Genomic DNA, 72089 nt, shown 5'->3' on the forward strand with positions numbered 1-72089 from the left:
GCTCATATTTTTACTAGGATAGGTTTTGCTATTGCTAGAGGTGTGGGGGCCCAGATTGTCTCTAGGCTTCCCACTAATTTTTTGTAAGTTTTAAAACTTTTAAGTTTATAATAATAATAATAATAATAATAATAATAATAATAATAATAATAATTTCTTATTATTAAAACCGTAAATGGAGGAGGTGAAACTAGCGTCATCTAACAAATCTAAATAAGTAAACTTTCAACAATTTGGTTTTCCTGCAACACTAGTTCCCAAAAATTCTAGTTTTTTCAATAAAGAACTGAATTAGAGGTTTTGCGTTGCTTAACGTACCTACTAAATGTCGATATTATTTGAATTATTACACACAGAAGTGAAATTAGTAAGACTTAGTGCTTCAAATTTAAAAAAATAATACACGTATTTGCATTCATATGAAAACTTCTTACTTACTACTAATCGTCGATTTATATAACGAGTCATAATGAGTATATTCAACTCACTCGATTCGTCGTTCTGATAAAAACCTTACTCGATCATCAATCCTCTTGCACCCAATTTTATCTTCAATCTAAATGGTTGCTACTGCTACCGCTTGCATCAATTTGATTACGTAGTTGGGAGTAATTTTTTTAACTCTTAATTTGTGGGGAAGCCACTATTTTTTCTTTTTATTTATTATAATTAAGTAAATTATTTCTATTTAAATTACAACCCCTCATTTAATAAAGATTGTGCAAAAAAATTACTCCCAACTGCGTAATCAAGTTGATGCAAGCGCTAGCAGTAGCAGCCATTTAAATTAAAGATAAGATTGGGTGTATGAGGATTGATGATCGAGTGAGTTTTTTTTTAGAACAACGAATAGATTGAGTTGAATATACTTCATTTTAGCTCGCTATATAAATCGACGATTAGTACTAGGTAAAAAAATTTCATTTAAATGCAGATTCGTGTATTTATCTTTTTGAAATTGAAGCATTAAGTCTTACTAATTTCACTTATGTGTGTAATAATTTAAGTAATAATGACGTTAGTAGGTACATTAAGCAGAGACGGAGCTAGAATTTTAAGTTAGAGGAAGTTCGACTCATTTTTGAAGAATAACCATGAATATTTATATTGTATGTTATAATAAAATAACATAGCATTTCTTTTCAGTCGATTTATTTTTAGATGTAAAGGGTATGTTTGGCAAAACTAGCTAGTAGCTGGAGCTAGAAGTTGGAAGCTGATAGCTGTTTGCTGGAAGTTGGAAGCTGGTAGCTGATAGTTTGTAGCTGGTAGCTTGTTGATATATTTAAGTGTTTGACAACGTAGCTGGAGCTGTTAAAAAAATGATAAAATTACATAAATAGACACAAAAAATAACTTAATACTAAATTAAATCATGAAGTATTAAACTATTAATACATGCACTTGAGAGTGTTGGAGTTGTTACGAACCAATGGGTTTTTCTTATGATTATTTATTTTTTCTAAACTCGTTTTTCTTTTTGTGTTGGAGTTGTTAGAATCTCTATATATTTTGAATGAAACTAAGAAAGTTTAAAACATCCAAGTAAAATGAGATGGTAGTAATGCTAAGTTTTGTTTATGTGGCTTCATCTGTATATTATTTATTTATACGTAGTGCTGAATTTAGGACATGTGTTGCCACAAAATCTTTTTATAAGACTGATAGTTTAAAAGAGTTATATGCAAATTTTCTTTGTAACTTCAAGGATTGCAGGTCTTTTTTTTTTTTTTTTTTTTTTTTTGTCGAACGTGAACAAAAATGATATAGTATGTCTATGTTTTATCAAACTTACAATATAAAAATGTGTTCAATAAAATTTGTAAAATAAACTTATTATAAAAATATATGTGCTTAAAATTTGGTCTAGGTAGGTGCAGGGGCGAAGCCATGATTCACGGATAGGGAAAACAATTTATAAAAATTAAATATCAACTTAAAATTTTCAAAGAATTAAAAATATTAGTTATATTTAAGGGATGTTTGTGTTTATTATTTGAGGATATTGGCAACGAATATACAAATTTTAAACACAATATAATCGCTTATTTGAAGAGTTGGGGGATGCAAAACATCCACATGCATCCAGTGGCGGATCTAGGAATGACAGTCACTGGTGTTGGTGTCACTAGTTAAAAACACAAAAAAATTTCTACTATATGACAATTTCAATTAGTGCCGATTTTAAAAATATTTTGTAACGGGGGCAAAAAAATTTACTAATAATTAAGATTTGATAAATTATATCACATAATGTTAACACATTAGTAAAATTCTCAATATACATTCATAAATCATCAATATATACATTCATAAGAAACATAATACTTCCTCAGTCCCAGTTCAATTGTCATGTTTTGACTTTAGAGGTTTTTTCTTTCAAACTTTGACTTTAAATTACTTTTTGTGTGTTCTATAATACATAATGATCATTGTACTGGTAAAAATGTATTCAAAAACCAACCTATTAATATAAATTTCATATAATAATATATAATACAAATAAAAATATTTAAAGTCAAAGTTGCAGAGAAAAGATAAAGTCACAATAAGTGGACAATTGAATTTGAAGGGAGATAGTAGCTAAATAAGACAAATTTTAACAAATTTTCCCCTATGAAAATTTAAAAATTAATTATATAAAGTTGAGGCTCATTTTATTAGTAATTTATAATATAAATATATAAATAGTACTCCGTATACACTTAAATCATCATTTTTTTCCATTATAAAATGAATTAAAATATTAATTATTTTAATTAAATAAAAAGTACTAGTCAATTGGTCAATTGGTCAATTGGGTGTGAGAGTAGACATGAGGTCTCAGTTCTAATTAGACATTTAAAATAAATTAACTCTATATATTAATCCTCAAAGTTACTACTATCCCTGGGTTACTATTCCATTTGTCATGAATTTTAAATACTAAAATACTTCATTTTAGATCATCTCTCGACCACTCATTTTACTCATTTCTCTTTCATCAACTCTATTTTCTACATCACTTTCTGTCATCTTCTTTAAATCTTCAAACTACTCATATTCCACCATTTTTATCATACAAAGATCTAAAATTCCACAAATATAAAAATCTGGCCACATGATGCACCAACCCCGGTTGCCTCATGCTAGGTCCGTTCATTATTTCAGTGGTGTCACTCAAAAAAATTTACACTATCTACTTATGTCACAAGTTAAAAACACGATTTTTTTTCTACTAGATCGCGTATTTCACTGGTGTTCTGTGCTACCACTGAGCACCATACAGATCTGCCCCTGCATGCATCCCTCTATCTCCGCCTCTGGATATGTGTGTGGGTGGGATACGTATTACGTGAGATATTTTCAAGTGGTGGGAGTTTGGTAAACTATTGGGAAGGGCATGTCTGTAATTCATAAGCAAAAGCTCCTCACAATTCTCAAACGCTTATGAATACAACGTTTAAAAAAAGAGCTTTTGACCATTTCTAAATCAAACGGAGCTTTTAATTAGTTAGGAGCTTTTCCATAAAAGGTAAAAACTTCAAAAAGTTCTAAAAAGCTCTTTGCCAAACATGCTCAAAATATATCAAACAAAATATTGTAATTTCTATTTATTTCATTTTATTTTTGTTTCATCTCCCTATTATTTACTTTTATTTCAGTTTGTTTTCCTTTAATTTCCTTCTTAAAAAAGACTTCTAATAATGCATTATTTATTTACTTTTTTCTTTTATATTATACATCTACTAATTTACTCTTTTGTTAGAAACTAACTCTCTTAAAATGGTTAAAATAAAATTATTAGTACATAACACTTGATGAAGTAGATTATTTTTTGATAAATAATTAAAGAAGTGCAATCATGTTCATCTTTCAATAAATTAGATCAATTAGTAGCTACAGATAAACTAGTAAAAATTCCTTATCAATTTTGGCATGAAAGATGAAATGTTCAATTGCTACTAATTAAACACAACAGATCTTAGTAATGGTGTCACATAAACTTGAGTTCCCTATCTTTGTCTTTAGTCTAAATGTTTCTATAAGACTTTTATTCTTGTTCTTCTAATTAGTTAGATCACCTAAGGAGTAATGGTGTCAACATATTCCTTTTCGCTTTGGTCTTCTTATTGTTATTCATGCTGTTGCATTTCAAGGTGTTGTTCTTGAATCGGTTCTTCTTGTGGTTCAGGTTGTGGTTGTGGTTCATTGCTCTTTCCCAAGAGATAACAAAAGAGTCTCATCACAATTATTACAGATCCTAGTACCCGCAACAATTAATTAAACAAAGAAATAAGTTTAATAGCATATACATAACTTTTTTTTTTGTTTCTTATCTTTTAAACATTTTTAATATTCATATCCATTTAGTCGTAATAATGATTAGAGCGTCACTTACTTGCCAATATCAAAATTCTGATGTAGGGATGTCATCGGGTCGGGTTTGGGTCGGGTTTAGGTAATCCCAGACCCGAACCCGATTAAGAAACCTCGCCCCAAACCCGACCCGAAACCCGTCGGGTCCCCATTTACTTACGTACTATCGGGTTTCGGGTTTCCCCACGGGTAAACGGGTATACCTGATTAGTCATTTTGTATATATTTTTCAATAAGTTACCAAATCAAAATATTGAAAAATAACTTAACTACTTAATGTTTAAAGTAGTATAAAATATCACATACAGAAATTTGATTGAAAAGTTTATAAAATACTCAAATAGACAAAGTATATAAAATATCACATCTCGAAAACTTGTTGTATATGATTATATTGATTAAAATTATACTCGTTTTTAAAACAAATAAGAGAAATCGTTCATACATTAACAATATAATACTAATACTAAAATTTTACATAAAAATTATTATTAAAATTCCTCGGGTCGGGTATACGGGTATGCGGTTCTGGTATACGGGTATGCGGTTCTGGTATACGGGTCGGGTTAACGGTTTTGTATCCAAAACCATACCCGAACCCGAACCCGAACCCGAACCCGGAATTTTTTTTTGTAACCATCCCCATACCCGGCCCATGACCCGACGGACTCGGGTTAGACCCGGCCCAATTATAACGGTTTTCGGGTTTCCCCATCGGGTTCGGGTTATTTTGCCATCCCTATTCTGATGCATACGAGATCAATCAAAAACTGAAACAAGAACTAGCAACAACAGACTAAAAGCCGATACAAAGACTTGTCCTCTTCTCTCCTTACACCAAGTTGTCAGATAGGCACCTAACCCTAAACTAAAAGGGCTAAAGCCACAAATTGGCTATATATTTTCTCAAATGTCCCGATGTCGCCCATATACCCATTTGCATCCCACTATCGTCTACAAACTTTCAAAAAATGTACTTATGTTGCCCACCATACTTTTTTACCTGTAACGAAAATAATTGATGACGTGCTTCTAGGTAGTCATGACACGTCAATGATATCGGAACAGAAACTGAACACCGGAACACAACTAAAAGTATATGGGCGACATCGGGATATATAAAATGAAAAGAAAAAAAGTTAAATAAATAACTTTACCGGTTCAGCAGGTAACCCGTAACGAAATGTTAACATTGGTACATTTTTTGAAAGTTTGTAGACGACAATAGGACGCAAATGAGTATATGGGCGATATCAGGACATTTGAAAAAGTATATAGCCAATTTGTGGCTTTAACCCAAACTAAAAACCCCCTGTAATGCAGTGCATAACATTAGCTCTTTTTATATAATGTTATATTAAATTAAAATTAAGTCATACTGACTTGCATAAGTTACCCATAAAGACGTGCTAAAGTACGTATAGGTCGAATAGATACCACATAGTCTAGTGCGGCTGCATTGGTATACAAATAAGAAAGCACTAAACGATTCCCATCATTGTCATCAAAGGTAATGTCGTGTATGGAGCATGATAAATGTTGCTGATCATCTTTTCCTAAATTATGGTAAGGGGAAATATTTAATTTTTTTGCTAAAGAAGAGGAGATCAAATGTTTATATGGGTAGAAGATGTCCGTACAGCTTACCGTGACGATCACCAAAATACGGCTGGTGATTATACGAATTTACTGTAATCAATGAATGCCCCGTATATATCATAGGTCCACGGTAAAAGGATAGCAGCAAAGCACCCCTAGTCCCACCAAAGTTCCCATAAGCTTAGCTTTTCCAGCCCATGTCCCCAAGTGTGCATTTTCTTTCCTACACAAAAATAACAAACTCCTATTGATCCGTTACAAGATAACATAAGACTCAACGAATTGCAAGGAAAAGTAATTGTGTTTGATTACGTTCAGAAGCAGAGCTAGAGTTTTAAGTTAAGGGATGCTCGAATCATTTTTGAAGAATAAATATGAATATTTATATTGTATGTTATAATAAAATAACATTGTCTTTCTTTTCAATCCATTTACTTTTAGATGTAAAGTATATAAAACAAAATATTGTAGTTTCTATTCATTTCATTTTGTTTTTGTTTCATCTCTCTACTATTTACTTTCATTTTGGTTTGTTTTCCTTTATTTACCTTCTTAAAAAAGACTTCCACTTGTAATGCATTTTTTATTTAGTGTTTTCCTTTATATTTTACATCTACTAATTTACTCTCTATTAGAAATCAACTCTCTTGAAATAGTTAGAATTATTATTATGACATAACATTTGATCACGTAGATTTTTTTTATCAACGATTATTGAATTATTGTCACTGCGTACCTGCCTCTTTTAGCTAATACCGACACGACGGATTTATATTCTTTTGCAATTAATTTCTTCAGCAGCAAAAGGTAAAGAATATCTGGGTTAATTGAAATTAAATTCGTTAAAACTAAAGGATAAGATTGTTAATAATGAATGTATCTCATTTACGAGTTTTTTTCAGAAGGCAATTAAAGGAAAGTGAATGGAAAACAAAAAGAAATAAACGGAAATATTACGGAGAAGGAGACATTTGTGCTAAACAAAGAAGGAAAAACAGCCCAAACATATAACGTAAGTTACCAAATTTTTCAATAAAGGTAAAATTTATCTTTTCATGCCTAAAAAGGATTATAAATTCAAGATCCATACAACTAAGGGAGTGATTTACTTTTTAAAAAGGTGACCGGTTATAAATTTTTAGGTGGACGCTTACGTGTCTTTTATAATAATAATATTTATTTTTTAATTTGTGAGGTGGACTTCTGAAGAGCACATGAACAAAATACGTTATTCCACTTCAATTCATTTCCAAATCTATGATTAGTTGGCATTTCTTCATAAAGGTGACACATGAAGAACACATTTCCAGATTTATGAGTCTGCTAGCCTGCTTCAATTCAACAAAAAGTTCATTTCGATTTTTCCTTAAACTCTCAGAGAAGATGAACTCGTAACCTTTGAACCGACTAACCTGTAAATGAAATTGTAACCCTTAAATTCGCCGGAGAAGATGAGTGGTTTGGTGTCGAACACAGTTTGCCCTTAAACTTAGATGAACGATTTTGATTTATTTAGTAATGATACCGCAACCCGCAGGCGCACCACATATGTATGCGGGCAATCATTATTGTGCGTATGCGTGTTCTTGTGTGCGGTATGCGGCGTGCGATTGCCTTTGTTCCCGGTACGGCGGTTGCTTAGCTGTCAAGTAAATATCTTTTCCATAATTATATCCGTGATTCGGGGGAGTCAGTTATGGATGAGATTATCATGATCTGGGACGGTTCTAGAATTAGGGTTTGCCTATAAATACAAACCTTAATCATCATTTACCAGACACGGCACATTACGTAACCATCACATACGATACACATTACGTAAAGCAGCATCATTCAGCATCTTTTCAAGGTTAACAGGTTAGTCTTTTGTAAGCTAGTACCTACGACCTTATTTGGGGCCTCTTGATCGACGACCGTTATCGGAGGTGGACTTAATCACTTGGCCACCCCGCCGACATCATCATGTCGGCCAGGGTTATTCACGGTAGCCGGACCGGAGAGCCACGTTCTAAGATCCTTAAACCCCTCTTTATGTATTGAGCAGGCATATTAAACCCTACGGTTAAAATATGCGTGATCAAGTGGTGCTTTCATTGAGAGGCGAATTAATTCAAGACTGTTTAATTGCTTTTTCTTTTAAGGTCTTGAATTGTATGACTCGTTATTTACAAAATTTTTGAATTTTTTCTTTAACAGTATCATGACTTCCGAGGAATCATCGGAACATACCCAAACAGATATTCAGAATTCACCGTCTGGTAGTCAACAGACACCGGTTATGACTACGGGGGCGGCTATTCAGGCGGGGTACACGATGTACCCTCCACCTATATCCGGCGAACCCTTTCAGAGGTACAAGCCGATATATTCAGACGGGGTTACACCGCCAAGAGCAAACTCACCAGTCACAACCACGCGGTTGAACTTTTCGTCAGTGGATCCAAGGGTCATCTTGGCAGGCACTAGCGGTGGAACAACGGGGCTGCATGTGGTTTGCTGCGGCCAGGTACCTATTTACAGTACCACTGTTTCAATACCTCTGCATATGCAGAGCATTCAGCAGAATTCGTCATTTACACCGTTGCAACCTTGGCAACCACCGCGCCCAGTTTCACAATTTTTAACTCCTGCGGATGCGCAGGCGTTACTTAATAGTTGGGGGTTTGGTGTCATCCCAGATGCAAACTCTCATTGGGCGCCGATAACAGCACAGCAGCAAAGCACAGCGCATACAGTTGGGCTTTTAAGTGTGTATCCTCAGGTTTCGCAGATATCTGCGCCACAGGTTTCGCTTCCTTTACAACCACCTGTGTACTCTGCGTCTTCAAGTCATCCCTCTTTTCCAACGCAGCAGCCTTGGTTATATCCGCACCTCCTGATATGGTTCACTTATTTTCACAACCTGACTTTGTTCAGGACATGATGAAGCGTTTCTTTGCGAACTTGAAAGGGGATCCTGTTAAACCACCCTTCGAGCTACCGACTACCTTTGACAAGTTTCCTCCGCATATAACCGCATATCCGTTTCCATCAGCACCAAAGATACCTAGCACGTTGGGTACTTACAATGGCCTAACCGATCCAGATGATTTTTTACAGCATTTCGAGGGCGCAATGCGCACTCAGGGCTGGGTGGATCCGGTTGCGTGTCAGATATTTCCTATGACACTACAGGGTATTGCCCGTGAGTGGTTTAATAAATTGCCGGCGGGTAGTATTGCCGGGTTTATGGATCTGCGGACAAAGTTTTTACTGCAATATCAGAATCAGAGACCACGCAAGCGCACTCACATTGAATGCCATGACATCGTGCAGAAGTCCAAGGAATCTTTGGGCGAATTTCTCACAAGGTATACTAATGAGTGCCTGCGTATACCAGATCTCAAACCAGAGCAACAGATTTTCGGACTTATACATGGTATAAACTCATAACGTCATCCAACACTGGTAAGGCGTCTGCGCCATACAGTCCCAACAACTTATGCTGAGGCGCTTAATGAATGCCACGACTATATGCGGAGTGGCGAAGATAATGACATCCCAACAGCTAGCTCACGCAACGAGAGGAAGGACGACGATGATCGTTCGCGCGATCAAAATCGTGGTAACAACTCTCGCGGAAGGTATCCTAGCGGTGGTCCTATCAGGAATGATAAAGGAAAATCAAGTGGTAATTATCGAAACAATAATCAGCGCGGCATCAATAATCAGAACTATGCGCTGCTCAAAAGTTTGTCCAAAACGCCCAAGGAAATTTTGGCAACGGAGCCAATATGCGCGACCTTCGCGGTTCTGTAACGACCCGGAAATTTCCGACCAAATTTAAACCTTATTCTCTATATACCTCCGACACGATAAGCAAAAACCTTAAAATTGAGTCTAGAAAGTCTGAAATCTATATCTGAATAATTAGTTACCCTCTTGACCAAGTCTAGCGATTCACGAACATTATGTGTATATACGATATATGTTTAGTAACTGATAACGATAACAAAGTATTAGATATCATTGCTTTATCATAATTTTATTTCATAATAATATTATTTTGATATCATTATCACTAAAAATTATTATTGTTATTAATATTATCACTTTTATTATTATTATCAATAATATTATTATCATGTTAAGTATTATTTAATATTATTGTAATTGCAATTATAAATTAATTAATATGATATAGGTACAGATATATTTATATGCGAATCTATTTATATCACAATCAATCAATTTTTTTTTATCTTCCTGTACTTCTATTTGGCCCGTGAGTAAATTATCGATACATGCTGGCTATAAAACAATCTTCATACAACCCTCATGCTTAATCATCACCACCGCCACCTACCCCATAGTTCATCACCGGTCACCATTCGCCACCACAAGCAACCATCTTCATCCACCATGTACCACCACAACTCTCTCTTTTGTCCTCTCACTTCCTCTCTATTTGTTTTGCTTCGTTAAAACTATTAAAAACACCAATGGGAATGTTTTTAGTTAAAACCCAGTAAACCCACTTGTTGTTTTCGGTTCAAGGATCATCAACGAAACCACTTTATCACCACTTATAACATCAACCATTGAGCCACCTCTATAAACCATAACCGCCACCTTTCATTCACCTCACTTCACCACCACCGTGAACCACACCCATTAATCACCCTCAACAATCACCACCTTCGGAGAACATCACCATCTTCAACCTATCTATCTCTTGTCCTCGTATCTCAAAACCATTACAACCATTTAACCTTTACAGTATTTCTGTTTCGTAAGTCAGAGCACCACCTTTACCATGAACAAACCCACTTAAACTCGCCATTAATCATCACTAATCACCTTGGTTCACCTCACCATCATTATCGGTTAACATCACCACTCACCACTACCATCAACCCGTCACCACCACTCAACCACCTTTGGCCTATGATCACACCCCCGTACCTATTACTGCTTCGGTTAATATCTGCTGCTGTAATCCGTTTTATTTTGTTAAAAAAAAAAGCAAACAACCATCACTTGAGACCCAAAAGAAATTGTTGCTGTGTTGTCGGTTTTAGAATAAAAAAAGGAATGAAGTGGACCACATAATTGTATGGAGATAAATATTGAGCTGTAAAGTTTAAAATGAAAAGATATATTAGCTGTACCACTAAAAGATACAAATACCTATAAATCAAATGAAGTTGTTTCTATAATCGGGTTGCAAGTTGGCCGAGTTTATTTGGGCCGAAATTGTTCATATAATTCTAATGGCCCATTACCGAATGGACTGTCATGATCCTTGTGGATTGGGTCAAATAGATGTTATGAGCTTATGTTAATATTGGAAAGATAATGAAGAACGTACAGAAATATGATGATGAATAAGGGTGATAATGGCGATATCATATAGATAATGATTCAAAGCAAGGATGATATGAGACATAAGATTATAATCGTGATAATTATGATCACGAATTTATGATTATGATCATAAGTTATAACTTATAATTTATGATTATGACTATGATTTATGATTATGATTATGATTATGAAACGATTATAATTATGATTATGTTATGAGGGAGATGAAACAAACATAAAAGAAGTTAAATGAAATTAAGGATTAAATAAATCAGTTAAGTAATGGGCAGAGGCTGGTTAGGCATTTGGTTGCAGAATAAAAGGTCCCGGGTTTGAGACCGGGCGGTGGCAATTCTTTTTTTTAGAAAGCTTATTTAATCATTAAAAGGTAATATTATTATTATTATTATTATTATTATTATTATTGTTATTGTTATTATTATTATTATTATTATTATTATTATTATTATTATTATTATTATTATTATTATTATTATTATTATTATTATTATTATTATTACTACTACAAATTATTTTAGTATCATAATAATTATATTTACAAACAAAAGATATTTATATAAAAACATACTTATTATCTATATCATAAGTATATCAAATTTATTATTTTGGTAGTAATAAATACATTACTATGTTAAATAAGTAATATATTTAAAATATGTAACTTAGTCTGAATGACAATATGTGTTAATTATATATTTTAATAAATATATGAATAATATAGGTTCGTGAATCCGAGGCCAACCCTGTACTTGATCAATGATGTTATATGTATTTTTACTACAAAATACATTAGGTGAGTATATAGATCCCTTTTAAACTCTAAATATTTTTGGACTGAGAATACATGCGCTGTTTTTATGAATGATTTACGTTATGGACACAAGAAACTGAAAATATATTCTACGTTGAGTTGTACCACTGGCATACTTCCCTGTAGCTTGGTAACTAATATTTACAGCGGTATTGTAAACGCGAATCCTGTTGATAGATCTATCGGGCCTGACAACCCCAACCGGACTGGACGACCAGTATTCAACGGTTGCACAGTACTTCGTTTCGTAACTACACTTGGTACAGTGTAGTAAGATTTCATAATAAAGGGAATATGCGACGTGATTAAATGTTAAGTATGGTTACCAAGTGCTCAACCACTTAGAATATTTTTATTAAAAAGTATATATATGAAATCTTGTGGTCCATTGTTATATCGCTGCTAGCATCAAACCTATATATCTCACCAACTTTATGTTGACATTTTAAAGCATGTTATTCTCAGGTACGAAATAAGTCTTCCGCTGTGCAATAGCTCATATTAAGGACCCTATTTGGAGTCGATCATCGCAATGGGACCAACTGTTGAAGACTTCGTCCGGGAGGATTAGTTCGGGTTACTACAGTTGGTATCAGAGCGTTGGTCTTAGCGAACCAGGCCTTGCATTAGTGTGTCTAACTAGTAGCTGTTAGGATACATTAGTGAGTCTGGACTTTGACCGTGTCTACCTGTCAAAAAGTTTTGCTTATCATTTCTAGTCGTAAATTATTTGCTTATTATCCTTAGGGAATTGCCTGCTTATCATTCATAAGTCTAGACACGTCTTACTGCATTTAGTGCATCGATAGTGTATAGACAAAATTCATATCTTAGCATATCTGTTACTTTGGACTTTAGTTGACATCTTTTCAAAGATTCTCCGTAATTTACGGGATTTTGGTATTATATATACATATGTAAAGTATGTATAGAAGAGTACCAAATCTAACTTCTATAATCTATTTCATACCAAAAATTCATTTTTCCGATTATACAAGATGGATTCCGCATCTAGTTCGAATTCCTCAGATTATGACGGCTATGCCGATATGGATTTTCATTCAAGCTCCGAAGGCAGCATCACCGGAATGGATCAACCAATCTCCCATCATCTATTCTGGATGAATTGGGGGTGGGTTCGTAATATACTAAGTCACTGGAGACATGAAGAGGGTGATCCCTTCCATCCACCAAATTGCCCTCTTGGCGATGAACCTGAAGCACTTACCGGCGAACCTGTTCGAGAAACCATTTTCTCTCTCATTTCTAGAGTATCTCGTCACGATTATATACTATCCCATATTTCAGATCTTGTTCATTCGCTCACTCCAACCACCAATCATCCCGGTGTACTAGCAGAAGTTAACGAACTTCGCGCTCGCGTGACGGCTTTGGAGAATATGGTGCGAAGGTTACAAACACCAGCAGCAGCACCAGCAGCATAATCCGTACCACCATCATCAACACCGACAGTACCCATATCACCCTCAACCACAACCACGTCGTAAACCTCAACATCACAATTTGTACCTCGGATATCAACATCACACACCTCAATATCACTATCTGTACTTCGAGTATGATCTTCGTTTTACATATCATTCTATATCGATTATCTTCGCTTTACTTATCGTTCTATCTCATTTATCTTCGTTCGACATGGTAATTATGTAATCTTTAATGTTTTAGAGATCATGTAATCAAGTATTAACGATAAATCAAAAAAAAAAAAAAAATTAATATCTTATTGACTCATTAGATCCATGATTACATCTGAAGAAAATATATATACAAGTATATTTTCATAAAGATTGTAATTAAAAATTCTTTCGTACAAACTGTTAATGATGAAAATATTTTAACGGGTAGGTAGTACCCGAGGAATATTTAGATCTCACATTAATAAGTTACAGTGTATATTCTTCGAATCTGATTCAACGGTTATTTGCTATCTCACCTACAATCACCGATATACGTATCTGTTCACCCCAGATTTACCATTTCCATTTCAATTTCAAATTTGGATTTTTATCTATCAGAATCCAACAAGTGGCATAAAGAAGAAACATTGGACAAATTAAAAATTGTTAGAAACACACGAATTAACTAATTGAAATCTGTTAAGGATTCCACGCTAACTGTTCCTAGTTAACTGTTCCCAGCTAACTGTTAATTCCGTATTACATTTTATCGCAATTTAGTTTATTGTCATTTAAGTTCTGTTATTTATTTTACGCACTTTAAATAACGGGACACGTATACAAGGTTTCGACCTATCATATCGACCCATCTATATATATATTTCGGAACAACCATAGACACTCTATATGTGAATGTTGGAGTTGGCTATACAGGGTTGAGGTTGATTCCAAAATATATATATACTTTGAGTTGTGATCGACACTGAGACTGGTACACGGGTCACGATACGTATTAGTTAATTCAAATATTATATATTTAATTTATATATGAATATATTGGATCATTGTACAATCGGACTATTGGACTGCTAACTTTGGACAATTAAAATGAATTAAAATATTGATTATAACATATGAAACTAAACTAATCTTCAAGTTTGCCACTTGATTTCATCCTAAACCTCATTTGTATCTCGACGTTTACAATCCGCGTACAAACCTATCAGGATTCTTGAAAATACCTCAATCGAGAAGTTAAACCGACCGCACTTCATCTACAGAAGAAAAGATCTATACACATGAAAAACTCTTGAACCAAAAGTCATAGTTCAACACGTACCGCGACGAATTCTTTAGCATTTATTAGCAAAAACAACCTTACGATTCCTTTTCAAAGTAGCCAATTTTGTCACAGCTTCAGCAGAACAACTTCGACCTTTCATTCGAAAAAAAAAGTCTTATTATAACTTTGATATATACGATTGGTTTTCCTCATCGTTACCGGGGAACCTTTCATACTCCGCCATTTTATCATCAGCATTTAATCATCTAAAAACACAATTCGCCCAAAAACACCTCGGATTGATAATCGACGATTCAGATATGACTGCATTAAATGCAGAGGAAACAGTAAAATTTTAGATGGCCTAAATGGCCAAAAGTTTGATGATAAAGAAGGGAATGTTAGGAACGCTCGATAGAAAATTTAGTGCTGAAAAAAAAAAAATAAAAAAAAAATAAAAAAAAAATGGATTGAGCTAACCGTGAAGGAAACAAAGAACAAATACAAGGAATGAACCTGCCTTCAAATAATGCAAATGATTCAGTGTCTGTTGAAACCGTCAGTATGAACCCTACTCCTTATTCTAAACTTTTTTCAGATGATATTATTCATCATCATCTTATCTTAGATATTATAAGATATCTTCATATTTTCCGCTATACATATTCTCCATATTTCTAAAGATATTTTCACAACTATTCCTATCTGCAATCATCTATCTCCCCGTAATATCTGCGTTACAACATAAAAGAAACTGTGGTAGTTTCTAAATTCTGAAATCTTCAAGTTTAAAATATGAATGTTTTGAAGCAGTGTTGGGAACTGATGCGTGAATTAGTATAATATAATGAAACTTGATCAACTTCATTATATTACAGTAAGTCATGTTGCGTTTCTAATGGAATGTGACGATTCACAGTACCATCATCATGTGCCATGTTACACGGCTCATACATTCTATCTAATCTCCAAACATATTAGGAACATATCATCTTGATAGTTCTATCTTTTCCAGGATATTCTGGAAACTTGACAAATCAAACTCGTGCCATTACCATTTCTTTCTAAGAGCATTAGCTATGTTCATTCCGAATTTCATACCTACGAATTCCGGACCATTACTCGTTTGACTCGAAGTCGGGGAGAGAACACGAAAGCATGAAGCTTTGGAAAATAATGAAGAATACAAAGGTCGATAACAACCCAGAAATTTCAAACCGTGTATATCGATGCATATAGCAATATAAAGACACGGGAGAACTAGAAACACTATAAACACAAGAATATAGTAGAAGTAAATAGATTCTTCTGGTGGTAGATGAAAAAGAAGAATAACAGATGTGAAAATTAAGAGTATATCTCAAAAAAATCAGAATGGAATGGAGCATATTGGCTAATGTCTTAAAGTAGAAATTAAGGAGAAAGAATAGGATGTGAGATATGGAAATAGGGAAACGAAGGGGGTAGATTTATAGTGAAATATCCGACAGAGCAATCGAAACAGATTATTTTATTTAATCAAAGGAGATCCTGTTTCCTAAATCGCTGAAGAACCAAATCTTATTACGTAAGATTTTCTTTAAATCCCTTAAATACCGGAAATCAATAGTAACTACGTCATCGGTTGAAACGAATACATTTATTTATTCATTTCACTCTTTTGTGATAGCTTCACTCGTACGCTTCACATAATCGAATCGTTTTATCTATATCTCTCAATAATGATAAAATTCCATTATTATCCTATATTCGTCATGAAAACATTCCTATTGTTATCCATGACGACCTCTATCAAATTTCGGGGACGAAATTTCTTTAACGGGTGGGTACTGTAACGACCCGGAAATTTCCGACCAAATTTAAACCTTATTCTCTATATACCTCCGACACGATAAGCAAAAACCTTAAAATTGAGTCTAGAAAATCTGAAATCTATATCTGAATAATTAGTTACCCTCTTGACCAAGTCTAGCGATTCACGAACATTATGTGTATATACGATATATGTTTAGTAACTGATAACGATAACAAAGTATTAGATATCATTGCTTTATCATAATTTTATTTCATAATAATATTATTTTGATATCATTATCACTAAAAATTATTATTGTTATTAATATTATCACTTTTATTATTATTATCAATAATATTATTATCATGTTAAGTATTATTTAATATTATTGTAATTGCAATTATAAATTAATTAATATGATATAGGTACAGATATATTTATATGCGAATCTATTTATATCACAATCAATCAATTTTTTTTATCTTCCTGTACTTCTATTTGGCCCGTGAGTAAATTATCGATACATGCTGGCTATAAAACAATCTTCATACAACCCTCATGCTTAATCATCACCACCGCCACCTACCCCATAGTTCATCACCGGTCACCATTCGCCACCACAAGCAACCATCTTCATCCACCATGTACCACCACAACTCTCTCTTTTGTCCTCTCACTTCCTCTCTATTTGTTTTGCTTCGTTAAAACTATTAAAAACACCAATGGGAATGTTTTTAGTTAAAACCCAGTAAACCCACTTGTTGTTTTCGGTTCAAGGATCATCAACGAAACCACTTTATCACCACTTATAACATCAACCATTGAGCCACCTCTATAAACCATAACCGCCACCTTTCATTCACCTCACTTCACCACCACCGTGAACCACACCCATTAATCACCCTCAACAATCACCACCTTCGGAGAACATCACCATCTTCAACCTATCTATCTCTTGTCCTCGTATCTCAAAACCATTACAACCATTTAACCTTTACAGTATTTCTGTTTCGTAAGTCAGAGCACCACCTTTACCATGAACAAACCCACTTAAACTCGCCATTAATCATCACTAATCACCTTGGTTCACCTCACCATCATTATCGGTTAACATCACCACTCACCACTACCATCAACCCGTCACCACCACTCAACCACCTTTGGCCTATGATCACACCCCCGTACCTATTACTGCTTCGGTTAATATCTGCTGCTGTAATCCGTTTTATTTTGTTAAAAAAAAAAGCAAACAACCATCACTTGAGACCCAAAAGAAATTGTTGCTGTGTTGTCGGTTTTAGAATAAAAAAAGGAATGAAGTGGACCACATAATTGTATGGAGATAAATATTGAGCTGTAAAGTTTAAAATGAAAAGATATATTAGCTGTACCACTAAAAGATACAAATACCTATAAATCAAATGAAGTTGTTTCTATAATCGGGTTGCAAGTTGGCCGAGTTTATTTGGGCCGAAATTGTTCATATAATTCTAATGGCCCATTACCGAATGGACTGTCATGATCCTTGTGGATTGGGTCAAATAGATGTTATGAGCTTATGTTAATATTGGAAAGATAATGAAGAACGTACAGAAATATGATGATGAATAAGGGTGATAATGGCGATATCATATAGATAATGATTCAAAGCAAGGATGATATGAGACATAAGATTATAATCGTGATAATTATGATCACGAATTTATGATTATGATCATAAGTTATAACTTATAATTTATGATTATGACTATGATTTATGATTATGATTATGATTATGAAACGATTATAATTATGATTATGTTATGAGGGAGATGAAACAAACATAAAAGAAGTTAAATGAAATTAAGGATTAAATAAATCAGTTAAGTAATGGGCAGAGGCTGGTTAGGCATTTGGTTGCAGAATAAAAGGTCCCGGGTTTGAGACCGGGCGGTGGCAATTCTTTTTTTTAGAAAGCTTATTTAATCATTAAAAGGTAATATTATTATTATTATTATTATTATTATTATTATTATTATTATTATTATTATTATTATTGTTATTGTTATTATTATTATTATTATTATTATTATTATTATTATTATTATTATTATTATTATTATTATTATTATTATTATTACTACTACTACTACAAATTATTTTAGTATCATAATAATTATATTTACAAACAAAAGATATTTATATAAAAACATACTTATTATCTATATCATAAGTATATCAAATTTATTATTTTGGTAGTAATAAATACATTACTATGTTAAATAAGTAATATATTTAAAATATGTAACTTAGTCTGAATGACAATATGTGTTAATTATATATTTTAATAAATATATGAATAATATAGGTTCGTGAATCCGAGGCCAACCCTGTACTTGATCAATGATGTTATATGTATTTTTACTACAAAATACATTAGGTGAGTATATAGATCCCTTTTAAACTCTAAATATTTTTGGACTGAGAATACATGCGCTGTTTTTATGAATGATTTACGTTATGGACACAAGAAACTGAAAATATATTCTACGTTGAGTTGTACCACTGGCATACTTCCCTGTAGCTTGGTAACTAATATTTACAGCGGTATTGTAAACGCGAATCCTGTTGATAGATCTATCGGGCCTGACAACCCCAACCGGACTGGACGACCAGTATTCAACGGTTGCACAGTACTTCGTTTCGTAACTACACTTGGTACAGTGTAGTAAGATTTCATAATAAAGGGAATATGCGACGTGATTAAATGTTAAGTATGGTTACCAAGTGCTCAACCACTTAGAATATTTTTATTAAAAAGTATATATATGAAATCTTGTGGTCCATTGTTATATCGCTGCTAGCATCAAACCTATATATCTCACCAACTTTATGTTGACATTTTAAAGCATGTTATTCTCAGGTACGAAATAAGTCTTCCGCTGTGCAATAGCTCATATTAAGGACCCTATTTGGAGTCGATCATCGCAATGGGACCAACTGTTGAAGACTTCGTCCGGGAGGATTAGTTCGGGTTACTACAGGTTCCAACTCCGCTTACAGAATTTGGCAAGCGGGACAAAACAAAGTATTGTGAATTTCATGACGATTATGGTCACGACACCAATCGGTGTAAAAACTTGATGGAACGGGTTCTGGAAGCGCTTCGCGCGGGCAAATTGGATCATCTAAAACCACCTAAAAAGGATAAGGGAAAGGCCGCAGAAGAGGCTTCGAAGTCTAAGACTTTCGCGTGGCAGAAAGTTGACAAAGCGAAAAATTCTGACTTAACCATTAACATGGTTGACGCAGAGAAAATCAGCCAGCGGAGAAAGTACAATGATAACCAGGATTAGGAGCTTCTCCCAATCACTTTCCCTCCTGTAATGTCAATTGATACAATTAATGAGCCCATTATCATCAAGTGTCGCATCCCTAATTGCGGAATCCAGATTAAGCGCATGCATGTTGACACTGGCAGCGGTGTCGATATTATGCATGAGCATTGTTATCGTTTCCTTCCGGCAGAAGTCAAAGCACAGTTACGCCAGCCTGATATTACGCTATCAGGGTTTTCCGTAGAAAACTCGTGGCCGCTAGGCCGGATAGAATTAATGATAGAGCTTGCGGATGACAGGAACTCTCAAATGATCAGACATGAATTGGTCAATTTTTATCTGGTTCGTTCAACTTCACGATATAACGCACTGCTAGGGAGAAACTTCATACGGCGTTTCAACATCATACCATCGGTAGTGCATGGTTTGATTAAGTTTCCCACAGTAGGAGGCGTCGCCACAGTTGCGTCACATCAAGCAATCGAGTTGTGTGGCTCTGTCGCGTCTGTAAGCGCTCCTAGCGTAGAAGAGCAACTTGCAAACTGTGCAGTAATAGAAAATCGCTTGCATCCGGATAAGCGAATTAAAATCGACGCAGGCTTGTCAGCCGAAACAAAGGGCAAGTTGCATGGAATATTGTCAGCTAACGCAGATATTTTCGCATGGCGCGAGTCAGAAATGACCGGGGTTCCGCTGGATATTGCGGAACATAAGTTAAACATTAATCCATCATTAACACCCGTTAGGCAAAAGAAGCAGCATATGGCTCTAGACCGCAGTGATTGGTTGTGCGCAGAGGTGGACAACCTTGTCAAAGCAAACATTCTGCGGGAAGTACGTTATCAGACATGGGTTGCAAATCCTGTGTTGGTAAAAAAGGCTGACGGTAACTGGCGAATGTGCGTTGATTTCAAAGACATTAATAAGGCATGTCCTAAGGACAACTACCCTCTCCCGGAGATAGACTGGAAGGTAGAATCACTATCGAGATTTAGGTACAAGTGTTTTTTGGACGCATACAAGGGTTATCACCAAATCTTAATGGCTGCGGAAGATGAGGACAAGACTGCTTTTCATACGCCGCAGGGTATTTATTGTTACACGAAGATGCCTTTCGGTTTAAAGAATGCGGGCGCGACCTATCAGCGTGTAATTGACGCAGCATTCAAGCACCAAATCGGTAGAAATCTTGAAGCGTACGTCGATGACTTGGTAATTAAAAGTAACACCAAAGAAGACATGCTCGCGGACATTCTGGAAACGTTTGCATCTCTGCGCAGGATCAACATGAAGCTTAACCCGCTTAAATGTAGTTTTGGGGAAGAGGAAGGCAAGTTTTTAGGTCATGTGGTGACAGCGCGGGGTATCAAGGCCAATCCCAAAAAGATTGAAGCCATTGATAATTTTCCATCTCCGAAGACAAAGAAAGATGTGCAGAGTCTAACGGGGAAGCTTGCGGCTGTCACACGGTTTCTGTCGAAAGCCGCAGAACGACAGTTACCATTCTTCAATACTTTGAAAAATTGTTTGAAGAAAAAAGACATCATATGGACTCAGGAAGCAGAATCAGCATTTCAGGAGATGAAAAAGGTGCTCGCAGAATTACCAACACTTACTGCGCCAGTATCAGGAGAAACGCTAACACTGTACCTCGCGGCATCGAAGGAAGCTGTCAGCTCAGTCCTCATCGCGGATCGCGGAAAGGTAATCCATTAATTTACATGCTTTATTTATACCGCAGAAATTTAACGACTGAGGTTTTTCTCAGACGCAAATGCCGGTCTACTTCGTAAGCAAGACGCTGACATCAAGCGAAGTAAACTACTCACCAATAGAAAAGCTTGTATATGCGCTGGTCCATACCGCGCGGCGTTTGCGCCGATATTTTCAAGCACATCCAATCGTGGTTCTAACTGATCAACCAATCAAACAGGTTGGTAAACGCCTACTTTGCGGCAATGACCGGGGTTACCGCATTGACTAACGCAATCATTTTTCTTTCAGGTGTTATACAAGCCTGAGATTTCTGGCCGAATGGCTAAGTGGGCAGTTGAATTAGGTGAACATGAAATAAATTTTTCTTCGCGCAGTGCGGTTAAGGGTCAAATACTTGCTGATTACCTAGCAGAATTACCTGCGGATGTCGAGGCATCAGCAGAACATCAGGATCCACCTGCACCCACTTTGTCACCATGGGAATTGTACACCGATGGTGCGTGCAGTGCATCTGGTGCAAGTGCGTGTGTAATTTTAACAGGCCCAGATGGCGAAGAGCATACATACGCACTGCGGTTTTATTTTGCTGTTACGAACAACGAAGCAGAGTATGAGGCTCTGTTAGCAGGTATGCGCATTGCGCATAAGTTAAATGTTAAAATTTTGCACGCATATGTGGATTCAAAGCTAGTATGCAGTCAGGTCAGCGGAGATTTCGAAGCGCATGACATAGCCATGCAGTAATATCTATCGCTTGTTCACAACCTCGCTGACCAATTTGAAGCTTTTCAAATCTCCCACGGAATGCGGGGGCAAAATAAGAAGGCGGATGCGCTAAGCAAACTGGCTGCCTTGGCTTTTGATCATATGGGGAAGAAAGTTCTAATAGAAGAACTCAATGCGAAATCCATTGTTATGATGCCTTTAGTGGCACCAGTTGAGGAATCAAGCTCAATATGGATGACGCCCATCGTGGCTTTTCTGCGGGATGGCACATCTCCTGCGGATTCCGCTGATGCAAAGAAAGTCCGCGTTAAGGCACCGCTGTATGCCCTTGAGGGTGACGTCCTATATCGAAAGAATTATTTGGGACCGCACTTAAGGTGCATTGGCCCGAAAGAGGCAGAGGAAGTTGTACGCGAGGTGCATGAGGGTGCATGCGCACTCCATTCGGGGCACATGTCCATTGTGTCAAAAATAATGCGGCTAGGATATTATTGGCCCACCATGTACGCGAATACTGCGCGCATAGTTAAGAAATGTGAATCATGCCAAATACATGCACCTATTAGCAGAGCACCTGCGCATCCAATGATACCAGTCTCCTCACCGTGGCCATTCTGCAAATGGGCAATCGACATAGTCGGACCATTCCCAAAAGGCCGAGGTAATTTTATCATTTATTTTCTAAACATGTTACTCACATAAGTACCTTACGCACATTCTGCACACGCAGGAAACATCAAATTCTTGATTGTTGCAATCGACTATTTCACAAAGTGGGTCGAAGCGAGACCGCTGGCAGCAATCTCAGGAAAAAGGGTGCGAAATTTTTTATGGAAAGACATCGTCTGTCGATTTGGTATACCAAACGAAATTGTTAGTGATAACGGTACGCAGTTCGCGGGTGACCCTTTTCGCAGCTGGTGCGCGGAGCTTAATATTAAGTAAACTTTTACATCTGTTGCGCATCCGCAGGCGAATGGCCAGTGCGAAGTCACCAACCGGGATATAGTAGCTGGAATCAAAGCTAGGTTGGGTCATGGTCGCGTAGGTTGGGTGGATGAACTACCGAAGGTTTTATGGGCGCATAGAACAACACCCAAAGCAAGCACTGGTGAGACCCCGTTCAGTTTGGTCTATGGATCAGAAGCTGTTGTACCCGCAGAAATTGGGGTACCAACGTTCCGCATACAAAATTTTGATGAGCAAAATAACTCTGAAGCTTTGCGGGAAAATCTTAATTTGCTGGAAGAGCACAGACTCTCTGCGGCTGTCAACGAAGCAAATAACAAGCAAAAAATTGCAAAGTACTATAATCAGCGTGTGCGTTCGCACTCTTACAAGTGCGGTGACTTGGTTTGGCGTCAGAACGACGCAAGTCATGCGGAGGATACTGGGAAACTGGGGCCCTGTTGGGAAGGTCCATACAGGGTAGCGAAGGCAAACAATACCGGGGCGTACCATCTCGAGACATTAGATGGAAAACCCGTGAAACGCACTTGGCATGCGACGTTATTGAAAAAATGTTATATGTAGCTAGGTGGACCTGATCACTCCAGTTTATTGTAGCACATTATTTTTTCTATGTAATTTTCGTCCGTTTGGATGTGTCGCGGTTGTAATTGTGATTAATGCCAATTAAATATTTACTCGCGCATACTTTTGTTGTTTAAATCTTGTTTGTATGCGGTTCCTGCCTACTTAAGGGGTGTCCTCTAGCCCCCGTGCGGCAGAAGCCTGTTTGGTTACAAGGCTATACACTAACGGCAGGCGAAGGCAATTGGTTTTCCCCTAGCCAAGCGCCACGCAGACTAGATGGCTGCAAAGTCGACTTAAAAAATTACAAGCATTGGTTTACTTGTGCGTAATTACTCTCGCATTGGTTTGCTTGAGGAACTCTTAAGCATAAAGACATTGGCTTATTTTTAGTTGCGTTGCTTACCATACAGCTACCGTGCACCTCTAGTACATGACAAAGCAAAAACGCAGTAGCTTCTGAGTCTAAATTGTTAAGGATAAATTGTTAAAGTATTGGTTTATTTTACGCAGTACCATCCGCATACGCATGAGTTTTGGATAATTATGCGCATGGTCATGCGGTTCACATTTTGTTTTGATTCGCGATATATAAACAAATAAACACACTGCGCATGCATATCAGAAATATATATACAGCGTAAAATTAAGTTGTTACATAAGAGGTAATTGTTTGTAACGCCTGCCCAACACCGGACTTAGGGCTGCAAAAATACAAATACCTGCCTAAGCATAGGACTTACGGCGCAATCCAACACTAATAATCCTCCTTCAAAAACCCATCGATCGACATGTTCGAGTCCGCAGCAAATGCGTTGATTAGGGGGATAGGGATGGACTTGATGGCTTCTTCCGCCTCCATTAACGCCGCAGCCGTTCCCTCTTTTAGCTTCTTTTGAACGATGTCGGGGAACGGCGGTGTTAGACCGCAAGCTTGGATTACCTCCTGCACAGCCTTGTTGATTTCATGGTCCCTGACCGCATCAACGTAGGCATTGAACTTGTCGGACACAGGCTCTGAGTCCATCACCTTTTGCGCAATGGTAGGGAGTGCGGTGCGCAGCTTCGCTAGATCCGCCTCTGCCAGTTCGCGGTTGGTGACCGCGTCATCCCTTTCCCTCAAGCTCCGACCGCAAGCGTTCTGCATCCCCCTTCGCCTGCTCAACCGCACCAACCAGCTCACGGCTCTTTTTTTTTCCTCAATCAGCGCAGTTTTGGTTTCATTCGCGGTCGACTCAACCGCCTTGCGCGCCTCCTCAGCAGCATCCTTATCCTTCTTGACCTGTTCTACACCCGCCTGCAGTAGCCCTAGCTCTACCTCTTTGCGCAAAGCTAGCTGGTATATGCTGGAAGAGCGGCGGGCCTGATCCGCAAACATGCCGAAAAATACCAGGCCGTTTTGAATGAAGGCATTGTTCGCCTGGTTAAACGGTAGAGCGGCCAGTTGCTCGCGGAATTCGGACGGAAAGATTTGCTGCAGGAACGCAGACTGCTCTGCGGCATTTTCCGCAGAAGACTGTGTGAGTTGGCTAAGGTTGGCAAAACGGAAGCTACCTTGCGGAGGAGTTGGTGTGGAATCGGAATCCACGTGTATTGTCTTATCCTTTGATGTGGCGGTAGCTTGGAGATCTGGGTTGACCCGCGGGGTGGACGGCTGCGTCTCCTCCACATGCTCTGCATATCAGTAAATAGTTATAACGTGAACTTTAGTATGCGGTAAACGCGCAAGGAATGGACGCTTACCAGTAATGGGGGGAAGTAGTTCTGCGGAGCGTGGCTCGATTGGAACAAAGTTATCGTTCCGCATGTCCTCCCTTTGTTTGGGAGTCATCTTCTTCTTCTTCTGCTGAGCCGCAGAGGTCTCAGCTGCTTTGCGTTTGTTGCCAGATGCCGCAGGCGATTGCTCCGCGTTTTCGCTAGCTTTCTCCTGCTCTAGCTGTACGTTCACATCTTGCTTGCGGAAGGAGATTCCCGCAATCTCTTCCGCAGTCAGCACCTTCTTCATCCTCATTTCTGCAAAGATACGCACATGCGTTAGATAATATACATACAAAAACAGTTTAGTACGTGATTATACTATCCCTACCCTTTCCATCCGGTCCGACTATGGCTGGGCGCATATCCTCCCATGGCCAATGTGCGGATATCTTCCCTAGCCGCAGCATCACGTTCCCATATGATCAATGCACTAGCTGTGCGTTTGCACACTCCGCTAATAGTTTCCTTTCGTCGTCATTCAGGGTGGGGGTCTTGTTTACATCCTTTTCCACTTTCTCGAACCATATCAGCGTTTGCGAGAAGTTTGCACTCACCACAGTTTGGTCGATGAAAAAGAATGTGTCTTTCCAATTCCCCGCATTCGATTTTGGGGTCTTGGTGAAGTTTTGACGAGCGAAGAAGGTGAACCACGATTTGTGGTGGTTGGCTAGTCGGTGTAAATGGCAAAACACCTTCACCAGGGGCACTTTGTTGAGTGCAACGCACCACATCTCGAACAAGACTATTTTTCCTATAGCGTAAGGATGTAACTGACCTAATCCGACCTTAAAGTGATCTAGCACGCCCAGAAAGAAATCGATGGGAGGAACCCTAAAGTTTCCATGCTTAAAAGCATGTTCGCAAATAGCCATCTTTTTCTCCGGTGGCTCGTGGGCTCGCTGATTGGACAAAGGGGGCACCAGATTGTACTTGGCTAAGGGGGGGGGTACTGTTTCACTAAGTAATCTATGTGCTTCTGCTCTATAACAGACTCTACGCTATCTACGTACGTCTCGTTAGCTTTAGTCATTTTCTAGGAATAATCGGATGAATACTAACCTTTAAATGGTGGCCGGAATGTTTTATTTTTGATCGGAATTCAAATTGGCAGCGTAACGAGGAAGCTTGATGCAAGAAAGTGGAAGTGAGCTGCAAAATGGGCTATTTATAGGGAAGGTTGAGGGTCATGGGATGGAGTGGTGTGATCAAGGCTGTACACGTGTAACGCAATCGACGGGTAGCATTTTATTTACGCGCGTGGATGCCAGTTGGGTATGATTACATATACGCGCGTGGTTGGCACGCGCCTGCCACACTGCCACTTTATGTCATGTCAGCCGAATGGGCTTCTGCGATTGTGACAGGCATTTAATGGCATCGAGACGCACGCGGAATATTAACTGCTAGCCGTTTTCTTTTTTTTTTCTTTTTCGCTTAATAGTTTGATATCATACGCCTCGCGCCATATAACAACAAACTGGGGGGACATAATGATACCGCAACCCGCAGGCGCACCACATATGTATGCGGGCAATCATTATTGTGCGTATGCCTGTTCTTGTGTGCGGTATGCGGCGTGCGATTGCCTTTGTTCCCGGTACGGCGGTTGCTTAGCTGTTAAGTAAATATCTTTTCCATAATTATATCCGTGATTCGGGGGAGTCAGTTATGGATGAGATTATCATGATCTGGGACGGTTCTAGAATTAGGGTTTGCCTATAAATACAAACCCTAATCATCATTTACCAGACACGGCAGATTACGTAACCATCACATACGATACACATTACGTAAAGCAGCATCATTCATCATCTTTTCAAGGTTAACAGGTTAGTCTTTTGTAAGCTAGTACCTACGACCTTATTTGGGGCCTCTTGATCGACGACCGTTATCGGAGGTGGACTTAATCACTTGGCCACCCCGCCGACATCATCATGTCGGCCAGGGTTATTCACGGTAGCCAGACCGGAGAGCCACGTTCTAAGATCCTTAAACCCCTCTTTATGTATTGAGCAGGCATATTAAACCCTACGGTTAAAATATGCGTGATCATTTAGCACTAGATCCGATTATATATTAATTAAGGTCTGCGTATTTACCAACCAACTCAACTCAAATGAACGATTTAAATTTTAGAATGAAGGTAAAACAAGATAGATTATCGCAACCGATCTGAATCATCAATGATCGTTGTCATTTTCATCCAATGAGAACGCCTGTTGATTTTAATAAAATTGCTACATCATATCCTTCGCGAAATGGTTCATGCATGTTTGTTGCCAGGAGCGACAAGATCGAGTTGGTAAGGATTAAACAATCTCTTTATTTCATTTCTATGATCGATGATCATAGACGTGATTTTCATTAAGTGGTAGTTCAAACCTTGCAAACCACGCATCCAATTCGACGTCGTCTCCTATGAATATGAGGATTTTCTATTCATTTTGATTGAATTGTTACTACCTGTCGATTTCGGTATATGATGTTTTCGGGTGTTTTTATGCAGGCTTATTTATCGGAAGACGAGTTCCAAGAAAAATTCGCAATGCCAGAAACAGCTTTCTACCAACTTCCTAGGTGGAAACAAAACAAACTTAAAATGACCCTTTATCTCTTCTAGAGCATCATATTTTGTATTATGGAAGGCAAGTTTTTAGTCCAAGTGTATTATAATCATATAATCAAAAATCAGATTATCATTTATTTGTTGTTTGTATGTTTAATGCTTACAAATTATTTGTACAATGTAACTGAAACATCCAAAGTCGTCGAGTCAAGTTGTAATCAAGTTGTAACGCAGCTCAACTTATAATCGGTGTTGTATGATGTAATACTTTTGATATTTTAGTGCATAATATGTTTTGATTTTAAAATGTTTAGGTTGCTAGATGTGTTTCGCTAACGGAAAGGAGGGGGGGCTCATATAGTTTCTGAGTCGGACGGGGTTTGTAAGTGGTCTTACGTGAGTTCGGGGTCGGGTCGTGTGTTAGAAAAGGGAGTTTAATTTACGAGTTTAGAAATGGTGTTTTGAATTCCATTCCGGCGGGAACTTTCACTGGTGACGAGATCGGAATCGAGTCGACCTTTTCGTTCAAGGCTAATGTGGGTGTTGGCGTCAACATCATCGGTGATGGTTAGTTAGTGACTTGTCGTTGTTTAGTTGGTTGGTTAATTGTTTTATTTTCATATCTTGTGATTGTGTAATGTATATCGTTAGTTCATGGTGAGACTCACATTTAATTAGCCTTTTGAAGGTTTCGTTGGTGGGTCTAGTTTTCTGATTTTGAGGCTCGTCCGTGTCTCTTGTTATATCTTTGTTTTCTTTTCTCTTTCCGAGACAAAGAATCTTAATAAAGTTTTCGTTTTTTTTTTTTTTTTTTTTTTTTTTTTTGCCACAAATAAAAAAAAATGCAAATATGATTGATTTTGGAACTTCTGCCATTACTTGAATAATGGATTTAAAAATAAGAATTCGTGATGATTCGACCATTGTAACCGCCATGACAGAATTGATAAATCCTATAGTCCAACAATACGTGCTACAATATAAGCCCAAGAGCTCATCCTTTTCTAAAACCAATTGGTGATAGATGGACTTTCCCTTAGGCTTATATGCATATATTTGTTTTGTCCCTTGGCCGATGTGGGATAACTTCCCAACACGCCGAGTTAAACCGAGTCAGGGTTGAGTCTGCCTATCCAAAAGTTGAGTCAAGTCACTGGCTTAAAATGCTCAAGTTGTCACATGAAAGATGGGACCATGGATGTAACCATTGTTGTTGCTACATTTGATACTTGCTGTATTAAAAACTTAGGCCCATTCTATAATTTTATACCCTCATATTTCTTAGCTTACACACACTGAGACTGTTTGTGTGTGTGTGTGTGAAACAATGGAGGCTTCTTGGGAAACTAGTGTCACTGATTCAATCAACACCATTTACCTTCTGTTCTCAGCCTATTTGGTCTTCATGATGCAACTGGGCTTCGCCATGTTATGTGCGGGCTCTGTTCGGGCCAAGAACGCAATGAACATTATGCTTACTAATGTTGTGGATGCGGTCGTTGGCAGTCTTTCGTACTTTTTATTCGGGTTCGCGTTCGCCTTTGGAGGTGACTCGGGGTCGAACCCTTTCATTGGTACTCAGTATTTTGCTTTAACAAACATGCCTTCGAGTTCATATGATTATAGTTTCTTTCTTTATCAATGGGCTTTCGCTATAGCGGTTGCTGGGATAACGGCTGGGTCAATAGCCGAGAGGACCCAGTTCAGTGCGTATCTTGTTTTTTCGTTTTTCCTTACGGGCTTTGTTTACCCGGTTGTGGCCCATTGGGTTTGGTCTTCTAATGGCTGGCTTAACCCCGGGTCAACAAGCTTGTTATTTGGATCGGGTGCGATTGATTTTGCAGGTAGTGGTGTGGTGCATTTGGTTGGTGGGATTGCTGGGTTATGGGGCGCGATAATCGAAGGACCAAGGGTCGGGCGGTTTGATGCGTTCGGGAAGCCAGTTCAAATGCGCGGTCACAACGCGACGTTAGTTGTTCTCGGTACATTTTTGTTGTGGTTCGGATGGTTCGGGTTCAACCCGGGATCATTCAACAAAATTCTTGTCTCGTATCCCGATAGTTTCGATCAAGGTAACTGGACCGCAGTTGGCAGGACCGGAGTTACAACAACTCTAGCCGGGTCAACTGCGGGGATCGTTACCTTATTTGGCCGACGCTTACTAGTAGGCCATTGGGACGCTTTAGATGTATGTAACGGTGTGCTTGGTGGGTTCGTGGCCATCACATCCGGTTGCTCGGTGGTGGACCCGTGGGCCGCCATTGTATGCGGTTTCTTTGCAGCCTGTGTTCTCATTTCTCTCAATATTATAGCTACAAAATTGCAGTATGACGACCCGTTGGAGGCGGCCCAATTGCACGGTGGATGTGGGGCGTGGGGGTTAATTTTTACAGGCTTGTTCGCAAAAGAAGAATTCGTTATCCAAACTTACAACTCGGGCAATTTGGGAATCAGTAGGCCGTATGGGCTTTTCTTGGGTGGTGGTTGGGGGCTGATCGGTTCGCAGGTGATGGAAGTTATAGTGATTGTGGTTTGGGTTAGTGTGACCATGGGTCCATTGTTTTACCTTCTACATAAGCTAAGGATATTAAGGATATCGACCGACGAGGAGATCGCTGGTCTCGATATTTCAAGCCATGGCGGTTATGCTTACAATGCACACTCGGAAGAGAGTGGTCCGCGAATGTATGGTGACTACTTGAGGCTTCAAGATCAATCATGAATTCGTGATCCGATTCGACCAGTTTGTGTCATTTGTATATAGTTTGGTAATGTTTTCCTGTATATGGTGTTGATTGGTATTGTTATTGATTGATTTATTGTATTCTCTTTGTATATGTGGGCCATTTCTCCTGAATAAAAGATTACATGCAAAGTTTCATAATTAGACCACTCCCAACCATGACGTACTTCCTCCCCAGAAAACACCGCCACATCAGCTTTCTCTCTCCATTTATTTTTCACTTCCTCTCCATCACACACCACTACCAACCATGACATCCTTCCTCCCCATCACATGACCCCACATTTTTTTTATTAATATTTATTACTATTATTATTATTATTAATATTATTTTTATGTCAATTATATTTTTTTGAACAACACATTTTATTAAATTAAAAAGTTACGGTTACATTTTTTTGAAATTAAAAAGACATAAATTAAAATACAATACAAGAACATATAAATTAAACAAATAAAACACTACTCGTCGTCTTCGTCGTCGGATTGAAACGCGTTTTTATAAATTTTTTGAATCTTATTTTTGGCTCTCATCACCAACGCGTGTTGTTCGGGAGTCATGTCGGGTGCACAAGGTTGTGTAAGAAACGTTAAACTATCCAACATGTAAGAAACGTTAAACTATCCATCATTACTTTGTTGTGTGTAGAACGGCTCGGACGTTAAATTTTGATTGTTCTTGGATGATTTGGATGATTTTTTAGGCATTTTTTTTGAGTTGGAAATGGGTTTGAGATGAGTAATGTTGCAAGAATAATGGTTTTAGTTGGAAGTAAAAGAGTGTTTGTATGTTTATTTGGTAAAATATATTGGGTGTTTATATAGAAAAAATAAAAGCAAAAAAACAAAATATAAAAAAAAAAGCCGTTGGTAGCCAACGGCTACTTCTGTTTCTAATTTTCTGTTTCTGATTTACTACCGTTGCCCGCCCTCAAACTGTGATACATATGATTTAATCGAGAACGGAAGCAGGAAAGAGATTGGAGGGCGGCCGAGGGCGGCTGGAATGCCATCGGCGCCCTCGAGGGCGGCGGAGGAGTGGGCTGAGGGCAGTTCCCGTTCTTGAACCGTTGGGAGTGGTCTTCCTGAAATGCAGAAACTTTGAAATGGAAAACTAGGCCGGGTACGGTCCAAAAGCATTTTTCTACAGTTGCGCGATTAGCAAGGTTGCAAAAATTACTTACTCGGGTAGTACTTGGTCTCGGCAACTCGGGTATTACTTGTAGAGTACTCAGATGTTGACCAATTTGGACTTTGACCGATTTAGACCGAGTTTCAGTGTAATCCCGAGTTTAGGCAAAGTTTGACCGACTTTAACTGAGTACTCCCCGAAAAGAAAAAACCGAGTACCTGCTGAGTTATGCACTGGCGATTAGCACACGTGTTACCACGTATTCATGTTAATGTGAAAAATGAAAAAGGTACTGAACCCTAAATATGTACAACTATCATTGCATAAAGTATACATCTTTGCAACTCGTTTGAAGAACAATCAAGGAGAATTAAGATAATAATCCCATTTAATCAAGAAAAAGGGGAAACAAACCAGGATATACATCTCTAAAACATGCAACTTTGAAAACTTATGCACATGTTAACACTAATCTTATTTTGATTTCTAATCTCTCTATTTTAGATGAGAATCACTTTGATCAGATAATGAATCTGGAATGATAAGAGGCAACTTATCTATGTACATGAACAGCCTCTTTTTGTTTTCTTTTGTGATGACATTCATGTCAACAATTTCACCTGCTTCGATGCACATCCAGAGGTCGTCTACGTTTAATTCTTTCAGGCTATCCCTACAAAATGGGCAAGATCGCGATCGTCCATGCCTAAAAACAACAAGTTTTACCCATAATTTAGTTATCGTATCATGAAAACTTTAATTCAAAACTAATGGCTAGATTTTCATTTTGGAAATGCTTATATAAGTATAGTAGCTTGATGTCACGGTAACTGATTTTGAACATTGGGATAAACATATTCCAACCCGACCAGACCAGACCAGACCATTTGACTCATTTGAAAGACAACCCGTTTCGACCCAAACCCATTTGATACTTAACCCGACACAACCCGTTTGCCAGGTATATTATCATTCATAGTTACTTGATCCTATCAGATAATGAAATGAAAGGGAGAATCGAAGAACGTGACTCAGGTTTGATTCTCACCAAGGGTTTTACTTCACTCGAAATATGTGGCCCGGATTCGAGTTGAATAGGTTTCCCTCACAAGTGTTAAAGGATATGATGCAGTGGTGGGTACTCCACATAGTGTGGACCCCAGTCAGTGACCCCCTAACATGATGGTCTAAAAAAATAATGAAATGAAAGAGAGAGAAGGTTTACCAATCTCGGAAGCATTTTAAGCATAAAGAATGGCTACAATTCGGCAACACTACTTTGCTATTTGTTTCCATGCAAATCCCGCATTCGGTTTCTCTCTCAACATCAATGTCCGAAAACTTCCCCTTATCAACACCTTCATTGCGTGAATATCTTTTCGAGCATATTTCTTTTTGTTTCCTCTCTTCCAAATCCGTTATCCCACTTTGAAGTTGCAATATAGATGGAAATATAACATCTGCTCATCATGTAAAATTCACATTTAGCACCATTTAATTTAATCATTCATAAATTAAAAAAAATAATAATAATAATAATAATTGAACTTTTAGAATTTCACCCACCGTAATATTGTTTGATGCTAGCTTTCCTTTCTTGAACACACATAGTAGTTTTGCCATCAGCAAATGTCTGTTTATAGGCAAACATTTTACAGCAGATTAGCCAAAACATAATTAATCTAAAAGGACAAAACAGTAATTTGGTAAACGGTTAGGTTGAAATGTACCAAATAAATGAAAATCCGAAGTAACCCAAAAGCTCCTGCGATTTTACAATCCGTCCATGGAAACAGAAACGAAAACAAATCGACAGCTGGACTAAAAGAAAGTCTCATCTGTAGACAAGCTCCATCGTTATCACGAGCAGAACTTAAAGCCCTGTAATAAATAAAAAAAGTTCAAATCAAAAACAAAAATCAACAAATACATCAATCGATCTCAAATTCTTAACATATAATCAATGCAATCACAATTCTGAATTAGAATGCTATCAAACGAATTGAGAAGCTTCAAATACACAAATTTTTGGAACATATAAGATATGACTATCTCTATATATGACCCATTGACACACTAGTCATTTTCCTTACGTGGCCCATTTCATGAAAACAATGGAACCCATCAAAACAAGGTATGATTAACTATCAACTTTAACTTAATAGTAACATTACACGACCAAAACAAGGTATGGCAACAAATCTTGTCTTGAGGTGGTCAAGGAAACGGTTAGAAACGGTCCATTAGGCCGCGTAGAAACGGTCAAGAGATATGAGTAAAAATATTAACCGGGCCATTTACCCGTTTTCATACACGCTCTAAGCCAGGATACACGTCCAAATTGGGTTTTGAAACCCAACTGAAGTCTAGCAAGGTGACATTTTGTGCCCAAAATTCACTTTATACGAACAACACTTCACTAAAGACTTGATATTTTACCAACCAAATTCATTTACTATGAAACCCTAAAAATTCCTAATTCATGAAACTCAAATCATTTTAAACATCTAAATATTCAATATCAAACTGTCATATCCCCAAATCATGTGCATAGTCATATAAATTAAACACAATTTCTCAAAACCCACTTCATAGATATACAATAAACACCCGATTCAAAACATTAAAGCAACAAGTCACAACTTTTGAAATAAAATTATACATGGAGAAAGATTTACATATATACTTACAGAGTATTGGTATGTTGAATATCAGCTTCAAGAGCTTTGAGTGAGTCCTTAAATGTTTTACCCATCACCATCATTCAATTCAAATACACAACATCAAATTAAACTCTCATCAAAAGTAATTAACAAAAACCCTAATCAAAATTTGCAAACTTTTTGCCACAATCACAAGTGCTGACTTTTAGGTCACTCTACAAGTGAAGATATATTATCCACAGAAGAACGGTGAGTTGATTTTAATTGTTTATTGTTTTTGAAATTGAAATGATATGGGAGTTGGGTTTTAATATAATTTATGCAGGTGCAACCGATAATTTAAAATTGTTTTGATTTTAATTATAAAGATTTGTGTTTATCCATTACAGGAACACAAACAAATATCTAATCCGGATACAAGTCGCCGGTTGTGTGGGTTCACGGTTTTTCGGAATCATAAAGAAAATTGGAATTTAGTAAAATGTTACACTTCATACCCTTTAGAAGTTGAAAATTTGACTTTTAAGACAAAAATTTAAGATGTAAAAATTTGAGTGTCGTGATTTTTTAACATACCACACAATTTTTCTATTAAGATTATTTAAAGAGAGTGAATTTTTTATTTAAACCGCCCCCGTGTGAAGTCAGCGGGTTCTAAATCTCTCACGATAATAAAAGTGATTAATCATCTTAAGGAAATCCATATCATTTACAATCTATCTGAATTATCTCCATTACACTCAACTCCCCCGTCTCTATTACTATCGATAAATTAATCTGACTATTATATGAGTGTTGTGGTCTTAAATGTTCTTGATCAAGCAAAATTGAACCAGTCAAAATGAAACAACATATTTCATCGTATTCTTAAACAGGCTCTATCACGATATAACATATCTCGTAAATAATTTAGGGATACGATCAAAGACTAAAATCACTATCAAGTCTAAATAATATTGAACGAAATGTAGATACAAAGTATTATTGATATTGAATGCCCTACATCCATGACTTTAAATAAGCTGCATGACTCAAAACCTAAAGGGCTAGAAATACGAAGTGGCACAAGAGTCCAAGTACCATTTTTAATCAATGCATTATATTCTTCGGTCATAACGTGGTGCCAATTAGGGTCGTTAAGGGCTTGAGAATAGTTCTTGGGTGTAGGAGAGGGAGCTGAAACGAAAATATTGAGGCGTTTGACAGTTTAGTGGTGCTAACTCGATGACGAGTGATCATAGGATGAGTGGAAGTAGTGTGTTGAGCTGCAGGAGTTGGTGGAGGTTTATTTTGAGGAAGTGGTGATTGATTTTGAGGAGGTGGTGGTTGATTTTGAGTAGGAGGTGGTGGATCGGCTAGAGGAGTAGGGGGTTTTCGGGGGAAGGTGTGGGAGCATCGGAAGGTCACTAGAGAATAGATTATGAGGAGGGTCAATAAAATCGTAAGTGAATGGAGGGGAGGTAGTAGTGGAACTATAGGGAAAAGAAGTCTCGTCAAACGTAACGTGGCGAGAAAGGATGATTTTGTCAGTGGAGAGATCGAGGCAGCGGTATCCACAATGGTTAGATGGGTACCCGAGGAAAATGCAAGGGGTTGAGCGGGCAGCGAGTTTATTGGTTGTGTTTAGGTGATGGTATCAGAGGCATCCGAAGAAGCGAAGAGTAAAGTAATTGGGTGGATAGTTGTACAGTCGGGTGTGAGGGATCTTATGATTGATGCGGAGGACATAAGAAGATTTAAGAGATATGTGGCCATGTGAAGGGCCTCTATCCAAAAGGTAGGTGGAAGATGAGCCTGAAAGAGGAGAGTGCAGATAAGGTTATTGATAGTGCGAATCATTCGTTCAGATTTATCGTTTTGCTGAGACGTTTTTGGACAAGAGAAGTGAATATGAATACCAATGTTTTGGAACAGTTGATGTATACATTTGTTATCAAATTCTCCGTCGTGATCACATTGAAAAGCTTTAATTTTCGAATTAAAGTGAGATTTAACGTATGTGCGAAATTGAGTAAAGATATTAAATACGTCAGATTTGTTGCGCAAGGGAAAGACCCGTAAATAATGAGAATAATGATCCAAAAAGATAACATAATATTATTGAATGCCATATTGAACGAGATATAGATATAGAGTATTATTGATATTGAATGCCCCGTAACAAACTACAGCCATGACATAAAATAAGTTGCAGGACTCAAAACCTAAAGGGCTAGAAATACGAAGTGGGCCCTTATAGAACACGAGCCAATCTAAACATAGACTTATATAAAAGCTATTGTCTAACAAATAAATCAAAAATTACTTTTTAAGAGAATAACTTCGGAATGTGTTTTATTTACTGACTAAACCACCTATTGAAATCAATAACTAACCCACTTGAATATGAACTTGAACAAATTATGCTCCAATCAATTGCTTATATCGTATTTGATTCGAAGACACACTTTTGTTAATCCTTGAATTTAGCTAAGTCATAAATTTGAGATGATGATAACTTTGTTACATTTTTTATGTTTAATCTTCAAAACCGTAAAACATCTCTAGAATTCGTATGGTTATACAGAGTGGTTGATCTAGAATCGTAGTGGTATCACTAGTTAAAAATTAAAAAAATGCACTATCAAATGATGTCGCTTAAAAACATTTACACTATTCAATGATTGCACTAGTTAAAAGCTTAATTTTTTTGTACTAAATTACCTATTTCAGTAGTACCATGTGCTATCACTCAGTACATAATAGTACCGCCTCAGTCTTATACCACTTTATTTAGGAAAGCTTTATCTAAATATTACTTTTTCATTTCATCTCCTTGAAATAGAGAAGAAATGTAGAGTTAGAAAATTAAAAATTATAACTAAAAAGAAAGAATTTTAAGTTGTATTTTTGTTAAAAGATGCATTTGAATGTGTGTTCAAGGTTTGTTGTATTTAATGGATTCTATAAAGATCTTTTAATGATTTAATGATTAACATGTACGAAGTTATTCATATGAACTTCACATAATAATCTAAAATGAAACCAAAACGTTCGTTGTAAAATTGTAATTATTATTATTATTATTCTATAAATAAGAAAGTTTGCTTGTTTTTCTTGAAAAAAAAAGGAAAAAAAAACCAAAACCTTCATATGAAGTAAGTACACAACTCAATAGTATAGGGGCTGAAAGTGGTGTTACAAAATGAAAATATTTTGTGGGAAATGTGGACCACACCACGAAGTTAAAGACGCCCATGGATTTGAATAAAATACAAGTTGGGCCCTCTAACATTTATTTACTACGAATACTAAATGTTATCCAAACGTTAATCGTGTCAACCGCACGTCGCTGTTGTCATTAGGAACACTATAAATTTTAGTACTCGACATATTGTTTAATTGTTTATATGCTTGTTTAATTGTTTATATGCTTGTTTATTAAGCCATAATCATCATAATCATATATCTATAAATTTTAGTATTAAGAACATACACCCCGTGTCCTGTTTTAACTTTTCAAAATCAATATTCGCAACTTTGAACTTAAATATATTTATTTATAAAATATAATATTTGATAAAAATTATAAGTGTCACGAACTATTATATAACCTATATATAGATATTCATGGTCAAAACTGAAAAGAATTGTCTTTGAAAAGTCAATACATAACACTTATTATGAGACGGAGGGTGTATTGTTTAGTTGTTTATATGCTTGTTTACTAAGCCATAATTATCATAATCATCATAATCATATATACAATACAATAGATAATATCGAATAATTTATTCCAAGTCCAATCCAAATATGCATAATTCGAAACAACATACTACGTGAACCTAAAACACAAGAGATTACATTGTTAGTCTTTATGTTTGTTAACAACAACAACAACAACAAAACCCAATACCATATAAGTGGTGTATGAGGAGGTGAGATGTAGACAATCATTCCCCTATACGAGAATAAAGTCAAGTCATTTCTCCACCTAGAGTGAAAACACTCTCAAAAGTAGAAAAAATCATCCCTCTCTCTATTCGACGGATAGAGAGATTGCTTCCGAGTGGACCTCCGGCCAATTATGTTTGTTAAGTGATGGGTAAATGTAACAATTTATTTATTCGTTAACAGTGTATGAATAAATAAAATTACCACACATAAGTTGAAAAAATAGTTAATAATAAGTTTGAAAAGCTGAGGATTTAAATTGAAAAACAATTATTTGAAGTTTTTTATTTTTATTTTTTTTATCAAGATATGCCTTATTCAATCAGTAAATTTAATAAATAGAAACAAATACTATTTGATCTTTTAAATGTCATATTATTAAATCTATTATTCGTAAATAAACGGGACCATAGTGTCGAGTATTGTACGGAGACAATCTCTTAGCTCGAGTATTTGTTTCACCGTTAGTCCTCGATGTTAATGAACGTGAATTTTGTTTGTCATCCAATGTTGCTTGTGTTAAACACGGGAGTATTTTGGTTCATCATTAATCTGTAAGTTAGCTGACATTACCTAATATAATGAACAACAGTAACACTTTCTAGGACTAGACACTATTGTAGAAACAGAAACACTATTAGCAAAATACTCGTTCAAGAGATTCGGAGTGTAATATACAACTATGAGATGAGATATGAGATTTGTTGATTGATCAACCTCTATGACTGTATTAGACGTGCGTTCTTTTCTTTTTTCTCACTTTATCAAAAAAGAAAATGCCACATTTCAATTTGTTATATAAAATTTTAAAGGATTATTTTCTGTTCAAGTTATTTGTAAGGACATATATTATAACCTCGTATTATAATGTATGCAGCCAAGCAGAATTACTCTGTAACCGTTCACAACGATTCTTTTGCCACTATAAAATTTAAAAACTAATATTTGGACACGGATATAAGTTTTTCCTTGTAGTGGTTGCGTTTTACTTGTTTTCATAATTATATGATTATTCTTGCTTTTTTTTTTTTTCTTGTGGTTCGGATATTAATAATTTAACATTTTAGCTATCTTTGGTTAGTTTTATTTGTTATATTGTATAAAATGGCCAAAAAAAATTCAAAGTCTATCCTAATTTTTGTAAGGAATTATTTATTGTTAAAATTAATTGTTTGACTCATATTTGACTAGAGGGGGACATATTTTTGTAAAAAACTTAAGTGGGGGAGGGTAAAAGGGTAATTATACATATAGCAAGCCTCTAGATGAGTCTAAACACTCTCATTTTCTCATTAGAGTAGGAATATTAGTGTGTGTGTGGGTGTTCTTGAGGGTGACAAATTTGAGAGAGAGCAAGCTCAAGATCCTTGAAGTCCTTTCATACAATTGAGTTTTTGGGTAGAATCAACCTTGCTAATACTTGCTAGCACCATTAGAAGTCTTGTTTCTTCCATCTTCTTCATCTTCTTCATCTTCATTGAATTAATTTGGGGTTTGAAATCCTAACTTGAGGTATGGTTAAATTATACTTTGTGGTTGATTTTGTGGTTAAATTATACTTTGTGGTTGATTTTTGACTATGTTTGAACTATAAATATTTTATATGTATAAGTTAAAGATTTAATATTAGATTTTGAGTAAAGAAGACTTATAATTATAAGTCTTGTGTTTTATAACATGGTGTCAAAATGGGTTTTATGGGTCATGTAAGTTTAAAGGTAATGTGACGATCGCTCCAAATTCATATGGACGAATACGTCATTCATCGATTTCATTGCGAGGTATTTGACCTCTATATGATACATTTTATAAACATTGTATTCTTTTGAAAAGGTATACCATAAATGAATACTTAAATTCAAGGTTTTCGACATCTGATGATTTCTACATATAGACAATCACCGTAAATAATAGTTTACAATAATACATCTGTTGACAATGCAGTCAAAATAGATACATGGTGATGATTTTGTGAATGCAACGTTTTCTCGAATAAAGCATGTATGACTCCATGCACATAGCTTGTCTAACATATAAGCAAACAGCGGAAGACTTCTAGGGAACCTGAGAATAAACATGCTTTCAAGTGTCAACACAAAGGTTGGTGAGTTCATAGTTTTAATATTTCGCATAATCTGTATATAAAGGTGGATCACAAGATTTCAGTTGTTTCATCCAGAAACGTTTATCAAAATATTCTACGAAGTTGAGCACCCTGGTAACTAAACTTTAACGTTAAAATAAGTACCCCTGTTTTAACTTACATGCAATGAACATGTACAATACACGCAATCCAACGTGTACTAAACTCAAATAGCATACGTCTGTTTTATAGTTCAGGCTAGGGTTTCTATACCTGGAACAGACGGGGATGTCAAGCCCTATAGATCCATATATAACTACTCGCGCCCACCAGTTCTTATAACCGGCAGTTACTAGTTACCAAAGCTAAGGGATTTTCGGTTCAAACTCAGTGCAGAATTTAGTATGTACTTGTATCCATTGCGTTTAAAATAAAGTGCATGTATTCTCAGCCCAAAAATATAGATTGCAAAAGCAATTAAAAAGGGATCTATGAAACTCACCTTAGCAGCACATAAAGTCGTTCACCGAAATGTGACCGAAACTCGGATTACCAATTAACCGTAGATCTCAACCTAGAGAACATATGTTGGTCAATAAATGTCTATCAAGCTAGGCCAGGTCATAGTGTATCACAATCCTAATACTCGAGATCGACAAAAGTTATCAAAAGTCATTTCAAAAAGTCAATCTGACTCAATACTATAGTTGAATGATCATGGCAATCGAAACATTTTAACATTTCACATATTTTCCCAATTCTTGTAAAATTAAACTATAGTTTTTATAAGGCTTTAAAATATGATAAAACAACCAATTTTGACAATTGCTCAACAAGATGAGACGTGCCTTATATAGAAATTCATTTACTCGATTAGTAATATTTGAAAATCCACTTTATCAATCTTATAAACAAGTTGTTTAAATCTTAATTGCAGATTCAAAATCAATTTCAATTAACGTCAATCATAATTCAGTTGACCATATCTTTTAATTCGTTCATCGAAATTACGCGATTTCTAAATGAAAAGTTATTGATTTTTCGCCAGCTTTCCAATAACATGCATATCATATACTCTTTATCAGTTGTATATGTATTAAATTCATGATTAGTCATAAACTATCTAACGACGAAATTTAGCATACAAACATGCATAAATATATATACTCGAGCACTAAACATGTATACACTATTAATATATAAAAGATAAGATATGAATGCTCACGTATCAATATTGTGATTCAATATTGCAGGAAAGTGCGTAGATTCAACAGAGATGATAAACACTAGGTTTGACTTGCGAACAATACCCATGAACATTATCCATAACCTCCATAGCTATAACCCATAGTTTTCTTAGCTCTATTCCGCTCAAAAACCCATTTTGAAAGTGACACGCTCATGACCTCGTCGTAGTATTTTATGTATAATAATACTAATAATAATATTACTTATAGTGATAATAATAAGATTAATAATAATAATAATAATCTTAATAATAATAATAATAATAATAATAATAATAATAATAATAATAATAATAATAATAATAATAATAATAATAAATATATGTATATAAGTTATACGGAGTGTAAGATGAGAGAAATGTGAATCACAAAAACTGAATTCGATCGCTTTATAAAGACTTGGCCTCACCCCCTACACCATGCGATCGCATGGGTCAGAAGGGTAATGGCCATGCGATCGCATGGCCCTGATGTCCAGCTCATAATCCTTTGTTTTGTAGTTCGTCGACATATTTAAGTATAATATGTATAATTTATATAATTTAAATTAATTAATTATATAATATATTATATTCTCTTGCCTAGTTGACTTGAAATTTTTGTTCCGATAAATCATACATCGTCACTCGACATATGTCCATGTTCTGATTTTTCGAACGTCCCTTCGTACACTGAGAAAACTTGCACTTTACCTTTCGTGACTCGTGCATTTGTCAAAATATAGACTTAAATTATCCATAAATTATACCACTCGAAATATAACTTATACATTTGAGTGTTTTGGTCATTTACTTCTATAAATCATCTTCTCGTTATTTATCAAGATATATTTAATAATATAGTTCTAAATCAAAACGTTTTATAACCAAGTTAATATATATTCAATATTCATAAACACGTTTTAAATACACGTCACAAGTTATTTATACAATTAATATTCCAACTTATCATATATATTCAAATAGATATTTAAACCAATAAGTTTAATGCACAGTATCATACAATTAATACTTTGTTACGCTTTCAAGTTATAGTGTATGTATCTATTTACATATAATTGTTCGCGAATCGTCGAGAACAGTCGAAGGGTATTTGAATAGTTCAAAAATTTTGAGATTCAACTTTACAGACTTTGCTTATCGTGTCAGAAACGTTAATCATACAAAGATTAAGTTTAAATTTGGTCAGAAATTTCTGGGTCATCACAGGTAAGTTTAAGATGAATTGAAAAGACTTATGGTTTTGTGAGTCTTGATAATTGGTAAAAAGATGTTAAAATGGGTTTATGAATTAAAATGGTTAATTTTAGAGTAGTCGGTCTTGTTTGACCGAATATGAATGAATTGTGATATTTGTGTATGTATATGCTTATTATTAGGTGGAACTGTGCTTGATGACGGATACGTTGACTTCTTGACCGGAAGTGTTTGATAAATGGTTGTTGAATAGTTGCTTGAAACTTGTTTGTTGTGTAAATTGCTCGGATTTGAGGTGAGTACAATGTATGTATATAATTTGGTAAATTTGATTGTTTATTTGCGGATTGTGTGTTATTGTTGTTGATTGTTGAAACTTTACTTTTACATCGGGGAGATGTACTTGACATCGGGGAGATGTCCACTTTGACATTGAGGAGATGTCCACTTTTACATCAGAAAGATGTACTTGACATCGGGGAGATGTCCAATTTGACATCCCGGAGATGTTCATTTTTACATTGGGGAGATGTACTTGACATCGGGGAGATGTCCACTCTTACATCGAGGAGATGTACTTTACATCGGGGAGATGACATGTATGCTTGTTGAATTGTGAACGCGGTTGTGTACTTATCGTTAAGTTTATCAATTATATATGCACATATTATATTCACTAAGCGTTTTCGCTTACTCCGTTGTTGTTTATTTTTTTATAGGTTTCAGATTGAGCAAGAATGGATATGATAGATGGTTAGTCGAATTATGCCTATAATGCTTTTGCGATGCGGTTAAGCTTGATTTGATGTAGCTGAGACTTGTTTGTGCTTATGCTAGATGCCTTGATATGTGCTTTGGGCGGGATAACGATATCCCGAGAATCATGCTTTGATATTTTGGTTGTCGTTTGTCAAACGGGTCGAAGTTTCCACCTAATGTTGTAACGGGTCGGTTAAATACCAAATATTATAAATTATGATGTAAACTTGTTGAAGGAGTAGGCTTAATTATATTTGAAATGAAATGTATTTTGGTTAGACGACATGTGACGAAATGTGTCTTTGGCAATGGGTCAAAAGTTTCACCTATAAGTTTTAATGAAGAAGGTGTCACCTAAAAGTTTAGTGTCACTTGGAAGTTTAGTGTCATCTGGAAGTTTAGTGTCATCTGGAAATTATTTAAAAAAAAAAAAATTAAAAAAAATGTGTCGTTTTCCGAAAAATGGATCGAGGTCGTTTCAGTCTATGTATCTATTTTTCATTTCACAATCTTGAAATTAATGCAATATTAAGTTTACCCTTCTAGATTGCAAGGGCGGAATCAGAATTTTAAATCGATAGGGTCACAAAATATATCTAAGTGTAAAAATTAAATTGATAAACTAGAATGTGCAGATACATACAATAAACAACACATTATAAACTAGAGAACATTGTATATCAATATAATACTTTTTACGAATTGAGAGTATAGTCATGATCTTTCGAATTCGTATTTTTCTTATAAATCTAAGGAAAAAAATTGAAGCTATCTAGTTAGTAGTAGTTAAAGGGAGGAACATAAAATTATATAAATAAATACTATTCTATGATAAAATTGTAAACGATCACAATAAAGGAGAAAAAAAGAAGAAGCTCAAATCTAATTTCATGGTTTTGCTTGATATATGGATACGTAAGGATCAGAAGAGGCACCAAAAGAGTAAACCTAAAATTGATGTAGTGCATATGACGAAATTACATAAATACGTATGGATTAAAAAAAAAAAGGACAGTTAACCCAAATTAAAGTTGTTGGGCTTTACCAATGTAAAAGGATTGGGGTCCTATGGCCATTTGGGTTGGGCTCATGGGCTGAGTGGTGGCTTGTGCTACCCCTACCACTCAACCTTCTCTAAGGATATTCATAACATAAATTCGATTTTGACGATTTTTGATTTGGATTCTGATGAAAAACTTTTATTTGTATAATAACTTTACTATTAAACTTAAATTTTGAATTTTGATAACGTATGGATTTTGTTTTATGTAAAATAGGTTACCATAGTCATAAAGCCGAAAGCCGAAAGAAAACCTCAAGTGTTTTGAGCCATATACATTTATTATTTCGGCCCATAAGAATAAAAAAATCTAGAGGTAAATGAATAAATAAGAAGCCCTCAAGTGATAACAAGAAGTTAGTGATAGAAGTTAGTGATACTGAGTTATCTTTCCATTTGAGAGGTTCGATTTTTACTTGCTGAATTTTTTTTTTGTGTTATTACCTCGCCTATTCTATGGGACTCGAAAGTTACGAACGTCTTGACTTCGCGCCTTAACCGAGCAAATTTTACTACACGCGATACTCATATGAATTCTTCTGGTGAGTTCAGTAACTCCTAACCACCATTAAAAAAAAGTCCTGAAGTGTTTCGAGGCATATACATTTATATTTATATTTATTATTAACATTTAACAGCGTGATGCATAATATGCATTTGAAATAATAATAATAAAAAAGAAATTATTATCATTATCATTATCATTATCATTATCATTATCATTATAATAGAAAGTGTATTTTTCCTATTCACAACATTAAATAATTTTAAAGGGTATATTTGTCTTTCTACACCTACATATATTTATTCCTTACGCTCCTTTTTCCTTTTCCATTCGTTGGAATCTTCTGGACACTTCTCCACCTCTCCATCGAGTGATTTTAGGGTTTTTGTGACTTCACTCCAAACCCTCCACTCACCTACGTTTCACCACCACCAACCATTAACCATCTACGCTGCTATCGCTCCCGACCGTCACCAATAGCTTACGACCGTCACAACCTCCCACCACCCTTCGCAGTTTGCGGCGAATGATGCCATTTCAATCGATGTAAGGTAAGTCACGGATTTCGAATTTCGAATTTCGATACCCTGATTAGGGATTCTATTGTTGATTATAGGGTTTTTTTTAGTGTTTTAAGTAAATTAAATTATTCTAATTTACACATTTCGATAGTCTCGTAGTTGATTTTCGTTTTTCCTATTTCCGTGTGACCTTCGACTTATGTTTTCGACCTGAAAAGAGAGGGTTTTTCACTGGTTTGTTTGTTTACGTTGATGTAAATCAGTGTTTGAACAATCTGATATTTTACGATTTTATTCGTATGCTATGTGATTTTCAGTCGGTTGTTGTGGTTGCCTTCCAGCTACCGTTGAACAGCAACAACGTTGCCATCATCGTCGCCGCTACTGCTTTTATCTCCGTCTCAATGGATCCATGTGTATCCTGATTATCACGGTTTAAACTATTCAATCGAACTCTATAAATTCTATCAGCTATTGGTAAATTTGATTTTCCATGGTACATTTTAATAATTTTGCAAGTCCATAAGTTTTTGTGAAAAGGAGTAAAAAAGAACGTGGGCTCTTAGAACTTATTATCACTAATTGCAATCTTACAAATGAACATATTACAAAAGTAGACCACTCGGCAACACATCTTTTTATACTATTTGGTATTCAATGTCGATTATTGCAAAGTATGTTATAGTGACATTTATGTTTGTGGATCATAACTATGTATTAGAACGATTTGTTAGTATTTCCGGCTCTTCATATGCAACAGATATTAATATACAAATAATCGCATTGCATACTATTCTATTGTACAACTATATGTGCTTCTTCATTGTTTGTAGTGAATGTCACAAGTTGGCGAAAATATTTTACTTACTGATTTTGCAGCTTGATATATGGTAGGTTGTATACAGTTTATGCATAAATTTCAAACATTGTTTTCTCATATCACATGACAGAAAATTTTAGTCGTCATGTATGTATTGCTTGCGTTTAGGTAGATTGACTTTTAACTCGATTGACGACTCTTATTTGAGTATTGCTTTTAATATATGTAACATAATGTATTCTGTTTGAGCATATATTATAAGCTTTTAACGTACCAGTCAATGTTAGATTTTACTAATGGGATGTAGAGGGCCTTTAGCTGATAAATCGATGTTTAACTTTGTCCTGACTTTCTTTTAGCTTGCAATAGAGAATAGAGATGATTGGCTTCTAATCATTTAGGTACAAGATGAAGATCTCGAAATGGTTGATGCTCCATCAGCAAACAATGTATTTACCAAGAGATTATAATCTGGTGCTACAAATCGGAACGTTATTACTTCATCTGTATGTAGCACTTATATAATTCATCTCAACCTACCCAATGCAACTGATGGGTCATTCATGGGTAAGATGAAGGAACTTCATGGAGTAGAACATCATCAAATCGAGCATGTTGACATGATCATGCTTTTTCGTGAAGAAGAAGCTCCTGATCTGAAACTGATTAGAAGGTAATGATAAGTTGATGATATGTCAAACCAAGATCGATGAATATCCGAATGGAACAAACTCGAACAAAGATGTAAGCCTTATTTTTCTTTTTTAAAAAAAAATTATGTGCTCTTTGTTATCGGTTTTTTTTAATTTATGTAGTTTACTATTTCAACTACTTTTAACAAAATGTCTGAAAGTGGTTTTTTTTTTTTTTTTTTTTTTCCTCCAATCAAGGATAGACCGCTTAGTGTACAGAATGTCTGAATTTATTTTGTTGTCATTATCGAATGAGTGTTTTTGTTTCCTTTTGGATGTCTTTTTATGTGTATGCATTGGCTTACGTTGTATTTTTTTTCCAGGTGGTTCGTTCAATTTGCGTTCAAATTTATATGTGTTGTTTGTATCTTTTTTTGGTCACAATAATGATATTTTTCCTTATGCATGTTGGGTTGGCTTTATATAGTTCTAATATCCTATTTGTTTGTTATTTTCAGGTTGAATATGGAATCTTTAAACATTTAGTAATCACATATTTTGAAGGTAATACATTTTAGTATTCATGAAGCATATTGTTTACCTTACATTTAGTTTGTAACTGTTGACGTAGTTGTAGTTATAACTGTTAATGTTGATGTATGTGGATTACGTTACGGCCTTTACGCTACTACTACTGTGATGTGAGCGGTTCAAATTGGTTTGATCTTTCCCAATCATCCTGGCCGGAACTTGTACGCAACACTTGTACGGAGGTGCATGCACAAAGGTTTGTAACTTTTTTATTATCCGAATCTTAAGAACAGGACCCTACCCTATTCTCGAACCCTCTGCCGAGCTCCACCCTGCCCGCATTTCTTTGATTTTTTGAAGGGGCCAAAGAAATGTCTCCACCTGCTGCCAACAGTCTTTCTTCGGAGTTCAAATTCTTTCAGAAGCGAATGCTATGGAATATTCCATTCTTGTAGCAGCCACCGCTTCGGATCCTGCTCCTCTGTAATTTCTGGCCCCATATTCTGGCTTTGCCATGACCGGTAATCCCCATAGACATGGCCATTCTCAGAATCTTGTTGCTTCTCTTCTCAAAGCCCTTCTCAAGGAAGATTCAAAGTGTTCGCTCTTGGTTGAATGCGACACTGTTCTTGTAACACTTTGTTCTCTATCTAAACACACTCTAAATATTAGTACATCTGTTTATATATAGAACATATATCCTGATGAAACATGGCCCATTCTCATGACCCGAATAGCTACAACAATTTAAGAATCTACTAGACTTATGAGGATTGAGGAAAAGATTATGCTACTGCAACAAGTTAGGTTCGTTCATTCAAACAAGTATTATGCTTATCAAGTATTGATCAAATCTCATAGACAAGATTTTTTAGGTTTATCAATTCTAACTATCTTGAGATTGAACCATGCAACCTAGACACTATGTCTTTATCCTTAATCTAATTAACACTAAGTTGGATCAAGAACACAATGTTAAATCACTATAATTCAACTTGCAATAACCAAAATCAATAATACTTGTATTGATCAATAAACAATTGGCTTATAATATCACAATTCAAAAGACATAAGTATTATAACATTGCAAATCACATAAACTTGAATGAAAAGAATACATGTATCAATTGCTCATGGAAGGAATAAAGATAGAAAAACTAGCCAGTCATGTTGAAGGTGATGAACATGATGATCTTTTATAGTTGCATGAAGAACACCTCCTTAATCTTGACTTAAATCTTGAATGATGATGTTTTGTAATGTGATTTGGTGTGTTTAGGGCTCCAAGAACTGATATGAATGATGTGTATTTCGTAGCCTAGGGTTATATATATATATATATATATATATATATATATATATATATATATATATATATATATATATATATATATATATATATATATATATATATATATGGATGAAGTAAAGTGTATCCCAAGTAGAGAATCCCTCAAATTCGGACTCAAATTTTATCAAAAATAATTCCAGCCGTAAGTTACTCCTCCCAGCCACAATTTACGGCCAGGCCGCAAAAACAAGGCGCAAAAAGGCGCCGGTTCTCAACCTGATGGGATTTTTAGACTTCCCCATGCGTAATTTACGGCTCCCAGCTTCAATTTACTGTCGGGCCGCAAAAACCAGCCGCAATTTAGTGCTGCACCCTTTTTACTTCTTTTTTTCTCGTTTAAACCTCGTTTTTTCGCGTACTTGTCTCGAATCGTTACCCGTTATAAAAACCTCATGAAAAAGCATTTAAAACCTCAAATATACACATAAGATTCAACCCTTAACATCAATAATGATCGGCGTTTATGACCCGATCAACTCCCCCACACTCGCCATTGTTTGTCCTCAAACAATCTTTAACTCAATAATCTCTACCAAATGATAAGTCTTCAAAAGCATATGTAGAACCAAAAAGCCTTGAACTCAATATGAAACATAAAATCTACCGACATTGCTCCCACTTGAAATTAACCAACTCTAACTTCCCAAATTGAATCATGATTATAATAGCATTTCATCTTGAACAAATACTTCATGATAAAAGTGTAATAGAACCTCAAACTTTGTGATCTCCAAATAAACCATGAGTCAAGTGGGAGCCATCCACTATACAAACTAGAAATTATGACAAAAGAACCATGGTACAAGTTACATACTACGATCTAGTTGTTAAACTTCAAGTGCCAAGTATTGATTCTCGCATCCATCAGCAGAGTAAACCATCATCCCTATATTATCTTCATCGATCATCGTTAAGCAAACCACATCAGACTTGTTCACTTTAAGATCCTTTAGCAATTTTCAAAAACCATTTTTTAACAAAAACTTATTGCCAATACAACTCATCTCCACGACACATACATATCCTCTCATGTTGAGTACCTCCAAGCTAATTTCTCTATCATAATCCATGGCCTGACTTCCAATCCATTTGGTTGACAACACCTGTTAATAATTAAGCATGTTTAATATATTAACTATCACATATAAATGTACAATATTATTTATTTAGTTAACTAGTAGAATAATTATTATATTAGTGTACAGAAAACAATACTAGTTTCGATGCGTTTGGATTCAACTTCATTTTTAAGCATGAAAGACACGGCTTTTTCGAAGAAAAATGTTCACAGAAATCGTCTCTTGCTACGTAATGTTTCACTTCAAATGTTAAGTCACCCACATATGCGAACCTTAACTTGTCACTACGTTCAGTTTGAAAATGTTTATTAATTTCTTTCCAGCCATCACTGAAGAACAATTTTGTACCTTCCCATTACAGTTGAATACGAATAGAATATGTGCGTCTTAACTTAATGGTGAAATAATCAATACTACCCAAATTATCAAAATGTCTTCTCACATATTTTGGTGGTGCTTGCTGAAAAATGAATAAAATTTTCGTTAAATGAACAATGAGAAGTTTTTATTAGCATATGCTGAATAATTTAACAGAGGATTATCCTATAAATAAATATGCGCGTTTATGGTTTACCATTTCCTTCTCATTGGGATCATGAATGACCGTCAGAAACGAAGGTAGTCTTTGAGAAAAATTCATTCAACTCTATTATCTAATCAATCAAATTAATACATATTAGTTAATACAAAATTATTTTATATTTTTCCAATATAAATTTTATAATTAATTACAAATACATCAAACTTAATATCAATAACAGAATTTCAACCATGAAAAACATATTATAATGAGAATATAATTATTTTCTAATTTAATATACTATTCCTCATAATCCATAATATCATAATAGAGTTGACTCTTTTATATCTTGCACAATGATTATGTGAGAACCATCAATCATCAAAACTTAATCTCGTAAACTAAATAACAATGTTTATGGTAAACTATTACACTACATGTTTTATAATCAAAACAATCTTCAAGTATTAAAATCGTCCACGTAGTTGACTTTAGTTTTGTTATTTATCTAATTTAAATATTATGTATACAACAACATTCTATTAGTAATATTGGTTAGTAAAGCCTATTTAAATACCAATTTATACTAATTAATTTTGGATTTATATATATTAAGCAATTATTATTATCCAACAAATAAATCCGTATAAGTTTATCTATCAAATGTTGATCATGTTTACATTAATTTAAAATTACGATCTTTGAAAATCCAAACATCACAAAATAAATAGATATATTTATATTAAACTAATTACTAAATAAACAACTTTGTATACAAGCAAACCATATACAACTCTTGATTTAACAAATGAGGTAGAAAGTGATGGAAACTAATTTGTACTTACAATCACTGATATATTCTTCTTTGCCAGTTAATGTCTGTTTGTTTTCTAAAAATCGCCTTTCAAAAAAAATATTTTGTGCTTCTTAGTGTAGGTGTCTTGATATTCGTGTTGTTATATGATTAATTACAACATCATTAATCTTTTAATCTGTTTTTGTTTAATCTTGGGCTCATTTGTTTTCACTGTATAAAGGCCCAATAATTTTTTAAAATCACATTTTCAGTTTTGTTTAAGTCCAACATAATATAGTCCGTATAAAATAGTCCATGTTTTTTTGGTCCAACAAAAAAATGCCCTTTTACTGTGCTTAATTTTTACTGTAAAATAAAAAATGTAGGTGATAAAAAAAACGTATATTTGTCGCCTTGACTTCTTCAAAATCTTTCGGCCTACGAAACCGCTTTTATGCACAAGGACCACAATATATACCTGTAAGTGTCATCTTCTTTTTTTAGTTTCTTTTTTTCATATGTACTTCGATTTTCAACTATCTATAGTATCTGTAAATGTGTTTATTTTTTCGAGTTGTTATATTGCTATCTATTTTATTAGATTTGTTAGGGTTTGTAATGGCATTTATGTTAGTTTCTTAATAATTGTTCCATGTAAAAGAAATTGCTAATGGATGAATGCATGCATCCTTCTGTAGAGTTAAATCGCCTTTGTAATTTTGATTTTCAAGTATAAATCGTTATATTGATTTTTAATGATATAGATACTTCTATCTGACACTTTTAATCCGAATATTGTGTTAGTATATATGTATGTTGATAATATTAGCTAAAGAATCTATATATTCTTCTAAATGTATAAAATTATAAGCTTTAATTTTTAACTTTGTGATGTGGTTTTCATAAAAATAAGATTGTACTTTTACAAATCTATATAATTAATAATTATATTATTTACATTACATTGTAACTTAGATATGTTCTCAAAATATACAAACATTAATATTTAGTTTAAAAATGTGTTGTATCATATACTCAGAACTTCATTGTCATTATATTTTTTTTTCACCAAGAAATACATTGTATAAATATATTTCATTTTGATTCCTGAACATATATACTCAACCAATGGCACAAACTTTCCGACTTCCTTCTTTTATTATCATGTTTAGGTGCCCGTACGAGCCATTACAGGTATTAAGATGCTAAGGTATTAAGATGCTAACCCGTTTAAATAAACAATTTTACATACAAGGTTATCAAATTTATTTATGTAAAGTGCAAATAATACTTTCTTAAACATATGTCGCGTTAATTTTTAGACTATGCTGCATGATTTTGCAAACAACTACTTCAGGAAAATAAAAACCTCCAAGTTAATGTTCATTATTAATGAATCCGGTTATCAATGTCAAGTTAAATTGAAGTGGATAAGAGAAGATCTGACTTTTTCAACTGGGTGGAGTAAGATTGTGAAAGATCTTAAGATTACCAAGAAACACATACTCCGAATCACATTACTTGATAGGAAAACACTTGATTTGGCTGTTTTTAATGATGATTTGGTTGAAATTCATGTTCCACAACATCGACTGCCAATGTTCATGAAATGGTTGCTGGATTGTCATGACCCAAGCATGGTATGTTTATCAATTACATTTAGGTTTACATTTAGTGAATTATTTAATGAACCTAATATTATTAAATTCATTTGTCTTGATTTGTTATGCAGCTATTACCTTTAAAGTGGGCTGACATGACATATCAGAATACAGTTCATCCTTCTGAAGTCTTCATTAACACCAGCACAGGTAATCGTTCGATGATAAAGATCAGTTCTGATGGTGTGCAGTTAATGTTTACAACAAGATGGAAAACTTTTGTGGAAACAATGAAGCTCCAGCAGTTCAGCATTTTGATCTTCAAGTCTGTAGACAATGATAATTTTCTATTTATAAGCTATCTTGAAACTAAGCCTCATAAACCATCAACCACACCTATGAATGCAGTTTCTACTTTTGTTGTACAATAACATCAGCACAATGAAGTTCCTTCAAGATCTAATGTGGAAGATCGTTTCTTCAAGTTTAAAATCCTCAAAGCAAGATGCTTTTTATGATTCTTCTCCTTTAAATTAACTGATATGCTCAAACTCAATTTCATTAACACATTTTTATTCTTAATTTTTATTTAAATTATAATTTCTAAATGTTACACAAAGATTTCATTCACATTCCACTAAAATGTATTCTAATGCTGTACTTTTTATTTAGTTTTATATAGCGTATTCCACCTGAGTTCTATAGCATTTCTGGAGTTGAAAATGGTGGTTCTGTGGACATAAAACGCAGATGGTGTTAAAGTGACGTGGTGTTTCATACCGGATAAAGGTTTAAAACCACCAAAGTTGAGCATTTCTGGTGGCTACCTGCATTTTCTAAAAAAATAACCTTGAATTTGGTGATGAATGTGAAGTTGTCTACATGCCGAGTAAATCAATATTTGTGCTCAAGAATGTGCACAAAAGGGTGAAAAGATCAAGTGGAAGAAGGAATGTTAGTCATTGAAAATTTGATGTTAGTGTTCCTTTTTTGTGAAGCTGAATAAAAAACATGTCCGAAATGTTTGTGTAATTATGTTACTGATGCTTCCTTCAAACTATGTGATATTATGTTTCTTTTGCTACTTATTAAACCTTTGATTGTTTAGGTATTATTATAAGTTTGTAAAATGGTTTAAATTTACCTTGGTATCTTAACTTTTGAAAATATATTAACCATGTTTTGAGCATGAATATGAGTTACTGAGTTTAACATTTAAAATTCCATGTTTTTAAACATTTGTTGGACTTAAAAGATTTTTGCTGGGCCGATCTTAAAATAATTTTCCAAAATATGTTTTTAGGAAACTTGTCAAATTAAATAATTTCAATATATATTACATTTCAATATAAAGACTTTTCAAAATATTACAGATCATCATTCCATTTATTTAGATTTTAACATTTCAATTCTTATACTTTTCTTTTATTGTGCAGTTTATGTATTATGGATGGTACATCTTCAAATATGAAGAAAAGAGCGCGGAAACAATTTAGCGAATTATGAATAAATGTATGAACATAATTTATCAATGTTTTTGTGATGTGTATTCTACGTACTTTACAAATTTAGCCTACGACACTCTTTTCGACAATGACCGTCTATATTACTTATTTCATTTACAATATAAAATACTATACAACCTTTGCGGCTTAGTCCCCGTGCAACGCATAGGAGAGAGGTTTTACTATAAAGTGGTTTTACTTATGCCGATTTGTCAATCAACCCATGATATAAGGGCCACATAGGAGACATGTTTGTCTCACAAAAAGCCTATACATAATAAAATTTTGTTCCTATTTTTTTATACCTTACACCAGATCTATACATATGAACACATACACCACATCAGCCATCCACATGACTTTAATTTAATTTTTTAATTAATTATTTAAATTGTCTAAGTGAATGGGGAAAGTACTAAGACTTACTTTTTACGCGATATGTCTATCACAATGTGATCAAAAAATATCTTTTAAGCTTAAAATATTTACCAAAGCCTTTTTAATATCTTTTTATTCAACTTTTCAAAAATAAAAGTAAAAAATAATATCTTTTTATTCAAAAACCACTCACGTACACAAATCTACCAAGAAATTTCAATTTATGTGTGTAGGTTTTTAAAATTTGAAATTTGAAATGAAAGATTCTTAATTTTTTCTCTATAAATATTTGAAAATCAAATGCTTAGATTTACAAACTCAAAAAACCGCTCAATCTCTCTCTCTCTCTCTCTCTCTCTCTCTTCCTCATCTTCTTTTTGCAATCATCTTCTTTTTCCAGATCTAATTTTCTCTCTAATTCCTATCAAGATTTCGGCCATGTTTAATTTTTTTTCTCAATTATGTTTCATAAACATTTCATCATAGTTATTTATTTAATGATATTGTATGTAAAAAAACTTATGTTTCTTTTCATTTTAGTTTTAAATAATATACTCTTCCATCTTCTCTTTCACCCACTTCATTTTCTTACAATTACAATCTCTCAATCTTAAGTACTCCCTCCGTCCCAAAATAATTGTCCTGTTGGACTTTTCAAAGTCAATTTATTTAGTTTTGACTTTAAATATGTGCTGGTTTTTGCTATAAAATATTTGATGAAATTTATATGAATAGATTTATTTTCGAATGTAGAAAGATATTTAAGGTCAAAGTTGAAGATCAAAGACTCGAAAAGTCAAAACAAGACAATTATTTTGGGACGAAGAGAGTATATTTTTATATGCAAGGTATTTGACGATACAGTTTGTGCGGTTTCTGGGAAAAGGAGTCAAATCAGAAAGCTTGGATTTTGAAGGTAATGAAGATATTCCCTTTCTCGCAATTATTACCAATTGAAAATGATCTTATTTTCCACCTTTTAGGTTATTAAAAATGTGTAAGATTGAAATATTCAGCTCTTAATTTAACTTTTTCAATGTTTTGTTGACTTCTTGCACTCATGATAACAATAAAAAAGAAATTCAGACTTTTTGGTCAACTTTTATATGGGTTATGGTCCAAAAGGCAACCTATATTAACAACCTTTATTTTTTATACCACCAAGGGGTGGCTTGATAGTAAGATGCTTTGAAAGTTTCAAAGGGACCCAGGTTCAATCTCCACCTGTGTAATGACCCGCCAAAATTGCTATTGACGCGGTACGTTATTCATTGATTTCATAGTGAGGTTTTGACCTATACATGATACGTTTTGTAAACATTGCATTCTTTTGAAAAGGCACACCATAAATGAATATCTAATTCCAAGATTTTCGACATCTGATGATTTCTACATATAGACAATCACCGTAAATAATAGTTTACAATAATACATCCGTTGATAATGCAGTCAAAATAAGATACATGGTGATGATTTTGTGAATGCAAAGTTTTCTCGAATAAAGCATGTATGACTCCATGCACATAGCTTGTATAACGTATAAGCAAACAGCGGAAGACTTCTAGGAACCTGAGAACAAACATGCTTAAAAGTGTCAACATAAAGGTTGGTGAGTTCATAGTTTTAATGTTGCGCATAATTTGTATATTAAGGTGGAACACAAGATTTCAGTTGTTTCATCCAAAACGTTTATCAAAATATTCTACGAAACTGAGCACCCTGGTAACTAAACTTAACGTATATATAATAAGTACTCATATTTTAACATACATGCAACCAACATGTACAATACACGCAAACCAACGTGTACTAAACTCAAATAGCATACGTCCGCTTTATAGTTTAGGCTAGGGTCTCTATACCTGGAACGGACGGGGATGTCAAGCCCTATGGATCCATGTACAACTATTCGCGCCCACCAGTTCTTATAACTGGCAACTACTATTTACCAAAGCTAAGGGATTTTCGGTTCAAACTCAGTGTAGAATTAAGTATGTACTTGTGTCAATTGCATATAAAATAAAGTGCATGTATTCTCAGTCCTAAAGTATTTAAAGTATTTAAAAAGGGAATCTATAAACTCACGTATCAATATTGTGGTTCAATATTGCAGGAAAAGTATGCAGACGCAAAGGAGATGACAAATGTAAGGTTGGCCTTTGATTCACGAACAATACCCCCGATCATTACCCATAACCTCCTTAGCTATAACCCATTTGAAAACCCATTTGAAATCACTTGAACATAACCTCGTCGTAGTATTTTATGTGTATTAATAATACTAATAATAATAATAATAATAATAATAATAATAATAATAATAATAATAATAATAATAATACAGAGTAAATATCTATTTCTATGTGAAAATGAATTGAATCAGAAACTGAAGTTGTGTGAATTTATTTGTGTCGATCATTCATATATATAGATTAATAAAATAATAATATAATAATTTTGAAATAAAATATAATAATATAATAATATAAATATAATATAATAATATAATAAAGTAATAATATAATAATAATTAAAAAAAGTGTGAAATTTATTTTGTCACTTCTACCGACAGTTTTCACGGACCGGTATTTCGTACTCTGTTGTTAATAATTGACGGGTAAAAGTATGAGAAAAATTTCACTTTTTATATTTGTATATATATATATATATATATATATATATATATATATATATATATATATATATATATATATATATATCGATTGAGAGAGTTTAGAGAAATATATTTTCAAGTTTCTATGAAATAATGAATCATATTGAATTCTATTTATAAAATTAGTTGTAAAAATGTTTGTTTATAAAGTGTGTACGCGTAATATGTGTTTTCCTAGTTTTTGACTGGACAAAGATATATAATATAACATTAATATAAATATAATAAATATAATAATATTAAAATAAAATATAATAATATAATAATAAAATTTGAATAAAATGAATCGTAAATTTTTTTAAAAGTCGTATTTCTCAAATACTTTAGGGGTATATTATGTAACTTATAATTAATAATTTCTATCATGTCGCTTTCATGTTAATAGTAAATTGATTAATTTCGATTTATTACTATTCATATGAATAGTAAATGAATTAATTTTGATTCAACTATTTAAGTTACATTATTGTACGTCGTGCTTTACAGCTTGTACATCTTTGATTTAACTGCGTTTTTCTTATAAATTAAAAAAAAATTACATCATAAAAATAAAACGATTATATATGTAAAAATTTTAATTTGAAATTGCATCATTCAATAGTAAATTTTTATAATTTCGTATATAAATATTATAAAATTTAGTTTTCTAGAACTAATTATATTCAAATTCATTTTATTAAGAGGTAATAATAATAGAAATTATTATATCATAAAACGTCTTCGTTTAAGAGAGTAAAATCATATATAAATCATGACGGGTTCGAGTTTTAAATTATAGGTGGTTCGTGAATCGTAGGGTAAAGTCCAAATGTTAATTAAATGTATGAAAACATTTTAATGCAACACATCAATTTTCTTATCATGTCGGAGTTATCAGAGTTTAAATTTGATCGAAATTTTCGGGTCGTGATAGTGCCTGCCCGTTAAAAGAAATTTCGTCCCGAAATTTGGCTAAGGAAAGTTGATAACGAAAACAAGGATATTTTCGTATCACGAAATATGATACAACTTGAATTCTTAAAATGAATTCGATTGTTCATATAATCATCATTAAAGAAATGATAAAATCGATGGATAGAGCATTTTGAATACCCCAAATGGCCAAGTTCCGTTTTATGATAAGTACGAGTTCAATAAATATAGAATTTCTTACCATTGAGAAATATGAATGAAGAGATAAGATTTCAAAAGAGTGTAGGAAGTAATAATTAATTGCGAATCCTTATAATTCAAACGTGTTGAATTTCTGAATTTAAAGATTTTACAGGAAATCTTCATAATTACTATAGAATTTGATTCTCCGATAATCAAGGAAATTAGGATCTCTTCGAATCGGTAAGATTTGGTTTACGGAGGATAAGAAGAAATTAAGATCTTCTGCAATATGGTGATCTGCCTCAATTGTTTTGTCTGATTATTTTACTATAAATTTACCACCTTTGTATCAATATTTTTCTCAACTCCTATCTTTTCTTTCTTAATTCTTATTCCTTATAAAAATCTTGAAGATGCTCAATCCAACCCTAGTCCTTGATCTTATCATGACCATTGCAACAATCGTCCTACTTTTTCAACTTCCGACGGAGGAATTTGTCTACTTTTACTATGCTCTAGGGATTGTTGTATTTATCATTTTCCCGTGTCTTTATGTTTCGATTTGCATAGATATACATGGTTTGTAATTTCTTGTTTACTGTCGTTTATATTATTGCTTATGTTCCGAAGCTCCATGCTTTTATTTTTCTTCCCGACTTGAAATAAATCAATTGCCTTCAAGATGCACATCTCGTCTAGGAGAATGAAGATTGATGTTATTGGTTGCGTGCTCTTGATTGTTGAGTTGAATCAATTAATCACGTGATGTTTGGGTGCAATGTGGCCGAGGTTTTGTGGTTAAAGATCCAGGTTTGGTGTTCAGATGCTCAATTTTTTCTATGTGGCATGATTGGATTGATTGGCTCGAAAGAGGCTATATGCTATTGTTGTCACTTCGCTATATCACACTTAGAGACTTTGCTACAACGTTTTGTTTGAGGGATTATCACCAAAATACCCAAATATTTTTCACCCCTTGCACCAGAGCCCAAAAAAAAAATGACAAAATGCCGTCGCAAGGCGCAAGGTACCTTGCGACCGTGCGACCTTGCGTCTTTGCGTCTTTTTCTAAAAAAATTACGGTTAAATGACATCTTTAAACCTGGCACTCCACACTTTCATCCGACTTCGCAAACACGCAAATAAATACTTACACAGGCGATCCGCAAAAATGCAAGCACAAACGCAAACCCTCTTCATCGCTTCGATTACTACTACCAGATTCTCCTCCATCATCACCTCCACCACCACCTAACCCCTCGTGCCACCACCGTGACTTATTATACTAGCCTACAAGGGTTTTCACGAAGTATTAGGGTTTTCACGCAAAAGAAATCGGGTTTTCACGAAGTAATCAACCAAATAATCAAGGAATCAACCTTGCAACGATGGCGAGCACCCAGGTTAATGATTACTTCGTTGTTTATGTGTGTTTTATCTGTTTATTTTGGGTTCAATGCGAATTGTATAAATGTGCGCACCAACTGCTCAATGAATTGTCTGTTTGAGGTGTATTTGTGTTTAATGAAGTACAACCGTTGTTTTATGACATGCAACTGTATTTTGGGTTATATGTTCGAGTGAAACATACATTAACAGATCGTAAAATTATGGAAATTGACCAGACGCAAGGCCTAGTTTGCGTGCTTGCGTACGAAACGCTAGTGGACGCAAGGTTATCTTTGCGTCCTTGCGTGTTGCCCAGAAGCTTGTGTTTGTGACCTTGCGTTGGTCAATTAAACGGACGCAAGGTTTATCTTGCGTTCTTGCGTCCTGATACTTTTTTGCTGATTTTATAGTTACTTATGCAGGGATTTATGGAAGGAAAGTTAACGATGAAGAATAAGGTGAGCGTTATAGGGGATGTGAAGAAGGTCATGACTGAGAATCAAATTAAAAATTTTAAAGAAATGTGTTTTGGTCCATAGTTAGATCTAGAATACTTTGGTAATGATCCCGGGCTTGTACATTGCATGCTACAATGGAAGAGTGTGCGGCCGGAAAGACTAGATAATTTTAAGTACCCCGATGAGCATGCGGATATATGGTTTCATTTTCAGAACAATTTTTTGATTAGATTTGGTCGTCGTGAATTTTGTCTTGTGACGGGTTTTTTGTTTAGTAGCCGGACGGACATGGTGTAGCGACCCGACCAAATCATGTTTGACGGCGCCGTCTACTTAGGTCCCGTTACGTGGTCATAAGTCTTTAAGACAAAGTTTGACCAAAATATGTCGCCTTCATTTCAAAATAAAGATTGTTCCCAAAGTTTACAAGAATTGTTCAACCAATAGTTAAGTTACAACGTTATAATACGAATGAAATCTAGGCGACACGGTTTAAAGTAAAGTCAAAAGACGCTCCATGAAATGCACATATACTCGACATCCAATGCAAGTATCAAATAATGAGCGGAAGCATGTATCATGTATCGTTCAAGGACCTGAGAAAAACATAGAAATCTGTCAACGAAAACGTTGGTGAAATCATAGGTTTAAGTAAGTAAGTACAAGTGAACCACAAGATTTGCATCAATGAAATAATAGTAATACATTCCAAAAGTTTGTTTCACGAGCACCCAATTATCAATGCTTAACATTTCCTTCCATTGAACCCCATCACTTAGTGCTAGAACATACACTGTTTCTCGAAAATATATTTCATTCGTAAACGGTAGCGAACCGTTTGAATGAGGGTTTGTCAAACCCATATGGATCCATACAACATAAGTTCTCGCTTACACCCGGCAAGTGTAACTAATGATAATCGAATTGAGGATTTTGTTCTAAACTCGTATGTAGAATGTTTGTTTTCCTGTACTTGTGTTCACTTAGTAAAGAATTGTTTATGTTTTCTCATCCCAAATGTAAGTTCAAAAAGAGTAAAAGTGGGACTATGATCTCACCTTGAGTGCACGAGTAGCAAAGTACTTCAACAAGTAAACGTGTGCAAAGAACAATGCTAGTCTTGACCTAAACAATAGGTTTGTATCAATAACGGTAAACACAATAGGTCAAAGATGTTCAATTAGTCCTATGGCTCGTTAAGACTCGATCATAATAGCATGTGAATCAAATTGTCATGTTTCATGCAAGGTACAAGTATAAAAACATGTTAGAACGATTGCACAATTATTTGGTTAAGTTTGATTAAAAGTCAACTTGGTCGGGTCAAAGTCAACAGAAAAGTCAACGGGATCGGGTTGGATATCCGACAATTTTTCTAAGTTATATAATCATATATGAGCATGTTGGCCAAGTTTCATGTTAGTCGGAGGTCCGTAGCATAGCAAACATTTTCATGTCAAATGACCAAAGCAAACAGCCAGTTTTAGCCAAATGGGACGGCGTCCCAAATGGCTAGACGGCGTCTCGATTAAAAGAGTGGGACGGCGTCTCCAATTCCTAGACGGCGTCTAGGTTAGAAAAGTGGGACGTCGTCCTGGGTATCTGGACGGCGTCCTGAGGTGTTTCCAGGCCCTGGTTGCTGAAACTCCTAAGTGCACGAATCAAAACTCAACCCAACACAATTTACAAACCGCAAACATTCAAGGCATGCATTTTATATCACCGGAAAGGTATTTTGGCAAGGAACGCAACTATGCACTTTTTATCAATCAAACTTTCATTTACAACAACCAAAAACCGCAATCAATGCTCCTCATTCAATGCATACAAGTCATAAACGCCATTTAATGATTCGATAGCCAAATTACATGAACAATATGCCGTTTCGAAGGTAATTAAGCATACAACACAACCTAACACTTACAATTAACATTTCATGTCATTTAATGCATCAAAAATCCATTCCTAGTTCATGAAACCCTAACCAAAAATCACCAAATTTCATAATCAAGTTTAAGAGGTTTCTTAGATCAATCTTTACATCCAAATGAAGCTAATGATACTAGTAACACTTTTAAAACATGCACATTAACAATCTAATAACATTTGATCATCCAAAATCAAGGATTTAGCAAGTAATTTTCATAATGAACTAGTTACACCAAAAACAACAAATCGAGCATACAAATTACTTACACGACATCACAATGAGCCATAGACACTAATTAACATACTTTTAAGTCAAGAACACAAATTTAAAGAAAACTAGTGTTTTAGAAATGTTACCCAAACGAGATGAAGTTGGTACCAAAACGAAGAGGATGAAGAGAGGATCACGAATATGTAATTTATTTTGTTGTAAGCCTCCTAGATCGAATTTAGATGATGATTGAATGAATTTGGAAATTGGGTGTGTTCTTGCTAGAGAGAAAGAGAGAGAGAGATGGTTGAATGGTGGTGATTGGGGTGGACTAGGTGACCTAGTCAACTAATTTGCCCCGTGTCAATTTTAGTCCCTCGAGTTTGTAGTCGGGTGCGGAAAATACCTAAACGGAAATTTTAAAACGCGTATTAACGGGAGATGTTATAGACATGTAACGGAGTTTAAATTAGTATAACGGAAAAGAAAACGGAAAAAGGCGGGATGTTACATTACCTACTCCTTAAAAGAAATTTCGTCCCGAAATTTAAGTAGGCGTAGTAGTCGTTGTTTCTTCCTCGAGATCTTGCGTTTCTGAATTCACAAATAGATGAGGATACTTCCCTTGCATTTGGTCTTGTCTTTCCCAAGTAAACTCGGGTCCTCTTTTGACATTCCAACGAACCTTGACAATCGGGATTCGGCTTTGTTTCAATGTCTTGACGGAGGTGTCCACAATTTCAACCGGTTCCTCCACAAAATGAAGTTTGTCATCAATAGTAAGTTCTTCGAGAGGGATGACGATATCGGGTTCGGCAAGACACTTTTTCAAGTTAGATACATGGAAGGTAGGATGAACGGAGTTCAATTGAGGCGGAAGATCTAAACGATAAGCAACGGTTCCAATACGCTCCAAGATTTCGAAAGGACCAATATACCGCGGATTTAGCTTCCCGCGTTTCCCAAAACGGATTACACCCTTCCAAGGTGCGAATTTTAACATTACTCGGTCACCGACTAGAAATTCAAGATCGTTGCGTCGTTTGTCGGTATAGCTCTTTTGACGACTTCGGGCCGTCCTAAGCCTATCTCGGATTTGAATGATTTTCTCGGTGGTTTCGTGAATGAGTTCGGGTCCGGTGATTTGCACGTCGCCTACCTCGGCCCAACAAAGAGGTGAACGACATTTGCGGCCATATAGCGCTTCAAAAGGTGCGGCTTTAATACTCGCGTGATAACTATTGTTGTAAGAGAACTCGGCGAGAGGTAAGTGCTTGTCCCAAGCTTTTCCGAAATCAACCACGCAAGCTCGTAACATGTCCTCTAAAGTTTGAATTGTACGTTCGCTTTGTCCATCGGTTTGAGGATGATATGCGGTGCTCATGTCTAAACGCGTTCCCAACGCTTCTTGCAATGTACGCCAAAATCTAGAAACGAAACGGCCATCTCGGTCGGAGATAATCGATAAAGGTACACCGTGTCGGGCTACGATCTCCTTAATGTAAAGTTGTGCAAGTTTCTCCATTTTGTCCGTTTCTTTCATGGCAAGGAAGTGTGCGGATTTGGTGAGACGGTCAACAATAACCCAAATGGTATCATAACCGCCCGTCGTTTTTGGTAGCTTGGTGATAAAATCCATCGTTATCCTTTCCCACTTCCATTGCGGGATCTCGGGTTGTTGAAGTAATCCGGACGGTCTTTGGTGTTCGGCTTTGACTTTGGAACATGTCAAACACTTGGAAACATAAGTAGCTACGTCCCTTTTGATGTTCGGCCACCAATATAGTTGTTTAAGGTCGTGGTACATCTTATTGGCACCGGGGTGAATCGAGTATCGTGACTTATGGGCTTCATCTAAAATAAGGCTTCGTAGATCCCCATAACTAGGCACCCAAATTCTTTCGGCGAAATATCGGAGTCCGGTTTCTTTAACTTCGAATCGAGAGGTGAGGACGTTCAAGTGTTCGAGAGAGATGTTTTCATCCTTGAGAGCCTCATCTTGGGCTACCCGAATTTGGCTATTAAGGTTGGTGTGAATGGTGATGTTTAAAGCTCGGACACGGAGAGGCACCGCTCTTTCTTTTCGACTTAAGGCATCGGCTACTACATTTGCCTTCCCGGGATGGTAACGAAGCTCGCAATCGTAATCGTTTAAGGTTTCAATCCACCTTCGTTGTCTCATGTTTAGTTGCTTTTGATCGAAAATGTGTTGAAGGCTTTTGTGATCGGTGAAGATAGTACTCTTGGTTCCATAAAGATAGTGTCTCCACATTTTAAGTGCAAAGACAACGGCTCCGAGTTCGAGATCATGTGTCGTATAGTTTCGTTCATGAATTTTGAGTTGTCGAGAAGCATAAGCAATGACTTTCGTTCGTTGCATCAATACACACCCAAAACCATGTTTTGAGGCATCGCAATATACAACAAAGTCATCATTACCTTCGGGAAGTGACAAGATAGGAGCGGTGGTTAGCTTCGTTTTCAAGATTTGGAATGCGGATTCATGTTCGGTCGCCCAAATGAATTTCTTTCCCTTGTGAGTCAATGCGGTTAGAGGACGTGCAACCAAAGAGAAATTTTCGATGAATCTACGATAGTACCCGGCGAGACCCAAAAATTGACGAATGTGAGTAGGAGTAGTAGGAGTCTCCCATTTGCTAATGGCTTCGATTTTCGTTGGATCGACTTTAATACCTTGGTCATTTACAACATGACCAAGAAATTGAACTTCCTTTAACCAAAATTCACACTTGGAGAATTTGGCATAGAGTTGTTCTTGCCTTAAAAGTTCAAGCACAAGTTGGAGATGTTGTTCGTGCTCTTCTTCATTTTTAGAATAGATCAATATGTCATCGATGAACACAATAACGAATTTATCGAGATACGGTTTGCACACGCGGTTCATAAGATCCATGAACACCGCCGGTGCATTAGTGAGACCAAATGGCATGACAAGGAATTCATAACTACCATAACGAGTTCGGAAAGCGGTTTTGGAGACATCTTCCCCCTTAACCCTCAATTGATGATAACCCGAGCGGAGATCGATTTTCGAATATACACAAGACCCTTGTAGTTGATCAAAGAGGTCATCGATGCGAGGAAGAGGATATCGGTTCTTAACCGTCAATTTATTTAGTTCACGATAATCAATGCACATTCGTAGGGATCCGTCTTTCTTTTTAACAAACAAAATCGGAGCGCCCCAAGGTGAATGGCTAGGTTGGATAAAACCACGATCAAGTAGTTCTTGAATTTGACTTTGCAATTCTTGCATTTCGGATGGGGCGAGTCTATATGGTGCACGTGCTACGGGTGCGGCTCCCGGAATAAGATCGATTTGGAATTCAACCGGTCGATGAGGTGGAAGACCCGGCAATTCGTCGGGAAATACATCGGAAAAGTCACTAACAATTGGCACATCATCGATATGCTTATCATCGGACTCGACTTTCTTAACGTGGGCAAGGATCGCAAAACAACCCTTACGGAGCAGTTTTCTAACTTTAAGGCACGAAACGAGGTTGAGTCTGGTGCAACTCTTATCGCCATAAACAATCAAAGGTTCACCATTCTCGATAGGAATTCGGATTACGTTAAGATCACAAAGGATGTGAGATTTCGTTTTGAGTAACCAATTCATACCGATTATTACATCAAAGCTTCCTAGTTCCATGGGTATCAAGTCAATCTCAAATTCCTTACCCAAAATGTTTAACGTACACCCCCGGTAATATGTGTCAGCACTTAATAGTTTCCCGTTAGCCACTTCAATGGTATAAGTGGTATCTAATGGAAGAGGTGGAGTGCTAAAAGAATGAGTCAAAGTCTTGGATGCAAAGCATTTATCGGCACCCGAATCGAATAAGCAAGAGACATAAGAATTGTTGAGAAGAAACGTACCCGTGACTAGTTCAGTGTCATCCCGGGCTTCCTCGGTGTTGATGTTGAAAGCTCGGCCGCGCGTATTGGTGTTATCTTTCCTTTTCGGGCATGCATTTCTATAATGACCCGTTTGGCCACATTCGTAACAAGTGCCCGTCTTTGGTGCATTGGGCCACTTTCGAGCGACGGGAGTGGCACTTTTACAATCGTTGGCCTTATGACCAATTCCTTGGCACCGATGGCAAATTAGCTTACTACATTCGCCAAAGTGATGTTTGTTGCATTTGTTGCAAAGAGGTAGGTTCCCGGCATAACCCTTCTTGCCGTCGAAAGTGAAAGATTTCTTGGCAAAGTTGTTGTTGCTTGATTGGGAGGGTTCCCACTTTCTTTTGTTGCCGCCCGATTTATCCTCGGCCTTAGGTGCCGGAACTACGATTTCGTCAACCGTTTCAATTAGTTGGCGAGCCATGTTCATAGCGGCTTGATGAGTAGTGGGTTTGGATGACATCACCCCTTGTTTGATGCTTTTTGGAAGACCGAGCATGTAGAGCTCAATCCTTTGAGATTCGGGGTTAACAAGATTAGGACACATCAAGGATAGTTCGGCGAAGCGTTGATTATAAGCTTTAAGATCGTTTCCGACCGCTTTCAAAGCTCTTAGTTCTTCCTCAAGCTTTCGGGTTTCTTCGCGCGGAAAATATTCAACAATCATCTTTTCCTTTAGATCGGCCCAAGAGAGGGCATGAGCTTCATCGGTACCCACCGATTGAACATAGGTGTTCCACCATGTTAGAGCAATTCCGGAGAAAGTGTGAGTGGAGTATTTGACCTTGTCTTGGTCCCGACAACCGCTTATGCTAAAGACGGCTTCCGTTTGCTCAAACCATCGGGTGAGCACGACCGGTCCCCCGGTTCCATCAAAAGTGTGAGGTTTGCACCCCATGAAAGCTTTATAGGAGCATCCCTCGTTTGAGTTTCCGGCTCCATTGTTGTTGTTGTTGTTGTTGTTGTGGTTGTTGTGGTTGTTATTATTATTGTTGTTGGATGAGTGACCGGCCATGGCCGCATCTACGGCGGTAGCTATCATCCGTTCGAGAGCTTGTTCGGGAGTTTCATTGCGGCGTACACGACGAGGAGCCATTGTTCCTTCAAGACACAAGAATATCATTGATTAGTATTCTCAATAATACTAACCGTGATATAGAATAAAGATAAAGAGAAGTTTTTCCTCGACTCGCCTTAAATTCTTTATGTCATAATGTCGGAACGTTCATATGAGTCACCGTAATATAATCCCGGAAATTATATTACCCTGATTCATATGTGCATTCGACATCATTTCATATAGTCAAGGTGGCGCGTCAATCAAATTAAACAACGTGAGATTAAGATGAACTAAGAGTAGATATGAGTAGAAGCGTTCGAGTATAAATGCACAAGTAGTCAAGTAATTCCTACTTCAAGTCTATATGCCGGTTGTAGTCTAGACTCACCAATGTACCCTATGACTCGGGGTCGACACCAATGAACTCTAAATCCCTACAACCAACGCTCTGATACCATCTGTAGCGACCCGACCAAATCATGTTTGACGGCGCCGTCTACTTAGGTCCCGTTACGTGGTCATAAGTCTTTAAGACAAAGTTTGACCAAAATATGTCGCCTTCATTTCAAAATAAAGATTGTTCCCAAAGTTTACAAGAATTGTTCAACCAATAGTTAAGTTACAACGTTATAATACGAATGAAATCTAGGCGACACGGTTTAAAGTAAAGTCAAAAGACGCTCCATGAAATGCACATATACTCGACATCCAATGCAAGTATCAAATAATGAGCGGAAGCATGTATCATGTATCGTTCAAGGACCTGAGAAAAACATAGAAATCTGTCAACGAAAACGTTGGTGAAATCATAGGTTTAAGTAAGTAAGTACAAGTGAACCACAAGATTTGCATCAATGAAATAATAGTAATACATTCCAAAAGTTTGTTTCACGAGCACCCAATTATCAATGCTTAACATTTCCTTCCATTGAACCCCATCACTTAGTGCTAGAACATACACTGTTTCTCGAAAATATATTTCATTCGTAAACGGTAGCGAACCGTTTGAATGAGGGTTTGTCAAACCCATATGGATCCATACAACATAAGTTCTCGCTTACACCCGACAAGTGTAACTAATGATAATCGAATTGAGGATTTTGTTCTAAACTCGTATGTAGAATGTTTGTTTTCCTGTACTTGTGTTCACTTAGTAAAGAATTGTTTATGTTTTCTCATCCCAAATGTAAGTTCAAAAAGAGTAAAAGTGGGACTATGATCTCACCTTGAGTGCACGAGTAGCAAAGTACTTCAACAAGTAAACGTGTGCAAAGAACAATGCTAGTCTTGACCTAAACAATAGGTTTGTATCAATAACGGTAAACACAATAGGTCAAAGATGTTCAATTAGTCCTATGGCTCGTTAAGACTCGATCATAATAGCATGTGAATCAAATTGTCATGTTTCATGCAAGGTACAAGTATAAAAACATGTTAGAACGATTGCACAATTATTTGGTTAAGTTTGATTAAAAGTCAACTTGGTCGGGTCAAAGTCAACAGAAAAGTCAACGGGATCGGGTTGGATATCCGACAATTTTTCTAAGTTATATAATCATATATGAGCATGTTGGCCAAGTTTCATGTTAGTCGGAGGTCCGTAGCATAGCAAACATTTTCATGTCAAATGACCAAAGCAAACAGCCAGTTTTAGCCAAATGGGACGGCGTCCCAAATGGCTAGACGGCGTCTCGATTAAAAGAGTGGGACGGCGTCCCCAATTTCTAGACAGCGTCTAGGTTAGAAAAGTGGGACGTCGTCCTGGGTATCTGGACGGCGTCCAGAGGTGTTTCCAGGCCCTGGTTGCTGAAACTCCTAAGTGCACGAATCAAAACTCAACCCAACACAATTTACAAACCGCAAACATTCAAGGCATGCATTTTATATCACCGGAAAGGTATTTTGGCAAGGAACACAACTATGCACTTTTTATCAATCAAACTTTCATTTACAACAACCAAAAACCGCAATCAATGCTCCTCATTCAATGCATACAAGTCATAAACGCCATTTAATGATTCGATAGCCAAATTACATGAACAATATGCCGTTTCGAAGGTAATTAAGCATACAACACAACCTAACACTTACAATTAACATTTCATGTCATTTAATGCATCAAAAATCCATTCCTAGTTCATGAAACCCTAACCAAAAATCACCAAATTTCATAATCAAGTTTAAGAGGTTTCTTAGATCAATCTTTACATCCAAATGAAGCTAATGATACTAGTAACACTTTTAAAACATGCACATTAACAATCTAATAACATTTGATCATCCAAAATCAAGGATTTAGCAAGTAATTTTCATAATGAACTAGTTACACCAAAAACAACAAATCGAGCATACAAATTACTTACACGACATCACAATGAGCCATAGACACTAATTAACATACTTTTAAGTCAAGAACACAAATTTAAAGAAAACTAGTGTTTTAGAAATGTTACCCAAACGAGATGAAGTTGGTACCAAAACGAAGAGGATGAAGAGAGGATCACGAATATGTAATTTATTTTGTTGTAAGCCTCCTAGATCGAATTTAGATGATGATTGAATGAATTTGGAAATTGGGTGTGTTCTTGCTAGAGAGAAAAAGAGAGAGAGATGGTTGAATGGTGGTGATTGGGGTGGACTAGGTGACCTAGTCAACTAGTTTGCCCCGTGTCAATTTTAGTCCCTCGAGTTTGTAGTCGGGTGCGGAAAATACCTAAACGGAAATTTTAAAACGCGTATTAACGGGAGATGTTATAGACATGTAACGAAGTTTAAATTAGTATAACGGAAAAGAAAACGGAAAAAGGCGGGATGTTACACATGGCACATTACATCCCGAAGAATTATGACGTCCAGACCGCACCTATTAGACGACGTTTATTTAAGGGTTTTAAAGATTCTCAAAATGTTTTGATTAGTGATGTTGAAAAGATGCTTTTAAAATCTGATCACGGTCGTATTAGTGACGATGATGTGGTGCGATTAGTAATTATCTTGATTGTAGAGAGAGGTTTTATGGGTAAACAAGGGATCCATGTTGTGAATAAAAAGTTTTTATGGTTAGTCGAAGAGTTATTGCATGTTAATCAGTACCCATGGGGGTCTCGTATTTGGGAGCCAACTTACGAAGCGGTTAGTGAAGGGTTTGTTATTCGTGAAAGCCAATTAGAGTGTGGAAAGGCGTACACTTTGGCGGGATTTATGTGGGCATTCAAGGTAAATGGTTGAATATTTATTATTTAATGTTAATATTTAAGATGTAACATAAATTAAATTAATTGTTTTTTTATTTGTAGATTTGGATTCTCGAGTCTTACCGTCGTACCATTAAACCGTTTGCTAAAAAGACTGACAAGAATGGAGTACCGAGGGCTCTTTTTTAAAAGCGTTCATCTGCCGAGTCATATGGAATCTCTGAATACCTTAAACTCCTAGATATTCAGGTTAGTTACATTTTAAAAATGTTAGCTTATCCTAAATTGTTGCATAGTTTATCTATAATCTGTATACAGACAGGTTTTGGTATGGGCGCAAGGTATGCCTTGCGTCCTTGCGTGTGTGTTTTTATGTAGACGCAAGGTGGCCCTTGCGTTCTTGCGTGTGGTTTTTGTTCCTGGACACAAGAGTTGATTGCGACCTTGCGTACACTGACGCAAGCTTTTCTTTGCGTCTTTGCGCATTCATTTCTGCTAATATTCTTATTTGATAATTAATTAATTAATTGTAGGATGAGTTCCCAAGAAAAAGAGACCTTTACATGGTCTGCAGCCAACTGAAACAGAAAAGAGTTGTCATTGATGGATTCAGAGTGACGTGTACTTTAGAGGAGGAAAGGTACCAGAAGATGAGATCAAGGATGAGGTCCAGGATGATCAAGTTGATACAGATGATCCAGTTGTTGATGGGTCTGAGCAGACACCCCACAAGCATTCAACAGAAGATGTTCATACAGAGGGCCCTCACGATGTACACAATTTACATCGTATGCTAGAGTTGTTGACAAAGCGGATGGACAAACAAGAGAGAGAGTTAATTGAT

General features: G+C 35.7%; 3 protein-coding genes across 3 annotated transcripts; 1 reads left to right on the forward strand and 2 right to left on the reverse strand.

Moving 5' to 3' along the window:
• Positions 1 to 25194: 25194 nt before the first annotated feature.
• Positions 25195 to 25941, reverse strand: LOC139902346 (uncharacterized). The gene is made up of 3 exons (XM_071884984.1): positions 25670 to 25941; positions 25481 to 25600; positions 25195 to 25289 (listed from the first exon to the last, which is right to left on the reverse strand). The coding sequence occupies exons 1-3, from the start codon at positions 25935 to 25937 to the stop codon at positions 25195 to 25197; spliced, it is 483 nt and encodes a 160-aa protein (XP_071741085.1). The 5' UTR covers positions 25938 to 25941.
• Positions 25942 to 29517: 3576 nt separating this feature from the next.
• On the forward strand, positions 29518 to 31137 carry LOC139899020 (ammonium transporter 1 member 3). Its single transcript, XM_071881828.1, has one exon. It carries the CDS (start codon positions 29578 to 29580, stop codon positions 30970 to 30972), a length of 1395 nt encoding a protein of 464 aa, XP_071737929.1. The 5' UTR covers positions 29518 to 29577; the 3' UTR covers positions 30973 to 31137.
• A 269-nt stretch (positions 31138 to 31406) lies between these two features.
• On the reverse strand, positions 31407 to 35142 carry LOC139899021 (E3 ubiquitin-protein ligase AIRP2-like). The gene is made up of 5 exons (XM_071881829.1): positions 34816 to 35142; positions 33856 to 34006; positions 33692 to 33758; positions 33351 to 33585; positions 31407 to 32831 (listed from the first exon to the last, which is right to left on the reverse strand). Exons 1-5 carry the CDS (start codon positions 34887 to 34889, stop codon positions 32621 to 32623), a joined length of 738 nt encoding a protein of 245 aa, XP_071737930.1. The 5' UTR covers positions 34890 to 35142; the 3' UTR covers positions 31407 to 32620.
• Between the last annotated feature and the right edge of the window lie 36947 nt (positions 35143 to 72089).

This window comes from Rutidosis leptorrhynchoides, chromosome 3 (assembly GCF_046630445.1).
Source record: "Rutidosis leptorrhynchoides isolate AG116_Rl617_1_P2 chromosome 3, CSIRO_AGI_Rlap_v1, whole genome shotgun sequence".
NCBI lineage: Eukaryota > Viridiplantae > Streptophyta > Magnoliopsida > Asterales > Asteraceae > Rutidosis > Rutidosis leptorrhynchoides.

Excerpts from the sequence above, each read along its gene's own strand:
- LOC139902346 (XM_071884984.1), bottom strand. The coding sequence starts at position 25,937 with ATGAGGATGAAGAAGGTGCTGACTGCGGAAGAGATTGCGGGAATCTCC. Across the intron at positions 25,601-25,669 it reads ACTACTTCCCCCCATTACTG|AGCATGTGGAGGAGACGCAG; the intron begins GTAAGCGTCCAT and ends ACTGATATGCAG. Across the intron at positions 25,290-25,480 it reads CACACCAACTCCTCCGCAAG|GCCCGCCGCTCTTCCAGCAT; the intron begins GTAGCTTCCGTT and ends TTTGCGGATCAG.
- LOC139899020 (XM_071881828.1), top strand. The coding sequence starts at position 29,578 with ATGGAGGCTTCTTGGGAAACTAGTGTCACTGATTCAATCAACACCATT.
- LOC139899021 (XM_071881829.1), bottom strand. The coding sequence starts at position 34,889 with ATGATGGTGATGGGTAAAACATTTAAGGACTCACTCAAAGCTCTTGAA. Across the intron at positions 34,007-34,815 it reads ATTCAACATACCAATACTCT|GGCTTTAAGTTCTGCTCGTG; the intron begins GTAAGTATATAT and ends TATTTATTACAG. Across the intron at positions 33,586-33,691 it reads TAGCATCAAACAATATTACG|ATGTTATATTTCCATCTATA; the intron begins GTGGGTGAAATT and ends CATGATGAGCAG.